The 72089-nt window shown below is 48.9% G+C and overlaps 1 protein-coding gene across 1 annotated transcript; it reads left to right on the top strand.

Moving 5' to 3' along the window:
• The first annotated feature begins 30759 nt into the window (after positions 1-30759).
• LOC146802302 (keratin, type I cytoskeletal 12-like) lies at positions 30760-53633 on the top strand. Its single transcript, XM_085620420.1, has 10 exons — positions 30760-31225; positions 37218-37221; positions 38452-38571; positions 39875-39957; positions 43707-43863; positions 45947-46105; positions 46211-46336; positions 51375-51592; positions 52144-52199; positions 53402-53633. Exons 1-10 carry the CDS (start codon positions 30915-30917, stop codon positions 53497-53499), a joined length of 1332 nt encoding a protein of 443 aa, XP_085476546.1. The 5' UTR covers positions 30760-30914; the 3' UTR covers positions 53500-53633.
• Positions 53634-72089: the final 18456 nt, after the last annotated feature.

Below are 72089 nucleotides of genomic sequence, written 5' to 3'. Positions count from 1 at the left end.
CCGTGTATGTAAATGTACGAGTCGTACCCCCACCCGTGTATGTACGAGTCGTACCCCCACCCGTGTATGTACACCGTGTATGTACGAGTCATACCCCCACCCGTGTATGTAAATGTACAAGTCGTACCCCCACCCGTGTATGTATGAGTCGTCCCCCACCCGTGTATGTACACCCGTGTATGTACGAGTCGTACCCCCACCCGTGTATGTACGAGTCATACCCCCACCCGTGTATGTACACCTGTGTATGTATGAGTCGTACCCCCACCCGTGTATGTACGGTGCGTACCCCCACGCGCTGGGTACGCACCATACATACACGGGTGGGGGTACGACTCGGTGGGGGTACGACTCGTACATACACAGGTTTACATACACGGGTGGGGGTACGACTCGTACATACACAGGTGTACATACACGGGTGGGGGTACGACTCGTACATACACGGGTGTACATACACGGGTGGGGGTACGACTCGTGCATACACAGGTGTACATACACGGGTGGGGGTACGACTCGTACATACACAGGTGTACATACACGGGTGGGGGTACGACTCGTACATACGACTCGTACCGTTACTCCGTACGGTGTTTTTACCATACGGTTGTATTTTCGGACGGACGGGACGGTTCGTACTTGCGCGCTCGGACTTCAGTTGTCCAATTCGTACGTAAAGCTGTCCGGGGACGTGCCGGACACTTTTCCCGACCCGAGGACGTGTCGGGGAATTTTCCCAATGCGATTCGTATGGTCTTTTTCACGTACGAATCGTACTTGCCAGTTTGTACGGGACTTGTACGATTCGTATGGAAAAAAATCCAGATACGATTCGTACGGGATCTCCACACACCCCCTCCATGATCATGAGGCACATTGTTGCTTCTTAAAATGTATGTAATGTCTTGCAACAGTTAGGGGCCGATTCCGATCCTGGAGAAACCCGGTACGAATCATCGGACGGAGCGTTTTCTCCGTCCGACTCGTACCCGGGAAAAAGACCGTACAAACATGCAAGTACGAATCGTACGGAAACACCATTTCCGTACGAATCGGAAAAAACACCGACCGACAGAAAAATACAGACGAATGTGATCCGGGACAGTGCATACGCGACATTCGTACAGAGTGAGACAGCTGTTTATGTACCAGCAAGTACGATTCATACCGACAGCACTCCGGAAGGCAATATTTTTGCGGCACCCAAAAAGTGCCGGAAAAGCTAAGTACGCCGCGCAGCGTGAGGAAAAGGGGGCCCGGTATGCCAAACACCCCCCCCAGCCCCCACTATGTACGAGTCATACCCCCACCCGTGTATGTACACCTGTGTATGTACGAGTCGTACCCCCACCCGTGTATGTACACCTGTGTATGTACGAGTCGTACCCCCACCCGTGTATGTACACCCGTGTATGTACGAGTCGTACCCCCACCCGTGTATGTAAATGTACGAGTCGTACCCCCACCCGTGTATGTACGAGTCGTACCCCCACCCGTGTATGTACACCCGTGTATGTACGAGTCATACCCCCACCAGTGTATGTAAATGTACGAGTCGTACCCCCACCCATGTATGTATGAGTCGTCCCCCACCCGTATATGTACACCCGTGTATGTACGAGTCGTACCCCCACCCGTGTATGTACGAGTCGTACCCCCACCCGTGTATGTACACCTGTGTATGTATGAGTCGTACCCCCACCCGTGTATGTACGGTGCGTACCCCCACGTGCTGGGTACGCACCATACATACACGGGTGGGGGTACGACTCGGTGGGGGTACGACTCGTACATACACAGGTGTACATACACGGGTGGGGGTACGACTCGTACATACACAGGTGTACATACACGGGTGGGGGTACGACTCGTACATACACGGGTGTACATACACGGGTGGGGGTACGACTCGTACATACATGGGTGTACATACACGGGTGGGGGTACGACTCGTACATACACAGGTGTACATACACGGGTGGGGGTACGACTCGTACATACACAGGTGTACATACACGGGTGGGGGTACGACTCGTACATACACGGGTGTACATACACGGGTGGGGGTACGACTCGTACATACACAGGTGTACATACACGGGTGGGGGTACGACTCATACATACACAGGTGTACATACACGGGTGGGGGTACGACTCGTACATACGACTCATACCGTTACTCCGTACGGTGTTTTTACCATACGGTTGTATTTTCGGACGGACGTGACGGTTCGTACTTGCGCGCTCGGACTTCAGTTGTCCGATTCGTACGTAAAGCTGTCCGGGGACGTGTCGGACACTTTTCCCGACCCGAGGACGTGTCGGGGAATTTTCCCAATGCGATTCGTATGGTCTTTTTCACGTACGAATCGTACTTGCCAGTTTGTACGGGACTTGTACGATTCGTATGGAAACAAATCCAGATACGATTCGTACGGGGAATATTTTTGCCGGATCGGAATCGGCACCTAAGTCTTGTGTGTGATTTATGTTGTGTCCTGTGTCAGACGCATGAGGTTTTTTTGCATTTTAATTTACTTTTCAGCACAGCGCTTGCATGGAGAGTGTTCTTTCTTTATTTAACATCTTCCTTTGAACCACATAGCGGCACCAAAGAGTGGAGACTGTACCAACACTTTTGTGTGTAGTGTGATCACAATTGAATTGACAACAACGCCAATGATCTTTTTGTTCCTTTAATATATGTGTTTTATGTACCCTACAGATAAAACCTGACGTTTATTTACGTATGTATTATTCATAACGCATGCCTATTAGTCGCAGCGTCTCACATTTGCAGCTTAATCAGGTCGACTAGGAGTGGTTTTTTACACTGGGCTGGTCCCGGTGTAGTCCTGAGGAAGAGCTGGGGGAAGCTCGAAACTAGTTGACTATATGCTAGGTACACCTATCCCATTATAGTTACGGCCTTTAGCATATTACCCCGTTTTTAATCCTATTAGCTAGGAGCAAGAATAAAATTATTTGGCCCACTAGCTAATTATTTTAAACATTCACTATACCCCACTCCACTACACTTTTTCCTGCACTACACATAATTTGTATTTTTCAGTGCTCCTACGTAATCCGCAAGTCACAGCACGCCTCAGCCCGTAGAGGACTGAGAGGACCCCAATGATGAAGCATGTCACCGTGGGGAAACCCCGGTGAGTGAGGGGACTCAAGAAAGAAAAAATCTTTTTCTTTCTCTCTTTTTGGTGAATCCAATAGATTTCTGACACCTCTCTCTCTCTTAGGCTAGGTTCCTTTACCTGATAACTCAGGTTGTTTATGATACATGTACTGTTGGAGGGTGAACCTAGCCTTTAACCTCTACTTCCCCCCATTTTTTGATAACCACAATTTGTGTGTCATCTGCGTATGAGACCAAACCCAAAAGCACTAATAAGAGGGGCGAACGATGAGACATACACATTAAAAAGTGTAGGGCTTAGTAAGGACCCCTGCTGGACGCCACAGAGCAGTGCAAAAAGTTTAGACTTGTATTCGCTCAGAGATATAATTTGTACTCTGTCTGTTAAGAAGGATTTTACAAGGTGCCATGCTTTAGCCTGGATCCCACATGCCTTTAGACGATCTATCAGGATGTCATGATTGACCGTATCACAGGCCGCTGACAGATCCAGTAGGATCAGAGCTGCCTTGCCACCCCGGTCCACAGCTTCCCTACTCTCCTCTGTGGCCTTGATGAGAGCTGACTCAGTACTATGCCCCTCTCTAAAGCCATATTGGGTAGAATCCAAGGCTTGTGTTTCGCTTAAGAAGGCACTAAGTTGTCGATTCATGGTTTTTCAATCAGTTTGGCTGGAAGACAAGAAATTGGGTGAAAGATATTTGGATCCTTAGGGTCCAGGCGAGGCTTCTTTAGAAGGGGCGGAATTGAGGCAACCTTTCAGAGTTTAGGGAACTGCTCTGTTTCAAACATGCCATTATAAATAGATGACAGTGATTGGGCAACCGGACCCGGGGCCAATTTGACCACAGCGACAGGGCATGGATCATAGGGTGACCCTGATTTTGCTGCCATAAGGAGCTTAAGAGTATCAATAGAGGACAATGGCACGAACTTGTCAAAGATATAGAGGGGATCCTTTATAGACTTAAGTTCCTCTCTAACCATATCTGTTCCAGCTCTACTTAGGCCGCTAAGGGGCGAGAAGATGGTCTCCACTTTATTCAAAAGGAACTTGGCGATATCTTCACATAGTTCCTGACTCGACTGAACTCTAGCCGGGCCAAGAGAGGCCAGGCTTGATACCGTTTTAAACAGCTCTTTCGTTGAGTTTTTCGCTCAGTCAATTCGGGTTGCATAAAACTTTTGTTTAGCGGAAAGAAAGGAGTTGTTTATAACTCTGGAGGCTGTTTTTATATAGCTTTTTCTCTCTTTCTTTGTAGCTTTTCCTCCAGCTCCGCTCAAGGCGCTTGCATATGAGTTTTTGATTTCTCAATTCTTCCGAAAACCATGGAGTGGAGGGTAGTAATCTTTTGGGGAAGAGTTTTTTTACTGGGGCTAATTTACAACAGGCTTGCTCCACCCATTTGGTATATGCAGTGATGGCTCCTCCACTCCCGAAGGCATTTGGGCCGGCATGGAGGTAAGGAGTTCCTGCAAAACGGTTCTCTCAACTTTATTCCAGGTTCTGATTTCTATCTGTCCTTTTGGGCATTTCCCGCTAGCGCGCTGAGCCGTAAGAGTCAACTCAAATTGGACGGCAGCATGGTCAGTCCACACAAGAGATAGTAAAGCAGTGAACAGAAGACAAGGGTGGTTAGAGAAGATACCATCCAGGGTATGTCGGGCCACATGAGTCGGACCAATGACGTGCTGCCTAAGGTCAGCGATGTTCATCATGTCGATCAGAGTCACTGTATCGGGTACAGAGGAAGCCTCCAGATAGTAGTTAAAATCTCCCATAATAGTATAGGAAACCGTGCAATGGCCCTCTTCCAGTAAATTTCAATTGATGCCGCAAAGGGGTTCCCTGCTCCTGGTGGTCTATACAATAAATACCTTTAAAGGTACGGTGGTGGGATAACCTAAAATTACAAGACAAAGCTTCACAAGCTGAGTTGGATGCTGACTGAAATACTGCCTTAATAGATCTATGATAGATCACTGCCAATCCCCCCCTTTCCTAATAGGCCTATTTAAAGTGTGGCATAAAAACCCTGGTGGGGTGGCTTTCACTAAGTCCGGACCGGAAGCTACGTCAGTCCATGCTTCTGTAATAAAAGCCATCTTTATGTCCCTTTCCTCAATGAGCGCTGCACACTCCGTGCTGTGCATAACCAAGGACCTTGCATTAAGCAATATACATTTGAACACTTGAGCTTCATACCCTAATGTCACTATCCTTTTATCATCACTAGACCTAATGGGCTGATATTGGATATTCGGTAAGGTCATTTTGCAATTCGGGCAGGCTGCTGAAAGAGGTAAGGGCCTTGAGTTAAGAGAGAGACAGTCTATACCCTTACCCACCGTATTCAATCCTAACAGGGTTTGATCTAGAGTATTTACAGATGGAGGGCTTACCTGACAAAAATTGACAGGGGTCCTGGCGCTGAGCATGGGCCGAGCGCGGACGGGCTCAGATGGGCTTGCCTTTGGCGCGTCGGCCGCGTGCCCAATGCGTGCGTCCGCTGTGGGCTCGCGCCAGCCTCTCTACTTATGTCAAGGTCAGGGAAATGCCCAGTCCGCCGACCGTCATACCCCCAAGATGGCGGCCCCCGCCCAACTCAATACGAGTCTCAACTTGTCCCGACCAGAGCTTCAGTCCACAGTGAGCAACATTAAAACAAAAAGTATGCCAAAACAGATAAAACAGTCGATTGTAAAAAGCTAAAATTTTACATTCATATCTTCACAAAATGTGCAAAATACATCAACAGTGCAGTGCAGCAGTGCAAATAAGCAAAAGTGCCTCGATGTCTCCTGGCTCAAGCCTCAGGAGAAGTAACGCTGCACGCTCGTGCCAACCTCTCTTCTTATGTGAAGGTCAGGGAAATGCCTGGTCCGCCGGCAGTCGTATCCCCAAGATGGCGGCCCCCGTCCAACTCAATACGAGTCTGAACTGGTTCCACCAGAGCTTCAGTCCCCAGTGAGCAACATTAAAATAAAAGGTATGCCAAAACAGATAAAGCAGTCGATTTTAAAAAGCTAAAAGTTAAAATTCATATCTTTGCAAAATGTGCAAAATACATCAACAGTGCAGTGCAGCAGTGGAAATAAGCAAAAGTGCCTCGATGTCTCCCGCTCAAGCCTCAGGAGAACTAACGCTGCACGCTCATGCCAGCCTCTCTACTTATGTGATGTTAAATGTGCCAAGAACAACAAACAAGATACAGTACAAACGTGACTCAGTGAAATGAACTTTAATGGTTTTGAAGCCCAACATTCACTGAATTTAAAACAGTTTTATATAGCACGAAATTGACCTGAAGGTATTGGAGCATTTTACATGAGCACCAGTTACACAAGGATACATTCATTTTTTTGTAGGTATGGGGTTAGTATGTGATTTGCTCAGAATCATAGGATGTTGAACCGACACCAAGACTCGAATCTGGTTCCCCAGTTCCAAAGCCAGCAGCTCTGACCGTTACGCCTCATCTTCTCCAATGCCAAACCACTTGGATTCACCCTGGCCAACAGCCTCACCCACAATGGACACATCGCCAAAAAAACTAAGAAACCTGAAACTATGAATATTTCTCTTATAATAAAAATATGTATCATTGAGCAACAAAAAATAAAAGTGTAAAGTTGGTACATTGTTAAAATGTTCAGTATCCTGGCTAGTAACCCCATTCATTACCACACGCATCATTCTAGTATTGGTAAAACAGGCTCAACCAGACCCCGCACACCATTTTATAATTTGTATATACCATCTAATGTTGAAAATACTCCTTCTGTAATAATGATGCTGTTCATAAAGCTTGCTGTTGGTCCACCCTAGGTCTAACATCTTAAACGTATAGATGAATGAAGAACCCTATCTAACTAAAATTAGATTAATGATTCAGTCTCTGTAATGTAATAGGCTTATTGGCAGAGAGCATATTCACTCTGAGTAGTATCTACATGCAATTAAGTGGAGTATTTTGTTTTCCAGCATATTTATTGACCTCAAAAGAACAGCCTGCATGGAACAGCTGGGATTAGAACCTGTGCTCATAATACATTTCTGTACAGCAGCTGCATGAGTTCACAATGGCCGAGACTGCACTTCTAACCCCCACTGACCTTCAGTCACTTATGTGTTGCCTTTTTAGTAGCACTGTCTAGTCTGTGGTGTCAAGGTGTGCCCACAGGTACACAGGTATTGCTTGCCAAATATTCTATCGTCCGTATACAAAACAATCCAATTATCAGCAGAAATCTGACATATTGCAAAATTGGTTGCTATTATGGTTGTCATTTCACCAAGGGCCAGTTTTTAAACTTTTTCCTTATAATTCCTCAAAATATTAACTAGTTGCTATGGAGTTTGACAAGCTTATATTGCCTGCTTCTATGAGCATGGGACAATTAGTAAATATTGTATGAGCCCTAAAAGGCAGTTAGGGGTCAGTTCACAAAGGCATTTAGGAGTATTTGAAACACTACTCCTGTGACACTGGCCCCAAAGTATCAAAAGTCAGAATATTTAGACATTATTCATAAACACTTAGGGCCCGATTACAATCTCGTTAGGAAACTATTCCGACCGAATCAGTTTCGCAATCGTTTCCGAACGAATCGGGTTCTGCGAGTCCAACCGACTGATTACAATGCTTCCCTAAATCGTTTGGTCGGATTCTCTTTGACTTCAATGGGAGCGTGTGTTCCGAACGAGAACACAGGCTCCCATTGAAAAAAGGGGTGGGTGGGGAAAACCGTGCACCCTGTGGCGGGCACCCATGGTGCCTTCCACATTGTGCATGGTTGGGAAGAGGGGTCCCTTGGGTTCCCCCACAGGCCCCATTCGGACGCCTCCAGGTGAAGGTGGGCCCGTAACACCCCCCATAGACAGATTCCGACAGTCATTTCATGTCGGGCAGAATAAAACGGAACAGCTGTCTTAATTGGTCATCATATTCGCTCCTCCGGAAACTGTGTCCATAGAGCTGTACTAATCGGCTCCAAAAGACTCAGGCTGTTCTAATAACTTTCGGATCCGATTCGGACTGCCCGAACGGGTTCCGGGCATCCTAATCGGTCAATGGGAAATGTGTACGATTCATTCAGAAACAAGGATTCTAAATCGGATTCTGCAATACCGAATCCCATTCGGAGCCGTTCCTAACGAGATTGTAATCGGCCCCTTAGTAGAAATAGCTAGAACTGTGCTTTCACTGACAGGGAGTTTGACATTTCATGGCCAATTCTCATAAGGAATACTAGTTCACATACTCAATAATGCATCTATTAATTGGCCGCTTAGAAAATTGACTAGAAATGTTACCTGCCATCAATTCTTACTAAAGCTGAGGTACAAGTAGCCATCAAAAGTTCATATGTGGCAAAATCAGTCAGTTCCAGAGGTCGATAATTGAAATGATATGTTGCTAAAGGCAAATGATTTTATTGTTACAACTTTGTTGATTTTTGTTTCTACATATTCTTCCTTTGATTTCCGTGCGTCCCTGGAGCTCATATGTCACCCTACCCTAGCCACGCGACCCCTCTGTGCCCATTTGCCCCCAGCACTCCCTCTGTACATCCCCTAAACTTCTGCAGCTCCTATGTGCCCCCTTGTCTGTAACCATTTCAAAGCCAAAAGGTTGGGCTTGTGAATTAAAATGCAAGCAAAGTATACTGACTTTTCCATAGCTTTTTTCTAATCCCTCCCAAAAAATCAGTAGGTTGTCTTTCATAAAATTAGGATAATTGTACCAGGAGAAAGTGTTTTATAACCGCAGAGCGACCGTTTCGATACATCTCATAATATCTAGCATAGATAGAAGTGATTTTCCTAAATATAGCAAGCTCCTTCATAGCCTTCCATAGCTCAATACATTATTCAAAGACTATACAACTTGACAAATTGTCTAAATTATTTAAATAAATGATAAAGGGGCAGATTTAAAGTATGGCAGAGAGGGTAAACTCTGTCATAATGGCAGCGGGTTGCCTTCTCCGCCAAACTGTCAGTTCACCCTCATTTAGAGGTGGGTGGAATAAAAGTATGTCAATGATGGAGCCTACATACTCCTCCGATGACTGGACGGAGTACGGGTCATGGAGGTTAGCCATCCAACCGCGTACCCTATTCAGTGTGGGAGGATAGATTACTTTTTTTTTTAGCTGTCCGTCATGACCAGGTAAAACCTGGCGGTGACGGGCAGTAAAAATAAATAAAGACCGACATACTATGGGAGAAAGGTCTCAAGGGAGAAAGCTCCTGCGGTGTTGGGGACATCCGTTTTTAAGTTTTCAAAAAGAAATTCTTCCGGGTGGAGTTTATTTTTGAAAAACTGTGTGAAAGTTAGACGGGCAGCCGTTGCGTTTGATGAAGCCACCTGCCAAACTTTTACAACACTGACAGGAACCGCCTTGATGGCGGTTCCATTTGCTATTAAGAGATGTCCACGGGGCTAGTAGACAACACTAGATTTAGCTAGTGGGAGTCCCTCGGATGGCAGAAGTAATGTCCTCCACCATCCAGATGGAGTTAGCTCCGTCTATCAAAGTCAAAATGAGGCTCTTTGTTTTTCTCAGAACATTTGTTGTAATTCTTACCAAGTCTCCCTTGTCAATGCAATGTGATTAATATCTGTTTTGTTTAGAAAACTCATTAAGTTTTTATTTATTAAATATTTTAAGTATTTTTATTTTTCCAAGCAATTGATGATATATTTCCTTTGAGATCTGTGTATGATTAAACTCTGTTTAAATACTAAGTCAACCTCACTGTTGAGATTTAGTTGGGAAAAGGTTCCACCACCAATACATTTCAAAACTGCACAAAACGTTTTAGAATGGCGAATCTTTGCATTTTTATTGTACATTCTTTTGAAACAGATGGCAATGTGCCCAACTAATAATCATCATAAACCATGTTTTCATTAGGTGTGTTGTGCTCTGCATCAGAAGAGGGAAAACAAATGTTTTCAGTGTTATATTAAAGGTTTCAGTAAAACCCTTCGACTGTCCATAGCCTGCGCGATGAGCACTGCTTCTATTAGATACTGAGGCCCAGATTCTAAAAGGTGCCAGGAAATGCAGCGCAGCGCCCAAAGATGCCGTGATAGGTTGCGTGACCGGGACAGAGCAGGAGAGTGCCATCTCCTCCCCTCTCCCTAGCGCCGACGCCGATTTCAGCTGCCGTGTGCCAGGCACCCACCTTAGAGCCATAGGGGCAGATTTATGAGCCCCTTGCGACACTTTTGCGTCACTTTTCCCATGTTAAAAGTGACGCAAAAGTGGCGCAAGGGGCTCATAAATCTGCCCCATAGTGCTAGGGTTTGTGCCTTAGTATAGCTTCGGTTTTGTACAGGAAGGACCCCCTTCCTGTACAAAATGCTATGGCTGGACAAGTTTAAAAGCTGTGTGTGTGCTGTATAGTTCTCTGTTTATCGCTTGCAGTTCAGCTACGTTAATGTTTGGCGCTAGACCCTTTCTAAAGCATGGGTGGTTGTATGGGAACGCCCATGTACCACCCATGTAACGCCCCCTTGACACAAGGAAAAGCAGCGTTTTGTGCTGCCTTGCGCTACTTTTACATGCAAACCAACGCTGAGACCAGATAGCATTGGTTTGTAAATCCCAGAACAGGTTGAGCGTCAGGTTGGCGTTGGAAAGGTAACGCTCAGCTGACGCGAAACCTTTGAAAATCTAGGCCTGAATGAGCATACTGCCTGTTGCTAACCAGAGACTTCCAAAGAATAGAGATGTACTGAACAGCAGACATGTGTCCCAGAGAGGAAACATGCACAGCCTTTGATTATTTAGTGCATTAAACAGCCACACACCCCCCAACCCTCCAGCTCATCAGCATTGTATGTCACCGTTGTATCCCACACAGTGTATGAGAGCTCACCTGCTCTAAAGATCAGGGGAAAGTGCCAGGATGTCACAGGTGCATGTGGACAGAATGCTTGCAAGGTCATGTTTCCCTTCTGTTGATCGCCTATATATTATGCCTGGATACATTATATCTATATTTGTAAATACTAGTGCTTCGAAACTATAAGACTGTGCCAACAAGATCTATCCACATGGCCTGGGATGGTTGATAATATTTGGGATTTTGAATTAGTAATTTCAGTAGTGTGGGCTCAATAAGAATGTGGAGGCTTCTGGGTGCCTAGTTCTATATTGTGTGCTAATGTAGAGCCACCTTTATCACATCTTCCGTAATGTTTTGTCAGCATTGTGCCGTGACAGTAGCCTGTGAACACCACGGGCTGAGAAATGACATTCTTGCCTGGTATGTTACACGAGTCCACTAGGTGGCAGTGGCGACCAGCTCTTGAAAAGCGCCGACTGGCGTGAAGAACCTTTTAGTTCCTAGATTTTATGTAAAACATAAGGAAATGCATGGTATTATATTAAACACTCTAACTGGCAAAGAAAATCAAGTTGTTTTCTGTAGGTTTATTCCTATATGTATGGAATGATAAAACTTCCTTGAAATTTCCAAATAATTCCAGGTGTCTCCTGGGAATCCGAGATTGTCACACCCTGTCATCAGTTTTCTAAATACGTACACATTCCGCGATGAACAATGTGAATGAATACTTGTAAATAGATAAATATATTCCATCGAATGTGTTTTTTTAAAAAGAGAAAATCGTTTTTTTAAAAAGAGAAAATCGTTTTTTTAAAAGGAGAAAATTGTTTTTTTAAAAAGAGAAAATCGTTTTTACATGCAAACTGCTGTTGCTAATGTGATTCGAATTGTGCACTGACTCCCCGGTCCACCGCAGCTACTCGGGCTGATTGTTGTGGCGGGAGAACAGAGTGCTCCTACTTCCTGGTAGTGCCATTTCTTGGCGGCCATTTTAGTGGGTTGACGCTCCAGTGTTCCCTGAGCCCAATCTATATTAACTTCCTTCGCCCCGCGCAGCGGCACGTGCAGCGGTAGCGCCTTAGACGCGCCGAAGAGGCGCCAAAGAGAAGCCAGTCTGCGCCAGTCCGCGTCCAGACGCTTCCAGTCTCCGGACCCAGCTGTCATCATGGTAGGAAATCTCCTCACATACAGCACTTCCTCACTATATGCATTGCGTCCTTCGGTCAACCCACTATGTTTGCATTCAGTCCTTCCCTTACACCCGAAGGCCCACTGCAAAACTTGTGATTGGGGCATAACTACTCCAAATGTTGTGAAAAACCCCTCCAAGCAGAAATGGAGGATGTTCCTTCTTAACTGCCGTTCCCTGCCCAAACACCATACTGAACTGGCCATGCTGATAGAGGAGCTCAATCCAGACGCCCTCTTTCTAACAGAGACATGGCTTCAGCTAGAAACTGATCCTGCAATAGCATGGGCCACCCCCCAAGGCTATACTATTAAACATTTGGATCGCAAGACTGGCAGAGGTGGAGGGCTGGCTATTATCTATAGGGACAACTTTAGATGCCGCATCACTCCCTCCCCCATGCCAGCCTGTGAGAACCTACATTTCACTCTTGAGTTCTCCCCATCCACTACTTTCTCCGGTATCCTAGTCTATCGACCACCTGGCACCCTCAACAACTTTATCACTAACATGACGGATTTAGCTGCCAACCTAGTGCTCACCTCGGCAAATTTCACCCTGCTGGGCGATCTTAATTTACACCTAGATGAGCCACTTGATTCAACAGCCAATAGTCTTCGAACAAACTTTCAGTCCATTGACCTGGCTCAGAAAGGCTTTCAATCAACGCATGTCAAGGGACATCTCCTAGATCACATCTACAGCAATCTAGATAGCTTAACCGTCGAGGCTCCAGTACCACTATCCTGGACCGATCATTTTTTAGTACCTTTTACATGGTCCACTTGCTCCCCCCCCATCTCACAAAATCACAATAAGCAGCGGGGAAGAAAATGGGCCTCCCTCCCACTTTCTAAGTGGAAACTGGCTCTTATAGAACACCTACCCCCAAATGTGACCAATCCCAATACAGCCATTGTCAATTTTGATAACTGGATCTCCAGTTCCCTTGACCTAGTCCTACCAGAACAATCTTTGCACTTAATAAACAGAGCCAAAGTGGCCCCCTGGTACTCCCCGACTCTCAGGACTATGAAGCAATCTTGCCGCAAACTAGAGAGAGCCTGGAGACAAGATTACTCACAATCAAAGCAAGTTGAGTATAGTGCCGCAATAAAGCTCTATAAAAATCAAATAAAATCTGCGCAAGCCCATTTTTATGAAGCCAAAATCAATCTAGCTGCAAACTCCCCCAAAGAAATTTTTAAAATAGCCAAATCTTTAATTTCTCCCCCTCCCCCCGAGCGTCTGTCACCTGACGGCGCGCAAACCCGTTGCAATAATTTAGCCACTTTCTTCTCCCAGAAGATCCAGGCCATCTATTCTTCATTTTCTACTGGCAGTGGTGACATGGACCACACCACCACCACAGATTCTGACTTCTTAGCCCCCAGCTCACTGGATGAATTCCCCCTCCTAGATTCCGACACTTTAGACAGAATGCTTCTTAAAGTCATCTCGGGATCCCCCAATGACCCAGCACCCCCGCAAACTCTCAATAAGGTGATGGACATCATCCGCCCTGTCATTCTGGATGTCCTTAATGCTTCCATCTCCTCTAACTCCGTCCCAGCACCATGGAAATGTGCGATGGTTAGGGCCCTTTTGAAAAAACCCACCTTGGACCAGAACAACTTGGCCAATTTCCGCCCCATTTCCCTACTTCCCTGGATGGGCAAACTGCTTGAAAGGCACATCAATAATATCTTAGTGGACTACTTAGAATCAAATAGTCTGCTATGCGCCTCTCAGACGGGTTTCCGCCCGCAGCATGGAACTGAAACTGCTCTCCTAGCAGTGACGGAAGAAACTAGATTGGTGCTGGACCGGGGAGGAAAAGCAGCCATCATACTACTCGACCTCAGTGCCGCGTTCGACACTGTCAACCATGCCACACTGCTACACCGTCTGAAAGGCATGGGTGTGTCGGGCGCGGCCCTGGAGTGGCTGACCTCCTTCCTGGACGAGCGCTTCTTCCAGGTGTTTGAGGGCAAAGCAGTCTCCCCTAAGCAACCACTTAGATGTGGGGTTCCTCAGGGCTCCTCCCTGAGCCCCACACTTTTTAATGTCTATATGCGACCTCTAGCGGAGATAGTCCAGCCCTTTGGCGTGCGTATTGTTACCTACGCGGACGACAACCAGTTGGTGGTCTCTCTGGACCACACTGAGGAGCCGTCCAACACCCTGGGCCTCTGTCTAGAGGCCGTTGCTAAGTGGATGCAATCGTCCTGTCTCAAACTTAACGGGGAGAAGACAGAGATTATGCTATTGGGTAACCCTCCTCCGACCATTTTGACATCAATTTGGCCCACCTGCCTTGGTGCTCCCCCCCCTCCCAAACCGCAGATAAAGAGTCTGGGAATCTGGCTCGATAAAGCGCTGGACTTCTCGGTCCAGGCTACCAAAACTGCCTCCACGTGTGTCGGCCTAATGAAAATGCTCCGCAAAGTACTCCCTCTGCTTCCTTTCCAGGCGAGGAGAATCATGGTTTAGGCCCCGATACTCTCCCGCCTGGACTATGGAAACGCGCTATATCTGGGTGCCCCGGCTTCAGTGACCAACAGGCTCCAAGTCACGCAAAACTGCGCCGCCCGATTATTATTCAACATCCCCAGCTGGCAGTCAGCCAAGAAAGCTCTAAAAGAATTGCACTGGCTCCCGATGGCTGCTAGAGCACAGTTTAAGGCTATGTGCATTGTGCACAAATCTTTCCATCGAACAGGCCCTGCCATCCTGTCCCCCTTAGTTGTGCCCTACGCTCCATCCAGAGCCCTTCGCTCAGGATCATTGCACCTAGTTACCACTTCTAAAATCAACAAAGCACGTTGGGGCGGCCGTTCCTTCTCCCATACTGCTGCGAGACTTTGGAACTCCCTCCCCTTAGCCCTCAGAGAAAATAATAACCGGCTGGCTTTTAGGAAAGCTTTGAAAACCCACCTGTTTGCAAAAACGTGCTAGTCTCACCCTGCGGCCCGCCACAGTGATCAATTAAAGCGCTGCGAGGCCTCCGGGTAGTCTATGCGCTATATAAATATAATTTTTTATTTCATTTCATCCAAAAGTACATTTGTACTCATCAACGTACTACTGCCCTCTCCCCTTCCCTCAGACCTCCTCAAATTCTGGGCGATGGACATAAGATCTATTGTGTGCCTTGCTGAATATGTTGAAGCAGAAATGCCAAAAGACAGATTAGGAGAGGCTAAAATCTTGATGAGTGAAGCAGCAAGGAACCCCTTAGAGTTATCAACATGCAAATTGAACTCTCCCAGTAACGTGAAATTAACATGTACAACATCTTATGAGCCAGAGCCTCATCTAGAGATTTAATGAATTTGCTGGCATAGATAGGAGGACAATACACCAAGGGTGCAGAAAAAGAAATCTGTGATGAAATAGAAAACTAGATCCTCTAAAGCAAAGGTAGAGCATTTCAAATCCTGTTGCAATTGCTATCCCCATTCATTTGAGAGTTACAGCTATTTTTTTATTCATACAGACTTAACATAGATTATCTTGCTGTCAACATCCTTGCATATCTATTGCCTGCTGGTGTTCTCCAGGGAAAAGTGCCATGTAAAATTGTGGATCCTACAGAAGTAATACAAATAGCATATCTTATGCGAATTTCATTTAATGACATTGTCATACTGTGTCACAATGGACCATTCTGCTATCATCCAGTTTTTAAATGATCTTTTAAAGGCACCGTTGTGGGAACGCTAAAGAACCGCCAGCCAATGACTAAAAAAGTCAAAATATAGCCGGAGGTGCACACACAGGTTTGGCAGTCCTGTAATGGGGCGATGGTCATAGCAGCCCGCCAAACTCGTAATTTGGACCCCCCTCTACCCCGGCCAAAAAAGCATTTTTTAAACACAATTCGCCGGGAGTTCCACTGGATCCCCAACTCGAATCCGAACTTCTTTAAAACACGAAGTGTGGTCCCCCGTGCTTCGTGCAATATAGGCCCCCAGTGGGCCAGGTACCGGGGGCATTTTGGAAATGTAGGAGGGGTACGCACGGGGCTCCCCTCCTCGGGCTATTCAAAGCCCCAGGGACCGTATCTTAATTATATGTGGGGGAGCTTGCAGCTCCCCTGCTGCCCCGGAGACCGCCAACTCCCCGGGGCACTGTTGTATACAAATGCGGGGGGCCCTTGGCACCCCACTACTCCGGGGACAGCCACCCCCTCTGGGCACATACATTGATTAATTTGTCTTAAAAAATTTGTGGGAGCCCCTACAGCCTGCCCTGCAGCCCCGGGCACAAATACAATAATGAAGGGGGTCCGTTGTGGCCCCCCAGGGACCACCACCTCCCGGGGATTACTTAAAGCATGGGGCCAATCGGACCCTCTCATGGTGCCCTCCATGTCCCTGGGGAACGCCACCCCCCAGGCCCAGCTCCAGCAATGGCCCTCCCCCGGGACATTGCAGTTTGCGATGGTGCTGCCATCAAACCATAGCAAACAAGTGCTCTGTTTCAGCAAGCGAGAGCGCGAAATGCTCTTGCTTAATGAAAGCAGAGCATGTCTGTTTATCTGCCCGCTGTGAAGTGTGCAGGGAAACAGACATTGCTTTGGGATCCAGGCATATTCAGTATCTCCCTGGGTCTCAAAGCAATGACCGTAGTCCCAATTGAAATGGGCAGGCCCCAGGGGATGGAGTCCCTGAGTTTGATATGGGCCAACTAGCCCACCTGTTACCTCCAGTGTGCCAACGCAGTGGGCTTGCTGAGAGGTGGTCGGAGGCCATGCTCCTTTCTCTACCACTCTGCAAACGTGCCTCTTGGCACACTGCTGGTGGGGCTACGAGGTCCCCTTGTGTCCTGAGGGCCTCAGGACTAAAGTGGACTTCATCCCCCAAGCAGCAGTGCATCAGGAGGTGCGTTTTCCTATATCTTTGATGCCGTTTGACGACTCTTCACAACATTTTTCCAAAAAGTGTCAAGTTGGGGCTTGTAGTGCATTCAAAGTTTGGGGGTGATACGTTAAGCAGGGGCTGAGAAAAGGGAGTTAAAAAAAGTGCATTTCACAAGTTAATTCCCAGATAGATTTTAGACTAAAGCCCAAAATGCTGAATGGAACTACACCAAAATAGGCAGAAAGGTAGGTCATGGTCCAGGAAGCGTTTTTGTGAGTTAGTGTAAATCTGTTCAGTAGTTTCTGAGATAGTCAAAGAAAACCAAATTTGTATATATAGCGACGTGGATCCCCCGAGGTCTTACAGTCCCCGTGTCGAAATCTGATTGCCTGCCAAAACTTCAACCAGGAAGTGTTGCCAGTCATCTTGGGACTTGGCTTCAGCCAAGTCCCCCAAAAAGTGTTGAAAAAGAAAAGGGGGCAGGGTAGGAATACCCTGACCCCCTACCTCCAGTACTGAGGCTCCCCTGGGCCCCGCCAAGGCAAAAAAACATTTTTTTTAATTTGCCACTAAATCACGAAGCCACAAATCCCTGCAAAAATGTAAAACAACAAGCGCAGTCTCTAGTGCTTCTTTAGACTATAGCCCTCGGGTGGGCCAGGTCCCGGGGGCTAAAGCCGCACAGGGCTTCCCTCCTAAGACTCATTTGAGCCCTTTAGATTACCACCTCTCTTGGGCTTATTTAGTATATTGAAGTGGGGCAGTGCAGGCCCCCCTCCATGGGCTCCGAGGACCGCCACTCCCCCAGGGCATTATTTTTTTTAAGGGTAGGGGCTGCACGGACCACCCTCCTGGGGCAGATTGAAGCCATAGGGACCATCACCTGCCCGGGGCTAACAGTAAAATTTTACAAGAGGCGGTCACACGGACTCCCCAGGGACCAACAACTCCCCGGGGCAAAAGACAGATTTAAAACTGGGAGGGGACCACCTCCCAGCCCATATATGACCCCAGGGACCACCACCTCTCCAGGCCACCACTCAATCCCCTTTCTGGAGCCAATCTTGGCCCTGGGCCTGCTCCTGCTATCTCCTGTGGTGCCCACCCTCGGGAGATAGCGGTTTGCTTTTTCTTGGCGGGAGCTGTGACAGTCCTCGCCAATCAAGAGCAAACACGAACTCTGCTCCCAGGAAGCAAGAGCTGTCAAACTGCTCCTGCTTTCGGGGAGCTGAGTTTTTGTCTATTTCCTTGCCCGCTGTCAAGCAGGCAGGGAAACAGATGAAACGATTGCTCCCACATACAGGGAGCAGCGTTTATGACTGTGGGTGTGTGAGTGGGTGTATGAGAGGTTGCATAGCAGTGTGAGTGGGTTTGCGAGTGGTTCTGTCGATGATGTCATCTACGATGTCATTTGAGATGTCATGAGTGATGTCATCAGTGATGTCACTGACCATGTCATGGGTGATGTAATATGTGAGGTGGTAAGCAATGCGTTGCAGGGACATAAATTATAGTTAGCTCTATAACTATAACTGATGAATTTCTATGTCTTTGTACGTGTGAAATCTGAGCTATAACTTCCCTGTAACCTTTTTTTCAGTGAATATATAGGGATTGTACTTACCATTAAACTTTTACCACGCATCTGTCTTTACCAAGCATTCCTTAACAAATAATATTTTGTTGTATAGGCATGCATGGTAAAGGCATATGTATGGTAAATGTTTTAGTTGTAAAGGCATGTGTGCTATAGACACATGCGTTGTAATGACGGCATTCTTAAAAGCATGCGTTGGTTTGGCATACGTTCTTACATTATACAATCTTACTTAACATCCAACAAACCCAAAAACCCACTGTTAAATTAACAATTTCTAATTCAAGTAAAACAATTTTTATTTCATATAAAAAAATTACAAAATATACTAAAACAAATTAAACATAAATATTATTACAATGCTAATACCTTATAATACTAACATAATGAAAAAGATTCAAACAAATTGAAAAACAATAGTATAAACAAGTCTATAAAAAAATTATATACGTTATTTAAAAAACCCAATATTAAATACCTACAAGCGATAATCTTACCTTCGATAGTAAATCCCATGATATTCTTGTGATTACATTGTTCTGACCATGATATTTGTGACCCATGAAATTTTTTTAATTCAATATTTTGGTCAAACAGCCTTAGTATTCTACAGACGAATTTATGTAATACTCTGCTAATCCAAAGAATATCAGAGTTCCTCCTTGTTTGTAGGGTTAGGTGCCTTTTTAATTGCCCTTATTAGGGTCTCTTTGAGTTTGATGTCATGCTGTTCAATATGGTGACCCAAATAATCCAATATATTTGTGCAAGTTTTACACTCACTTCAATAAAAGAAAACCTTGGCAATCATGACTTAAACCGCAGGCTTTTCCACTGTGAAATATGCAAAAGGATCAAGCAGCACTGCGCAATATTAAAGTCAGGAAATAACATAATAACATCTTCCAAATCTGTCTGGAAAAACATGAAATAATTGAATGAGCAAAATGACACAAAAACGATCAAAATGAAATTATATCACCTAAAGATGTGAATTTTTAAAGGTTTTAGTCTAAAAAGTATCAATAAAATACAAATCAGTAGTGTGGGTAACCAGGACCTAGGAGTCATGGCGCAGAGATCACATATGACTTAGGGCCAGATTACGAGTTTGGTGGTGCGGGACTGCCTCTCTGCAGCACCAACAAACCTGTGTGTGAACCGCCTGCCAGATTACGATTACACCATAATTATACCATGTGCCCCCCTACATGCAACTCCAGGCCTTGAGGGAGCCCTTTGTTTCCTCTTTGCCACGGTTTACATGGAGGAGGAATCGCCAAGAACAACGTGGCCGAGTAGAACCCGATGATATGCTTGGCACGACCGCTGTGGTCCCACCAAGCATATTGCGGCCTCAAGAGCATTTGCAGCAGTCCCAGAACGGTCCTACCACCCGAGTCATAATAGGGTGGTCGGAAGACTCCCACCGCCGCGCCCCGCGAGTCTGGTAGTCCGTGGACCGCCAGACGCGTAATAAGCCCCTTAGTGGCTTGTTTAGATCATGTTTTTACTCTGAACTTATAAAGGCAGGATACTGTAGCTGACAAGGGCTATTAGGGGTTGCATACTTCTCCTTGGTGGTCTCGCAAGAGACTCAAACTTAGCATGCCAAAGCTTCTCACAATACAAACCAGCAAATTTTGGCCACTAAGGCCAAGTGTTTTTGGCTGTTAGTTGAGGGGGAGGGGTGAACCCTTTTCAAGCGACAGCCACAATCCCCATCAGGCTGAACCACTAAAGTCACTAAATTAATCTGTGCCTAACCCTCTGGTACCTTGGCTTAAAAGCCGTCAGGCTTAATTTAGAGGCAACGTGTAAAGTATTTTATGCAGCACACAAACAGTAATAAAGTGAAATCATAACACAAGAAAAATCCCAAACAAATTTATAACAAAGGATTTAGTTTTAATATATTATTTCACACAAAAATATCAAAAATCTAATCAGTAGAACCGGAGTTATAAATTTACTAGACGCGCGAGACCAGGGCAAAGTCGAAAATTATGGCCAACCATGATGGAGTGTGGTTTGTATACAAAAAGTGGTTTGGGTCTGGTCTCCACGTACCTTCAGACTTAGAAGAAATTTCAAGGAAAAATGTCTGAGAAGGTCAAGTTTAGCGGGCCAAGACAGCCGGTGGTGCCCGAGGAGGAGGCGTTGTTGTCAGGGGGCTGCTGTTTGAAGTCGCATTGTAGAATACTTTGTCTGTATTTAGACTCATTTTTTGGAAGTCAACGATGGCTCCACGAGGGCCGAATACCTTTTCTGTGAGGAGCCACTGAACAGGATTGGCTGCAGCACAAAAGACCGCAGTGGGAGATCCAAATAGTCAAGCCAACCAGCAATGCACCGTGGGCGGGTTGGCGAGCAGCTTAGTCCTGGTCTTCTCTGGGTTCTCAGACCACGTTCTAGCCAAACTTTTTCTAAGTTTCATGTTTTTGATTTTAAATATACGGGCATTTCATTTACCAGCCATGGGTATATGGTATACCACTTTACTAGGGATTTATGAAACAATTAAATATGCCAATCCGGTGTAAGCTACTTTTACAATAGTTTAGAGAGTGAGCACAAGCACTTTAGTACTGGTTAGCTGCAGTAAAGTGGGGGTGGGTGGAATTTGCGAAGTTGCCTTTCGCAAAATTCCACGAAACAGCAAGAAATCTCCGCGAGCACGCGAAATTTCGCGTGCTCGTGGAGATTTCGCTGCGCCTGTTATGATCTATGCAGGGTCACTCTCAGGGGCAGATGAGCATCGTGCCAGCCAGAATGAATCCTGCCCTGCAAATTTATCCAAGAAGATGCCACCGTTTTGTGCAATACCTCTGCTCAACTGGAGTACTTTCTACTGGCTAATCAGTAAGTGCTACCTCGTTGGGTAAATGTATAGTGCTTTTCCTACACTACAGCTGCGGTAAAGGGCCAGAAGAGTTGTCTCCAGTGACCATGTGTCTGTAACTTTGTCACTGCACCTAATGGCGCCGAGGTCCCTTGATTGAGCTGTCAATCATAGTGGGGAAATGCCGGGGAGACGTTGCATACCGCTAGTGTGTGTGGGGCGGTGCTGCCTTCAATGCGAGTTCACATGCCTCTTGTTTATAAAGGGTAGGGAGCGAAAGTATTGCCTATAAGAGGTACTTGCGTACGGTCCAAAAAAGGAAGTCAGGCTCGCGAGCTCAGGATTCAGATCTTTTCAGGCTTATAGTGTAGAGAGTGGGTCCCCCAGGGAGGAATAACTCTGGCACACTGTAGGTAGTAGGTAAGTATGATATTTATTCATAAGATGTACACCATCGGGAGAGCGCCGGGAGACCTCCGCTTTACTCGCTGGCTCTGCGCTCTGTGTCCCGCACCTAAAATGGCTGCCGCGCTCCACGTCCTCACGTCAGACCGTGAAGACTACATATTTCCCTTCTTTATGGATATACATTTCTCACATAAATTAATGTCTCATAGTCTACCTGCTGGTGGGCTCTTTCCCGTCTCCCATCTCAAAGTCTCTGTACTTCAACGGTCTTACCACAGCTCTGCCAGTGCGGGTAAGCCTCACCGGGGTACTGGAAGTGTACACGGCAGCTTCTTGGGAATTTCTTGCTCCACTTCTTTCTACACTCAGGGGAACTCCTCTTCCAGGTGATTCACTGGTGCTTCCCGAGAGTTCCAAGGCGTCAGATTCACTCCCCATCTCTACTTCCTCCTCTCTCTCTCTTTCTCTAGTATTTCCTGTTCCTTCTCCCGCCGGATTGACTTCAGTGTCTCGCATCTAGGGAGTTACTGTCTGTCCACTTTCTCTTTCATTCCATCGCAATATCTTGTTGCATTTTGACATCCTGTCCTGAGACCAAACTCTCCTATCGCTCAGCAGGGCTGCTCGGTTGTAAACTTCTTCCACTTGCATTGGTGCACTGAACTTGCTGTCACCTTTCCTTCTTAATTGGGCTAGTTTGACTCAAACCCACTCTCCTCTCTCTAACTCCGTCTCCTTGATATTTCATCTTCTATTGAAGTGTTCCGTGTATATTCTTTGCACCCTTTCCAGATTATGGTGCACTACTGCTGGAGACTACTTGCTCGTTATAGTGCGCTCCTTCCATGCAACATTGTCCTTCGTGAATGGGTCTCGCCCTCTTAGGATCTGGAAGGGGCTGTATCCTGTGCTGGTCGGGGTGATCTTGTATGCCCACAACATGCACTTTAATTCCTTTTCCCAGTCCTTCCCGGCTCCGATCGCTGACTGTACCGAGCCCATGATGACTCTATTGAACCTCTCGGCTAGGCCGTTTCCCGCTGGATGATATATGGATGTGTGTTTGACCTTTATACCATTCCTTCCCATGTACACATTCCATTTGTCCGATGTGAACTGAGGCCCATTGTCACTTAGGAGGGAATGTGGAATACCTTCTCTAAGGAAAACGGTTGTTAGAAACTTCAATATTTTGTCGGTGTCCATGTCTTCCTGTATGTCAACCTCTGGCCACTTGGAGTATCGGTCTAGGAGTACTAGCACATATTTCTGGACTCCCTGAGCATCCAATATTGGACCCAAGATGTCTATCGACATATCCTCCCACGGGTTAGCGGGGCTGTCAAAATTTTCCTAAGGGTGGTCGCATCAGGCTTTGGGACTTGTCCGCTCTTTGGCATTGTTTGCACTCCCGCACGTGCCTTTCTATCTGGCTATCCATAGCCGGCCACCAGTACATCTGTTTCGCCCTGAGCTTCGTCTTTACTATGCCTAGGTGTCCTTCGTGTATGAGGCCAGGTAAATGTGGCACCAACGTGTTGGGAGGAACTACCTTTTCTCCTCTCCTCAGGAAGATCCCTCGGTCACAAACTGATAATTCCTCTCTCACTTCAAAGAATTTCCTGAGCACTGCCTCCACGTGCCTCTTCTCTGGCCATCCTCTTAGTACGAACTGCTTGACCGCCTCGATGTCTGAGTCAGTAACGTATGCTTCCTTCCACTCCTGTATGCTTATCACTCGTTCGTGATCCTCTGTGAATGCCACTCTGGTATCTTCATCCTCGGAACTGCGTGGGGCTTCCTCCATGGCTGAGGCTCGACTGAGATAGTCTGCTACTTTATTTTTTGTTACCGGGATGTGTTCTACATCATACCTGTAGTCCAATAATTTCAAGGTTATCTTCGCGATGCGGGGGGTCGCATTCGCATGTCCCGATGACGTGAGGACTTTGACCAGAGGCTTATGGTCTGTTCTTAGCCTGAATCTCGTGCCCCATAAGAACTGGCGGAACTTCTCCATGGCCCAGACTGCCGCCAACATCTCCTTTTCTATTACACTGTACTTCTGTTCCGTAGGCGACAACGATCTGGATGCAAAGCTGAGGGTGGCCAGTTCTCCACCTTTTGTCTCTTGCCATAGGACCACTCCTAGGCCCCTTTCACTCGCATCCGTCGTTAATACTGATCTAGCTTGCTCATCATATCCACACAGAGGAACTGCTGTGCTGATGTCTGCTTTGATCTTTTGGAATTCTTCTTGTGTCTACTCCGTCCACTCAAAGGTTGTCTTGTCCCGGAGGAGTTGTCGCAAGTGGTGTGTCTTGGTGGCGAAATGCTGTACGAATTTGCTGTAAAACTCGGCCATGCCAAGGAATGACCTGACTTCTTCCTTGGTTCTCGGGGGTGGTGCGTCACATATCGCTTTGACATTGGATTGTTTAGGTGTGATGCCTTGGTTGCTGATCTCATGACCTAAGTATGTGACCGATGTCATTCCAAACCGGCACTTGTCCCACTCCGCAGTGACTCCATTGCGTTCCAAGACATGTAGGACTTTGGACAATTTGCCATCATGATCTGCTTTGTTCATGCTCATTACCAAGATGTTGTCTTGGAAGTACTGAACTCCTTCTACTTCCTTGAACAGCTAGTGCATAAGTTTCTGAAATACGGCTGCTGCCGAGGCCAGTCCAAATGGCATCCTGCGAAACTGATAGCACCCGAAGGGGGTTATGAACGATGTCAATTTCCGGCATGTGTGGTGTAGGGCTATTTGATGGTAGACTGAGGTGAGATCGATGGTTGAGAACCATTTCACCCCTTTGGTTTTTGCCAGCATCTCATCTATCCTCGGTAGTGGGAACTTTTCTACAATTATGTTTTTGTTCAATTTCCTCAGGTCCACACACAGACGCACCTTGCCGTTTGGTTTCATTGCTACCACCAACGGTGCCAACCACTCTGCACTATTTATCGGTTCTATGATGCCCCATATCTTCTAGTCTGCGTAATTCCTGCTGAACTTTTTTTCTGATCGCCAGTGGGATATTTCTTACTTTGTGGCACACTGGTTTCGCATCTACCTTGAGATCGATCTTGTGCGTGAATTTAGTCAATTTGCCAACCTTGCCTCCGAACACGGTGGGAAATTCTTCCTTCAGTTTTCCAACGTCCGGTAGTTGTTCGTCGCCGGTCATCAGAACTTGTGTGGTGCCACCGGGGTTCAACTGTATTCCCAAATCTCCTTGGTCGATCCACCTTAGGACCGAAGGGCCTTTCTCTGCCACGTATAGTTTGCAACTTGCACTCCGTTCCTTGAATTCGAACTTCAGACTTCGGTATCCTACCATGGGAATGGGGTCTCCTGTGAATGTGACTGGACGAATGTCTGGGGGTTCCAGGTGGTGCCCCAGGTGGTCTTTGAAGTGTTCGTCCCACACAGTCCGTTGTATTATGGTGTACCGGGATCCGGAATCTGCTACCATCTTTATTGGTATTCCTCCTATCACTAGGTCGCATTGTTTTTTTTTTTTTAGAGCGGTTGCAGTTAATTCCTAGTATGTGTTCTTCTATGCACAGCACGCTGTCTTCTTCATCTTCGCCTTCTCCTTCCACATCTGACTCTTGTGCGACGTACTTGACTGCCGCTCTTTTTAGCTTTCGGTGACATACTTTCTCATAGTGCCCTATGATCCCACAAAACATGCATTTGGCCCTAAAGGCTGGACACCGCTTATCATAGGCTGGATGAGACACACTGCCGCACCTGTAGCACGTGTTCTTGCCTTCATTACCAGGTTTCTTCGCCGGCGCTGGTCTGGACGTCCATTTGGCCTGCGCCTTCGTGTCCCCTGTTGCTCCCTTGCCTCTTTCTGGTGGTTCTGCCTCCGTGACTTTGTTCACCATGGGCCTGGCGGCTGTCTCTTTTTTCGCTGCTTCCGCACATCTTTTCGATAGCTCCGCTTTCTTCACCATGGCTATCACTTCTTTCAGGGTCACCTCTCCATTTACCCACAGTTTGTCCTGGATCGTCGATTTCTTGGTGTGCATGACTATTTGATCTTTAATGAATTCATCGTGTAATGTTCTGAATTTACACGTGACTGCCAATTTCTGCAACGCTGCTACGCATTCGTCTATGGACTCCCCCACTGCTTGTTTCCTTTGCTGGAAGTTGTGTCTGTCTATGGACGTGCACACCGCTGGCCTATAATGTTTATTCAAATCATCAATCGCATGCTGGAACACGTCGTCATCCGCTGCTTGCCGTGGGGTCGGGACTATATTCTAGAACACTCTGATGCCTTCAGGACCTAGGTTGTGAAGCAATATCCTCTTCCTTCTTTTGCTGGGAAATGCTTCACCATTCTTGTCCTCCAGGGCCTCCAGATAGTTCATAAAGTATTTCCTCCAATCTTCCCACTTCATCGAGGGATCCCCCGGTTTGGGTAAGAAAGGAATCGATGTAGTGAGCGAGGATGTTTGAGCACACATTTCCGCTCTTCTTCCCGGTGGTTCTTCCTCTCCCCTCGGACTGCCTGGGGCGCTTTCTCTGTGCAGGCGTGGGGTGCTCTGTTGCGACCAGATCCACCCCCTTTGCTGTGCTCTGCTTGCTCCGCCAGGGCCCCAGGCTTTCCTTCTATCTCCTTTGAATGTATAGCTACCAACTTTGCACTTCGACAACCGTTTTCCTGTTCCACTTCTATTCTCCCCTGTGGGCAGTATCTTTCCTGCTGTGTTTATCCTCCTTCTGCGTCCAAGCATGCGCCTTGGGGTGGCCTGTGGTCTCTGTTGCCTTCCCCTCTTTGCCTAGTGGTCAGATCACCTGGCTACAGTCAGCTAGGTCGCAGCTGCTGTGTTCGGGATCTGTTGTGGGCGTGGGTGGCTGCTTATGATAACGGGCGTCCCCTCTGCCGCGCTCTCCCTTTGGTTCCGTACCTGTGTGTGGTTGGCTGCTGCCCCCTTGGCTGCTGGTGAGCTGTCCCTGGTTCCCTCGGTCAACGTGTTGCTCCCGGTTGTAATTTCTTTTTTTTTTCCTCAATCCCACCCTTGTCGCCAGTTGTAGAGAGTGGGTTCCCCAAGGAGGAATAACTCTGGCACACTGTAGGTAATAGGTAAGTATGATATTTACTCATAAGATGTACACCATCGGGAGAGCGCCGGGGGACCTCCGCTTTTCTCGCGGCTCCGCGCTCTGTGTCCCGCACCTAAAATGGCTGCCGCGCTCCACGTCATCACGTCAGACCGTGAAGACTACAGCGCGACGCTACACATAGCTACAAAAGGTAAAATTTCGGACTATTTTACATTGCTCGTTGACTCTGGGATTTGGATTCAGGTTGTTTAATCATCTGCGTTGAGTCTGACAGTGTCAACACTAGGAAGCACAGTGACACGTTTCCGAAATGACAGACGCCAGTCGCTGGCTTATACATTATATACATTCTAAGCAGGTTTCTTTCTAATGGTATTTGTCATGAGATGCTCCTGTCAGTGTTCCTTTATACAGTGGTGCACAAGTTTGTATCATTTCATTCCAAAGTAAACTGCACACAATGCAAGGAATAACCTTTGTCAGTGCATGACCTGCGCGCTTTAAGCAATTCTACAGTTGAAAAAAATGCAGATTTTAAATTCATGTGGTTTAATTCTAAAAGGATCAGTGCAAATCAGTGTAAAGTCAGATAAAGCCTACTTACTGTGGGCATACAGAGTATGTTTAAAGACATTCTGATAACTTTAAGTTGTACTCTCTGGAGCTGTTCCAACAAATGAGACATCCACGCGTGTCACTGCGTTTTCTCAGGGTCCTGGGTGCACTTTACTTGCTACTGTAGCTCTGAAGAAATGAAAGTAAGCTGGTAATAAAATGCGGTAGATATGTGGAGAAAGCACACCTTCCCAGCCTCGACCGAGCTCACGATTTTTTGGGGCTGATTAATGCGTTACTGAATTTGAGCTTCTACTCGGGCTCTTGCAAGTGCTTCCTGGTGAGGTTTCAAAATACCTCATGCCCCCTGAATTCCGTTCCGCTGCGGATCGCGGAAGTTTAGACATTTTCGCGTTCCGTGCGGAAAGCGGAAATGCCGAAATTTTGCAAGTTCCGCAAGCGGAACGGAATTTGCCGCCCACCCCTACAGTAAAGTGCACAGAGGCCTAAGCCCAAAAAAAACGAATTCAGGAAAAATAGGAGGAGTGAAGGCAAAATGTTTGGGAATGACCCTGCAGAGGGAGCCAGGTCCAACAGGAACTTTGGTACCTTGCCCAAGTTGAGTCCCCCCATGGGTCTGAAATTTCTAGAGGGGCCGGAAAAATTCTTCCTCATCATTCTCAAGGCTCTCAAACAGCTGGGGTTGGCATCTAGTGTCCATAACATTGATCAACAGAGAGATGATGGCTTAATCACTGACTCGAGGCAGGTCCCTTCAAAGGTCCCCTGCAGTTCCCTCTTAACTGCTTACATAGTTCTTCAAGATTATGTTCAGGCTTCAGTCTTTCTGGGCAGAAAGCAAAGAACAAGCAGACGTCATGACCTGGTTCTTAAAATCTCCCCCACAGTCCACTTGACTGCTGATGAGCAGGCTGTGGGGAGAGTTTTTTCCTACACAGAAGCTAATGAGTGGAACCAAACTCGGCAGGATTCCCACAGCCCAGCTATCCTAGATGTTGCTGCAGTTCTCGTCTACGTTACAGCAATCTATCACACGAGCCTTTGCTGAAAATACCAGACCCCACTCAGTGACCGCCTAATGTTACCACATCTTCAAAGCTCTCCCTCGCTGGTCCTGGACACAGTTTCCATCACTGCAAGCATGGACAAGAAGTTTCACCACAACCGCCTTTCACCACAGTTCACATTGCTACCTCTCTCAACATGCAACAATTTTGTTCTCAGCTCCTACTCCTTTACCGGTGCTGCATAAATGCTGCCCCTCCCATCACAAATCGCATTGTTACCAATTAAAACACTAGGCTTGTTCAGATATGGGCCTGGGAGAAATTGAAATTTGATTGACGAAATTCCTGAATTTCGTTCAATTTCTCAAAGTTTTGAATTAACAAGTACACATAACTTTTACCAACCGGAAAGTGGTTCTTGTAAAAAAATATCTGTTCTTACGTGAAAAATTTGTGCAACATAGTAGCCGATGTTTGTACTAAAAGTGTTATTTTAAGTTATATTGTGTAATTTTCATTTTCAGCATCGAATGAAATGTTTGGAACTTTAAGTCATGAAAAGCGACAGCCGGTGCTATATTTTTTTCATGTCTTTGCAATGTAATATGTAGTCATGTGGGCGATGCCACGTCTGGCGTAGCAGGAACAATGTAACAGGATTTAGAAAGGTAGTTATAGGGCGCCATAATTGAGGTTAGGAAAAGCATAAACAAGCTGCAATTTGTAATGAGAAGCAGAGGCCAACACATGACGTGATGTCTGCCGGCTGAGTCACAGCAAGGGCGACGAGGCAAGGCTTCCCCTGATACTGGGTCAGAGGGCTGACTCGGCTGCAGAGAATGCCCCCTCCTCTGATACTGGGTCAGAGGCCTGACCCAGCTGCAGAGAATGCCCCCTCCCCTGATACTGGGTCAAGAGGCCTGACTCAGCTGCAGAGAATGCCCCCTCCCCTGATACTGGGTCAAGAGGCCTGACTCAGCTGCAGAGAATTCCCCCTCCCCTGATACTGGGTCAGAGGCCTGACTCCGCTGCAGAGAATGCCCCCTCCCCTGATACTGGATCAAGAGGCCTGACTCGGCTGCAGAGAATGCCCCCTCCCCTGATACTGGATCAAGAGGCCTGACTCAGCTGCAGAGAATGCCCCCTCCCCTGATACTGGGTCAGACTCAGCTGCAGAGAATGCCCCCTCCCCTGATACTGGGTCAGAGGCTTGACTCAGCTGCAGAGAATGCCCCCTTCCCCTGATACTAGGTCAGAGGCCTGACTCAGCTGCAGAGAATGTCCCTTCCCCTGATACTGGGTCAAGAGGCCTGACTCGGCAGCAGAGAATGCCCCCTCCCCTGATACTGGGTCAGAGGCCTGACTCAGCTGCAGAGAATGCCCCTTCCCCTGATACTGGGTCAGAGGCCTGACTCAGCAGCAGAGAATGCCCCCTCCCCTTATACTGGGCCAGAGGCCTGACTCAGCAGCAGAGAATGCCCCCTCCCCTGATACTGGGTCAGAGGGCTGACTCCGCTGCAGAGAATGCCCCCTCCCCTGATACTGGGTCAAGAGGCCTGCCTCGGCTGGAGAGAATGCCCCCTCCCCTGATACTGGGCCAGAGGCCTGACTCAGCTGCAGAGAATGCCCCTCCCCTGATACTGGGTCAAGAGGCCTGACTCAGCTGCAGAGAATGCCCCCTCCCCTGATACTGGGTCAAGAGGCCTGACTCAGCTGCAGAGAATGCCCCCTCCCCGGCACGCTAGCATGACTTCCAAGTGTTGTGTCTGTGCTGAGTGCAACCAGGTGACAGCAGAACGGAGGAGAACACGTGCAGAGAAACCAGGAAGAAGAAATTGGTTAAACCAAGGAGAAATAATGACCTAATTATGCTGTAAAGATGAAACGAAATCGCACCAGGGTTGGCGTCTCGCACTCCACCCTTTTCTCAACTGCCTAGCATTGCTGGATGGTAAACAGCCACGCGGCGTCCACAACTCAAGCAAAATGGGGCTTCCGGAGAAAGGGACCACTCCTAACTAATGGTAATTGCTGTAGGTGGTAGGGTTTGCCCTCAGGAGAGGCCAGGCCTGAGACCTGGAACACCCATGGTCCTCTCTATAAAAGGATGGATTAGCTCTCAGTAGAACTCTACCCCTTTCCTTGGAAGCGATTGGTGCTTGCCTCATGACTGCGGCGTCTTCGTTGTTCCAGGCGAGCAGAGTCACCGAAGATTTTTTGGGGTGCACCTGGGAGAGTACATCATCAAAGAAGTGTATTTGGGGAATTTCCACCATTTGGTAGATTTAAGTGTGGTGACGGTTCTAAGTTGATAATGGCCGCTTGGCAATCCTGGTCGGGGCTCCACCATGGAGGTCTCCCTAGTGGCTACTCCAGTGGGCCACAAACTATCCCATTGAAAGGCCTTCAAAGGCACGATGGTGGTATCTCTGTGGGCGTTAGTAGCTTTGGCAGTGCTGGTGGTGGCATCAGTAGAGAACGTTGGAGTAGCTATGGTGGTGGTGCAACAAGCAGTGGCAGAGGTTGGGGTGGCGGAGGGGAAGCTCTTCTCTCTGGTGGAGAGAAGGAGACCATGCAGAACCTCAACACCCGCCTGTCCTCCTACCTGGGCAAAGTGAAGTCCCTGTGTTGGAAAGCGTTCCCCGGGAGGTTGCGGAATGGGTTCCGGACCACCCTGAGGCCCACCTTTCCCAGAGTTAGGCCGAGCAAGAGCAGGGAGGCCCTTCCTGGAAGGGTCTCGCACCTAGGATCGCACACGCTACGCTTACTCTCTTCTTCGGATAGAGGGACACCACACAGTAATCGTTGTAAGATAATAAGCTTTTATCGGTGGTTATCAGGGATCTTTATGACCCGGCAGGCAGTTGCAGAATTAAGGCCACAAGCGGCAGCGATCTTGTGATGGAGGGAAAGGGGTAGCGGGACAGTCTTTCGATCAGTGTCTCTGCGAGATATCCGGCGCCCAGCTCTCAATCCTCGAGCTGAGGGGATGTTGCTTCTCTCGGCGATCTCTGCCGATTCTCTTGGAGGAGCGGGCCGCGAGTCACTCAGCAGGCACCGGAGGGTCGTAGTTCAGGGAGCCGCGACGGCGTCAGCAGGGCTCAGATGGTTCAGAGTTCGGGGAGCCGCGACCGCGTCAGCAGGGCTCAGATGGTTCAGAGTTCGGGGAGCCACGACCGCGTCAGCAGGGCTCAGATGGTTCAGAGTTCGGGGAGCCGCGACAGCGTCAGCAGGGCTCAGATGGTTCAGAGTTCGGGTAGCGTTCTTCTGTTCGGGGAGCGATCGAGCCGCGACCAAGTCCGGAGGCTCTCGTCAGTCCAGGTCTTCTCTGCCTCTCGTCCCCTCAGCACCCCTTGTTATACTCCCCCGCCTCTTTGAAGTCCGGAGTCCTCGCGGAGAGGGGTCTGGTGCCTGGGGGGCGGTGTCGGGGTTTCCTGTCGCTCGGCCCTTTGATCTGTTCAGGTGGGTCTGGGAGGGACTCCAGACACCCAGCAGGCGAGGCGCCCGCTCACCGGGGGCCTGGTGGTCGATCGAAACCTCCCTCGGGGAAGAGACCAGAAGTGTGGCAGGGTCGGCGCCTCTGGGTCTGGTTTGGGGGGGGGGGTTTCGTTCTTCCTCGGCCGGGCATGCGTGTTGGGGATCTGGTCGGTCCTCGGGATGTTGGTCCACGGACGCCGGAAGGCCGTGCCCACGAGGTTCGGCGTGGTTGTAGTGTGACTTGCTGGTCGGGAGGGCCCACGCCACGAGGCCGGTCTCACACGTGCCCCTCCCAGCTGAAAGGCGGGGAGAACTACCCATCCACTTGGGAGTTCTCCTCGCTGAAGTGGAAGAATCGGGACAGGCCGTCCGCATTGGCGTGGTCCGTCCCGGGGCGATGTTCCACAGTGAAATCCATCCCTTGGAGGGAGATGGACCAGCGTAGCAACTTGGGGTTTTCCCCTCGCATCTGCATCAACCACCGCAGGGGTCGATGATCTGTTTGCACTCGGAAGTGTGTTCTGAACAGGTAGGGCCGTAGCTTTTTGAGGGCCCAGACTACTGCGAACGTCTCTCGTTCAATTGTGCTCCACCGCTGTTCCCGGGGTAGTAACCTTCGGCTGATGAAGGCTATGGGCTGATCTATGCCTTTGTCGTCGTATTGTGAGAGGACTGCCCCGATGCCGTGTTCCGAGGCGTCCGTCTGGACCACAAACTCCTGGGCGTAGTCGGGTGCTTTGAGCACTGGAGCCGCGCACATTGCGGCCTTTAGGGTGTCGAACGCCTTCTGGCAGGAGGGAGTCCAGTGTATTTTCTTGGGGTGTTTTTTGGAGGTTAATTCTGTGAGAGGGCCTGCGATGCTGCCATAGTTTTTAATAAACCTTCGGTAGTAGCCGGTGAGGCCCAGGAAGGCTCGGACTTCCGTTTGGGTTGCAGGGGGTTCCCAGGACAAGATGGCGTCGATCTTCGGCTGGAGGGGGGCGACCTGCCCACTCCCCACCTGGTGCCCCAGGTAGGTTACGGAGCCGTGCCCAATTTGGCATTTGCTAGCTTTGACGGTGAGGCCGGCTCGGCGCAGAGCCAGCAGGACCTGACAGAGGTGCTGGAGGTGCTCGGTCCATTGGGAGCTGAAGACCGCTATGTCATCGAGGTATGCTGCGCTGAACCCCTCTAGTCCGGACAGGACCCTGTTCACCAGCCGCTGGAAGGTGGCCGGGGCATTTTTCATTCCGAACGGCATCACCCTAAAGCGGTAGTGCCCATCCGGGGTGGAGAAGGCGGAGCGCTCCTTGGCTCCCTCGGTGAGGGCAATCTGCCAGTACCCACTGGTCAGGTCGAAGGTGCTGAGGTAACAGGCGGCCCCAAGGCGGTCAATGAGTTCGTCGGCACGGGGGATAGGGTGAGCGTCTGCTCGGGTGACCGCATTGAGGCCTCGGTAGTCCACGCAAAATCTCAGCTCGGGGGCAACACCAGGGGTAGTCGCTTTCGGCACCAGGACTACCGGGCTGGCCCAGGGGCTGTCGGAGGGTTCAATCACCCCGAGGTCTAACATCTTTGCCACCTCGGTTTGGATGCAGGTCCGGACCCGATTAGGGACCCGGTAGGCCCGATGTCTCACTGGCGGGCTGTCTCCGGTGTCCACGTCGTGGACACACCAGCTGGTGACCCCGGGGGTCAGGGAGAAGAGATCCGCGAACTGCCCTAGTAGCTGGCGGCAGTCGTCGGTCTGTTGGGCTGTGAGGGCGGTCGACAGTCTCACTCCCTCCACGGATCCATCGGTTTCCTTCGCCCCCAGGGGGTCTGGAAGGGGCTCGGTGTCGTCTTCGGCCCCATCGTCGGTGGCCAGGAGTAGACTTAATTCGGTCCGTACAAAGTGGGGCTTGAGGCGGTTCACGTGGAGAACCCGGAGGGGGTTCCGCGGGGACTGCACATCGATGAGATAGGTGACTTGGCTCTTCCGCTCGACCACCTTGAAGGGCCCAGTCCATTTATCTTGGAGAGCGCAGGGTCTCACCGGGGCCATGACCCAGACTTGTTGGCCCGGCTGAAACTCGACCAGCGTAGCATTCTGGTCATACCAGCGCTTCATTTCTTCTTGACTGGCCTCGAGGTTTGCTTCTGCGAGTTCCCTGAATTTTCGGGTCTGGTTGCGGAGCGCCAAGATGTATCGGAACACGTCCGGAGGGGTCCCCCGGGGGGTTGTTTCCCACCCCTCCTTGACCAGGCTCAGGGGTCCTCGGACGGGGTGTCCATATAATAGTTCGAATGGGCTGAATCCCAGGGATTTTTGGGGAACCTCCCGGTAGGCGAACACGAGACATGGGAGGAGGACGTCCCACCTCCGGCGTAGGGGTTCCTCGAAGCCCAGGATCATTCCTTTCAGCGTCTTGTTAAAGCGCTCGACTAGTCCGTTTCCTTGGGGGTGGTACGGGGTGGTGAATTTGTACGATACCCCGCACTGCTGCCAGAGGGATTTCATATAACGGGAGATAAAGTTTGTACCCCGGTCACTCACGACTTCGCGGGGGAACCCCATGCGGGAGAAGATCCCCATCAAGGCCCGGCCCACCACGGGGGCCGTCACGGTGCGGAGAGGGATGGCCTCGGGGTAACGGGTGGCGTGATCCACTAGGACGAGGATGAACCGGTGGCCCTGGGCGGTCTTGGGGTCCAGCGGTCCCACAATGTCGATTCCTATCCGCTCAAAAGGGGTACTGACGACGGGGAAGGGCTGTAGCGGAGCCTTGCGCTTGCCCCCACTCTTCCCGCTGGCCTGGCACGTGGGGCAGGACTTGCAGTGGGCCTCCACATTTGCTCGCATCTTGGGCCAATAGAAGTGGGTGACGAGCCGTTGGTAGGTCTTATCCTGGCCTAAGTGTCCGGCCAGGGGTACATCGTGGGCCAGGCCCAGGAGGAGACTTCGGAAGCGTAGGGGGACCACTAGTACCCGGGCCGATCCCAACTCGGCCGACTTCTGTTCGCTGTACAAGAGGCCGTCCTCCCAGTATACCCAGTGGGTGCCAGTCTGGTCGCCTGCTGCTTGGGCCTCGGCCTGTTGCCGGGGCCCGATGAGGGACGGGCAGGTGGATTGTTCTTGGCAGAATTCTTCACGGGAGGGGCCCCCTTCGCAAGGCCACTGGGCCAGTTCTGGCAGGTCCTCGAGGTGGGTCAGGGTTTCGGGGTCGGACGGTACTGACCCTTCGTCGGGAGTGGTCGGCTCATCCAGAAGGGGGTCGTTGGCCTCTGGTGGTGTATTCTGGATCTCGGGGGAGGTGGCGGTGTCTAGCGGCAGGGGCTCTTCCCCCTCGGCGGGAGGCGCCCGGAGAGTCATTGAGCGCGTGGTGGCGCATACCCACTCGGGGAGGCCCATCATCGCGAGGTGGGCTCTTCGTTCCACTTGTCCCCACGGGGAGTTCTCAAGGTCGTTGCCCAGGAGGCAGTCCACGGGCTGGGAGGTTCGGACCGCCACCTTTAACTTGCCGGTGACTCCCCCCCATTCGAAGGGGACTAGGGCCATGCGACAGAGGCTCTCGGAATTGTCTGAGGAGATGACGGGGCAAAAGGCGCCAGGTAGGATCTGATCCTCGGAGATCAGGTGACAATGAACCGCCGTGACACTCGCCCCCGTGTCCCGGAGGCCCTCGATGCGGTGACCGTTGACCGTCACCTGCTGTCGGTACTTCTTCGTGTTGGCGGGCAGGGACGTTCCGGGGACCATCTCTCGATCCCCTAGGGAGACCAAGGCCATGGCGGCTGGTTCCCATTCTTCGGAGTCTTCTATCTCTTCCCCCAGGGCTACGGAGGCCATCTGTCGAGTCGGCGGGGTTGTTGTGGTGGACCGCTGGTACAGGGGACACTGGGGGTCGCTGGCATAGTGTCCGGTCTGTTGGCAGCGGAAGCAGGTGATCCTCGTTCGGGGCCCCGGCCTCCCTGGTGGCCCGGTGCTGGCCGGAGGTGGAGCTGGAAAGGGCGGGGATTGTCCTCTGGGAGGGCTGAGCGGGGATCCCCCCGGAAGCTCCCTGTGCCGGCCTTGATTCCCTCCGCCCCTCTGGTGGGGGGGTCCCTGACTGTGGCGACCGTAGTCCCCCACGGGGCCCCGGGAGGCCCGGGTGTTCACCCACCGGTCAGCCTCGACGGCCAGTTTTCGAGGGTCTGTGAGTTTGCTGTCCAGGAGGTGCTGGCGCAGCTCTATGAAGCAATTCGCGGACAAGTGTTCCCAGGCGATTAGGTCGAACAGCTCCTCGAAGGTGGAGACCTTGCTGCCCTTGATCCATCCATCCAGGGCCCGGCTGTAGAAGTTCACGTACTCCACCCAGGTGGTACCGGGTATCTTTTTGCAGTCCCTAAACCGTTGCCGGTACATTTCAGGGGTGAGCCCATATCTGGCTACCAGGGCCTCTTTCATGTGACTGTAGGAGTTCATCACGGTGGAGGGCAGGTCCAGCAGGGTATCTCTCCCCTCGCTCAGGAACTGGCCCCACAGCCCAGCCCCCCAGTCCTTCTGCGGGACTCGGTGGGAGGTCATGGCGACTTCGTAGGCCTTGAACCATTGCTGAATATCGTCGTTCTTATAATATTCTTTTACCACATCTTTGGGGATGTGGACCTTTGGTTCCCCGGTGGAGGAGATGGGTTGGGTTTCCGAGGGTCGGGCCTCCGCCTTCTTAGCTTGGAGCTCGATTTCTTTTAGGCTACGTTCGTGCTCTAGTTGGAGTTTTTTCTCGTCGTGTTCTCTCTGTCGTTTCTTTTCCTCTAGTTCTCCTTGTAGGCGTAACTGTTCCACCGCCAGTTTTTTCTCAGCCAGCTTTAGCTCTCCTTCGATTTTTAATTTTGCTAGTTCTAGTTCGTGGTTGCGACCTCTTTCTCGGTCCGCTAGTTCCTCCGGGGATAGGCCCCTCTCGGGGGCGCCGTTCCTCCCCGGGCTGCTTCGTGGTTCGTTGGGAGGTTCTCCTTCTGTTTGTGTCCGGGGAGTTTCTGCCTCGACCCAGGTTTTTAATGCCCCCTGGAAGTCCTCTTTCGTGCTTAGTCCGGTGGTAGCGATTCCAAAGTCTTTGCAAAATTGTCTCAGTTCTCGGTGTGTATAAGATTCTAACTGGTCCTTTTGGAATGCCGTGCTCGGGTTGGTGCCTGCGGCACCTAGGGAAGTTTCTCCTTCCATTCTTCCTGGTAGTGCGTACGTCGTCTACTGCACGATCTCTAGGTGTTGGCTCGGATCCCGTCGCCTGCCACCAAATGTTGGAAAGCGTTCCCCGGGGAGGTTGCGGAATGGGTTCCGGACCACCCTGAGGCCCACCTTTCCCAGAGTTAGGCCGAGCAAGAGCAGGGAGGCCCTTCCTGGAAGGGTCTCGCACCTAGGATCGCACACGCTACGCTTACTCTCTTCTTCGGATAGAGGGACACCACACAGTAATCGTTGTAAGATAATAAGCTTTTATCGGTGGTTATCAGGGATCTTTATGACCCGGCAGGCAGTTGCAGAATTAAGGCCACAAGCGGCAGCGATCTTGTGATGGAGGGAAAGGGGTAGCGGGACAGTCTTTCGATCAGTGTCTCTGCGAGATATCCGGCGCCCAGCTCTCAATCCTCGAGCTGAGGGGATGTTGCTTCTCTCGGCGATCTCTGCCGATTCTCTTGGAGGAGTGGGCCGCGAGTCACTCAGCAGGCACCGGAGGGTCGTAGTTCAGGGAGCCGCGACGGCGTCAGCAGGGCTCAGATGGTTCAGAGTTCGGGGAGCCGCGACCGTGTCAGCAGGGCTCAGATGGTTCAGAGTTCGGGGAGCCGCGACCGCGTCAGCAGGGCTCAGATGGTTCAGAGTTCGGGGAGCCGCGACAGCGTCAGCAGGGCTCAGATGGTTCAGAGTTCGGGTAGCGTTCTTCTGTTCGGGGAGCGATCGAGCCGCGACCAAGTCCGCAGGCTCTCGTCAGTCCAGGTCTTCTCTGCCTCTCGTCCCCTCAGCACCCCTTGTTATACTCCCCCGCCTCTTTGAAGTCCGGAGTCCTCGCGGAGAGGGGTCTGGTGCCTGGGGGGCGGTGTCGGGGTTTCCTGTCGCTCGGCCCTTTGATCTGTTCAGGTGGGTCTGGGAGGGACTCCAGACACCCAGCAGGCGAGGCGCCCGCTCACCGGGGGCCTGGTGGTCGATCGAAACCTCCCTCGGGGAAGAGACCAGAAGTGTGGCAGGGTCGGCGCCTCTGGGTCTGGTTTGGGGGGGGGGTTTCGTTCTTCCTCGGCCGGGCATGCGTGTTGGGGATCTGGTCGGTCCTCGGGATGTTGGTCCACGGACGCCGGAAGGCCGTGCCCACGAGGTTCGGCGTGGTTGTAGTGTGACTTGCTGGTCGGGAGGGCCCACGCCACGAGGCCGGTCTCACACCCTGGAGGAGGCCAATGCCGACCTGGAGTATAAAATCAAAGAGTGGTACAAGAACAACGCCGAATGCAGCGCAGGAGGCCCCAACTGCAACAAATACTTCAAGCAGATTCAGGAGCTTCAGAAGCAGGTAGGACTGGTGCCTTGAGGAGTGCTTCTAGCCACCCTCACTTCAGAAGATAATATATTGTGGCTTTCTTGTTTTCGCTTGACTCAGTTGAAGCTAGTAACAGTGCGCACCAAGAGCCGAGCTGGAGTCCCTCCAGGTTCTTTAGGTTCTTTCTGTAAGGTGGAAGCAGAGAATGAACATGATCTGTGATCGCAGTAGGATTTGTCTGCCACGACACACAAAAACAATATCTGATGGCTGTAAGAAAGTGTGGCACATCGCGCCACACCCTCATTTACAACATCATTAAAAGTGCCCGCCTTGATGTCGCCAGTGATTAGGTTTATTTGTGGAACACACTACAGATCTAATTACCTCTAGGCGCTGCGTTTGTAAACTAGCCTCCAGAAGGAGAAAACTAACAATTTAAAACAAATATGTGGTTGTGTTGAAAGCACTGTCTGCCAAGCAGCATCCTTACTGTACACATGTTTGATGAACTATTGCTTGTGTTGGGAAAGGCCTGCTCTTCAAGGAAAGAACGCTTTGTTTTGAAATGTATGTGATGAGTGAGGTAGTGTCAGAGCCTGTAGGATTTATGGAGAATGTCATTTGTGTTTTCCTAAGCCATTCGCTTAGGAACTCGCTTTCATAAGATAGCTCTTCCTTCCTGAAACAAAAGTTGCCATAGAGGTCAATCTGTGATATCCATCCATGGTCAGCAGCGGCTCCATCCTTGGTTTCCATGGTGCTGTCCTTGTACCTCTGATCTCAGGAGTCATGAATGGAGGCGGGATCTTAGGGCCCTGTTTGCTTCTGCTGTTTTCATTATTTTCCCTTACCGTAGCTCCAAAGCAGCAGAGAAGAGACTGGTGAGGGCCAAGTGTAGCACAAGGGGCCAATCCTCTCATGACATCAGTGGGCAAAGTGTATGTGATGTCACTTCCGCTACCCTTGGCTTATCCATGAGTTGGTGTCCATGCACCTTTCTTACCATTTCTGTAGGAATGAAAGGTCGAGTGACAGACCAATCCGTCTTATAAATGCCTTAAAATGTCCACAGGGCAAAGATCACTAAACTTGGCTGCAAATTAGGAGCCAGGGCACCTTTGCTGTTTGTGGGCTATCATTCGGCCATAGCACCTGAACTTGCGATAAATCTATGTGAACTGCCATTAATTCTCAAAATTAATGGAAAAAAACAATTATTGGTGTTTTAAACAGTACGTTGGTGAAAACGACCTCGGCATTTAGTGTGAAAAGTGTTGAGCGCGTTGTCCAGCGGAATGTAGTGTCGTGTCCAGCTTGTCCTGTTGTCTTCCAGATCACAGCTGCTTCCATTGACAACGCCAAGACCATCCTGCAGGTGGACAACGCCAGGCTGGCACTGGATGATTTCGAAATTAAGTGAGTTCGGGGGCGTTGGGGTGGGGGCGGGGGAGTCATGTGTTTCCTCATAGAAAATTAAGGTTGAGGAAAGTCATCCTTTTGAAGCTAAGTGAAACAAAAGATCTGATGAAATGTTAAACTGGCAACATTTATAAAACCTGAGGAAAGCCCACAACAATAAGCGGACACAATTTTAAAATTAAAATATTAAACCTGAACGCCAAAAAGGGGAGGATGGGTGTTGTTGCTGTGGGAACATTGCCGGAAGGCAGGCTCCACCATCCACCACCCTACCCTCAGTATTTCATGTTCTTTTTCTACCCAGCTATCACCCTCCGTCACTATTTCCTCCTTCTTTCCTCTTTTTTTCCCTTTCTCTCTCTTGTTCTGGGTCAAAGTCTGATGATCCTGAACAATAAATCCCGGTCTCTATAAATGAGTGCCAATAGAGGGAATGAGGAGAAACGATTAGAGAAGGGGCAAAAAGTTTGAGAACAGTCCAAAGGCAGGATTTGGGGAATAATACATGTGAGGTGGAGAGCAGAGGGAGACAGGGGCATATCAGCAAGGAGGCGATATAAAATTATCGCCGCTTTTGAGTCCGTTTTCAGACGAAAAGCGGCGATAAGTTTATCGCCTTATCAGCAAGGTCATGCTATCGCGTGAATCCTTTCATTAGCTCCCTTTCCCGTAACTCCCAACTTTGCATCTCTAATGAGATGCAAAGTGGGCGTTCCGTCCCAAAATAACTGGAGAAATGTCGCTAACCGACATTTCTCCAATTATCAATGGGCACGCTAACAAGCATAGCGATAAGAAAAGTAGCTCTGACCCTGGTTATCGCTACTTTCCTTTCGCCTGCTTTTAGTTTGACTTAGCCATTATATCCAATGTAAGGTGGATATCATGGCTAAGTCTGACCTGCCCTATCAACAAGCTATTGCCAAACTTTGTGAGATTATCGCTGGATTTCCAGCGATAATCTCACATTTGGCAGTTAGCGCTTGGAATTTTATCGCTTTTGAGATAAGCGTTGCTGATAGCACGCTATCTCAGCGATAAAATTCCGCGTTAGCCGGCAATAATTATCCTAGCGCCAAGTGCGCTTAGCGATAATTTTCGTCGGTCCTTGATGATATGCCCCATAGCTGTCTAAACCATGTTAAGTACGTATGTATTAGACTTACACATTGTAAACTGAGCCATCAAGCGCCGGAGTGCGGTGGGATTGAGATACGCTGTACAGGCAGGCCTATGGCAGGTAAAGGCGGCAGTATGATCTTAGAGTCCTGGCTTGAGAAGGAGGATAGTAGTATTTTTACGGGCAGACCGCGCAGAGAGGGACACGCTGTTCAGAGACACCAGTAGCAAGGTGTTATTTTGCGACCAGATGTTGCTGGAAGAGGTGAGTCTTCACTTCCGTCTGAAAGGATGGCGACAGTCATATCTAGGATGGTAGGGAGTCCTACGCCTTGGGAGTGGTTCACCAGCTGTCTTAGTCCTGGTTGTTCTAAAGGTGGTGGATTGGTGTTGACTGCCTTGAGGGATGATGAAGCAGGGCTTGAATGTGATGGGTGTCGGTCGTGAAGCCAGAGGAACCTTCAGAGACTTGCAGAAGGCAGCACACATGGAAAAAGAAAAAACGAGGAGAAATAATGCCTTTCTCCTCATTTTGCCAACTTAAGACCAGGATTTTCCTGGTCTTAATTTTGGCGCTGCCTCCTATGTACGCCACCCTTGTACATAGGGGCCAGCGTCAAATACAATGGCTGTTGCAGTGGAACGCCCACCGCAAAACCCACTGCACGCCCCTTTCACGCTAAACATAGCGTGGAAGGGTGCCTTATGTACAAGGCAGCCTTAAGCCATGTTAAATGGCTTAACGCTGCCTTGTACATAGGGCAAGGCCCCTATCCCCACGAGAACGTCACAAAAAGTGACGTTCCCGTGGCGATAGGGGTTTATACATATACCCCATAATTTTTATTGGTAGAAGGGGGAATGGTTCAGCAGCAACATGATATTTTGCCTAGAGAGATAAACAACCTTGCACCATTCCTTTTTTTGGTACATGCTCCAATATTATATGATGTAAAGCTGATCACATGATTGCTCTATGCCATATGCTTAAAATAGAAAAACTGTCAATATCGGGACTATAATTTATAGGTAATGTAGTTTCATTTTATTGCACCATTCATCCCCGCTTGTCTCAACAACTCACCTGTCCAACGAATATGGAGTCTATCTTATGGAACGAGTTGTTTAACAAGACCTAATTCCACACCAAATGGGTTTTGCTGCATAGATCTCTCCATGTAAAATCTGCCAAAGTTTGTCTTGGGGAAAAACTGGAAACACACCCCAGAATTGAGGAAAACATCCATTATTACTGTTATCCTCCCCCTTGACAAACCTATTAAATACGACACATGGTGGTATTGGTATTTTCTGGGTGCAGTATTACCCCCTGTGAATCCTGCGGGAGTAGTGATCAGGGTGTGAGAGACAGGCCGAGCATAAGCATTGCTTGCTGAGAATCTGCACAGCGGAAGGGCTTAGGTAGGGCTCCAGCCAATGTAGGAGAGGAGAGGGATTGATTTTTAGTGATCCTTGCCTAAGAGGCACTTTTAAACCAGGAAGGACAGTCCGAATTTATCAATCAGGCCAGTAGAGTTTGAAGAGGATGAATACCTAATATTTCGGCCTGGCAGATCACAACTTAATTCTGATTTTAAGAAACTTAGATGACCTTACTTACTGTCGTGTTACTCTGCACAGCTTTTCTCGCAGAAACGCTTCATTTATAAATTAACATAAGCACATTTTTGAGGCTGTGAATATTAAACCTGGCTGTAAGATACTATCAATGTGATATTTTTACATTGACTAAAACAATAATTTGCAACAACGTTGAACATAGTTGTAGGCGGAGTAAGAGATGGCAAAAATTGTTTCAAAAAATGTAAGAGACCTTGTAAATATGACAACAGATCCCAAGAAGATTCTGCTAGAATATATTTTCCTTGTGGCGATTTAGATTAATAGGACTTCTTTGTGTACTTATGGCTAGAAAGCAAAAGGACGTGTGTGATGTTTTAATGACATGTGCTAGCGTGCAAAGGGCATCATTAGCATGGAGGGCGGACAACCGCCATAGCCCCGGGACATGGGACTGCCCGCAATGCCTGCGGCGGTCCCGCAGATACAATTTGGATGCGCCCACCACACTGGCGGGCGCATCCCGCATTTTTAACATTGCGGCGGGCGGTGTAGAAAGCAATGCCGAAATGCCAGTTGTGCATTTCAATGAAAAACGTGACAGGCACCGCGCGGTGATTGCCACATTGTACATGCAAATGCAGGGGGGTACCCCAAAATACCTGGGGGCCCGCTACGGGCCTCCAATGTGAAAGAATGCATGCCTTTCCGTGGCGGCAACGCCGCCACGGAAAGGCAAATCCCCGCATGCATCTTGATATGGATGGTGGTGTCTAACAGACACCGCCACCATATTAACAGCTTTTCCGCCCGGTCGACTCATCGACCGGGCGGAACACCGGCGGACGGTCTTTCCGTCCGCGGGGGTCCCCCCCGCCATAGTAATATGGCAGGGGGAATTGGCATGCGGGTTGGAGAAAATGTCGGGCGGATCGCCACCGCCATGCGGGCGGTGGCGAACCGCTCGACTTACTAATGGGCCTGAGAGTATCGCCTGGTTATATGCTCGGTAATGTGCTAGCAGTATTGTCTATCTCTGGTTCCAGGTTCGAGAACGAGCAGTGCCTGCGCATTAGTGTTGAGGCGGATATCAATGGTCTTCATAAAGTCCTGGATGAGCTGAGGCTGGACAAATCAAGCCTGGAGGTGCAGGAGGAGAGCCTGACTGAGGAGCTAGCCGCCCTCAAGAAGAACCACGAGGAGGTAGGCTGGGGTCTGTGAGTGCTATCGCTACCCGCTGTGAGCATGCAATGCCTGTGTGTAAGACTGGCCAGGGGCGTAACACAGGCCCCCGCAGCTCCCGCGGTGCAGGGGGTCCGCAACCTCCAGGGGGCCCCCTCAGCACTGCACTTCGGCTGGAGAGCTCCAGACTGAGTTCGGAGGGGGCCCCTCCACTTACCCTGCAGTGGGGCCCCCTCAAGTTTCGTTACGCCACTGAGACTGGCTTATGGAGAAACCAATATATATCACCAGGGCAGTCACATGGAAAACAGGATTGGGATGAGGCGTTCATTTACCCTGCAACAAGACGTGTCTCCCTCTGCCTCAGTCCTGCCAGGAGTTTATAGGCACCCTCCTGTCTGGAAAAGTCTGCACCTTTTCTGAGACCTGAAGTCTTAGAACAGATGCAGTTATTTGCCCTACCCAAGCAATGGTATTTTGCACACCCAACTCCCCTCCTTCATGCCCTGGTATTCTTTAAGAAGAAATGCAAAGGTATGTCTTGTACCTGATGTTCAGGGCGAACTGTGATGCCAAAACCAGCTGTGCGTCGGTGTCTGTGAGAAAGGCTTCTATGATCATTCAGGGGCACATTTAGAACAAAATGATGAAATGCAGTGCCGCAAGCCAGCTTGCTGCGCCATAAGGAAAGCGCAGGGATGTGTCAAATTTACAGCAATACTATGCATCCCTGTCCTTTTCTTTGCACTGGCGCTGTTTAGACAGCTTTACGCTTATACAGACATCCTAGCGCCATGGCGCAAGGCTGCCTGCATTGAAGTCCGGTTATTTTTGTGTAGGAAGGGACACCTTCCTACACAAAAACAGTTGTTGCCCCTGCCCTGGGGAGGCATATAGTTTTGACGCATTCCCAGATTTACGCTATGTTGTAAATTTGGGAATGTGTCAAATACCATGGGCGTTGAGTGGGAACACCCACTACAACACCCTTGGCAGACCTCCCAGACGCAGTGTGAGGCAATGCAGTGACTTGCGATGCATTTTCTCACACTGTGTCTGCGAGGCCATGAAAAGCCATGCTGGGTGGCTTTCTGTGGCCTCGTAGATATGGGCCTGCACTGTGTGCCTCTGGAGCGTCACAAAAGTGAAGCTCCGCTGGCAAAAGATTTCCGCAAGTGGTTTGTAAATAAGCCTCTCGGGGCCTCATTTAGGAGGCCCCTTGCGCCGCAGGAACATCACTTTTTTTGACGTTCCGTGATGCCGGAGCCTGCTCCATATTTACGTGGCAGCACTAAGCCACTTTTTTGGCTTAATGCTGCCTCGTAAATATCATCCCCTTTAATGCGTTTTTCTGCCTTAAAGGGGAGTGCAGTGGGTTTTTCTGGGGGGGTTCCCAGCAACATCCATGGCTTTTGCTACTCTCCCAGATTTACGAGAAATCGTAAATCTGAGGTAGCACCAAAAACCTAAGGGAGGTACAACGAGGCGAAATATCTTTATTTCTCCTCGTTTTTCCTTTCTCTATGTGTGCCGCATTCTTCAGCCCACATAGAAAGAGGAAAAAGCCTCTTGTGATTCTTTTTGTGCAGGAAGGATTCCCTTCCTGTACAAAAATAATCCTCTCCGCAATGCAGGCGCAGGGGAAAAAGACAGGAATGCATTGTTGTAATAGATACGGTGCATTCCTGCCTTTTTCGTTTGCCGGCCTGCTGCGCTGCCCTATGGCAAAAACCCTATAAATGAGGCACTCGGGTTCAAAGAATTATCTTAACTTAGTTTACATTTTTCATTGAATATTGAATTTTTCTTCTATGTATTAATATATAGTGTTATCAGTAATTAGTCAAGACGCAAATTAACCAATATTATACTGCAGATATGTATCATTGCATCTTCTCCAAAATTAGATAAGCACTCAATTTGCCAAAATTCAGGAATAAATTGGAAATTTGCAATCAGCCTGACACCTTTCATAAACCTTTACGAGCATATTCAGTAACTATTTTTCTTGCCTATCACTGATGCCACAACACGCAGACTGGGCTAGGCTCATGCTGGACCAAAAGGATTCATTAAGCTGTACTTTCTGTGTCCCAATGCCCAGGAGATGAAAGGACATCAGGCAGCAGGCGGGCAGCTGAGTGTGGAGATAAACGCGGCTCCAGGAGTGGACCTGCTGAAGCTCCTGAATGATATGAGGACTCAGTATGAACTCATGGCCGACAAGAACCGCAAAGAAGCCGAATGCCAGTTCAACGAAGCGGTAAAAGTAGCGACAGAAAAACGAAGGAGGAAGGTTTTCTTTACCAAAGTCTACATGCTCTTGGATTTCTTTAACGTTCTCTATTGTTTTTGTCTCGTCCCCCAGTGCAAGGACCTGAACAAAGAAATTGACTGTGGCAGCGACCAGATGCATTCCGGCAGGAGTGAGATCTGTGACCTCAAGCGCAGCCTCCAAGCCTTGGAGATAGAGCTGAGGGCAGCCTTGGCCACGGTACGTGACTGCTGACCTTGGGAATGTCTGAGCTATGGACCTGATTACGAGTGCAGCGGACTTACCACTTTCACAGTCTGCCGAATCACGATTCTCCAACTTGTTCCGGCGGTGGACCGTCTTCTGCACCAGGGAACCGCCGTTCCTTGGTGGTAGCTCGTGGAGGGGCTATGCAATATGCTGAGCAGAAGTGGTGCGGTCCCGCCAAGCATATAACGAGTTTTCCCAACGCCAGCCTTTTCATGGGCACAAGTCCGCCATGAAAAGGCTGGCAGTGGGAAAACAAAGGGGGCCTTACAGGGCCCCCATTCTCCCCACCATGGGGATGCATTCAGGGGGACACAACATGCGCCCCCGTCTGCTTGCCCCGTCTGCTTGCACCCCCAGGTCCAGCACAGCATGGACTTCACAGTCCTTGCTGTATTGGAACATTTTTACCCATTACGGTGCCTGTTTTTCTGGCACCACCACGGGAAAGGCAAAAGGACCGTCCACCTGCACGAGTTGAACTTGTAATCAGGTCCGAGGTCCTTTCGCAGCTTTGGCGCAGCTGTGCCGGTGGCGAGCCGGCGTGACTGCTCAAAAGTCGCAATCAGCCCCTATGAATACTTGGCCTCCATAAGGTGGAATCTAAGGGGGACGCTTTGGGCAAGAATGTTTTGCTTTTCAACCTACATTCCATATTTTAAAAACAAGGGCTTGAGTGAAATTTCCTGACTTCACTGGAAAATTAAATAGTCCTCTAAAAAGAATTGACCAGCACAATCAATTTTAGTAGGCCTGTCTGTCTACTCCTGCCTAAACCACCAACACGTATTTTTTTCTATCGTACAAAATGTCTTGTTCCCGAGATAGCTTCTCCATACATTCGTTGCTCCCTCTGCATTATTTAAATGGCTGAAGGGCTCAAATGTGGGTTTTAATTCTTTGCCATTGCTTGATTGTCTTTGGCTGTCCTTTTCCTTTGTTGTGCCTCTCCATTCCTAGATTTTCCATGCCTCCTTTATTCTGCCTTGCTGTCTATTGCCCCTCATAGTTGTTTCTTTAACGTCTTGACTTTCCTCTGACTTCTATGGTATTCCTGGTTCCACCTTAGCAATCTGGGTTTTTATTTATCTTTGCCTTGTTCTTTGACTTTTTTGGGGCTCATTTGAAGTTTGCAGAAGTGGGAGCACTATTTTAAATGGCGGTACTCCTACTCCATCGTAATGGTTGTTGCTGCACCCCATTTAGAGGTGTATAAACCACAGGGTTTCTGACTGAGGAGCATCAGCTGCCTCTGTAGTTTGAAACCTTTGACCTGATGACACATCCTCCAGAGGGATATAGGGTCATAGTCACCCAACCTATTTAGAGCAGGTGGCTGCCACTAGAATTGCGTGTTTGGAACCACCAGGTGAGTCATTCTCTGTCAGGGAAATTTCACAATAGCTCCCAAGCATAGGAAAATGCTCCCTGTATGTCAGACCATTGTTATTTGTAGTTTTGCAAGAGGATGTTCTCAGTTTGGGAGTTTATTCTTTAAAAGTAAAAAAATTACTAAGTAGCCACAACAAGCAATGCGCCAGGACAGCTGTTCTAAATGAATGTATGACGTTACAACGCATACATTTATAACGCATGCCTTACCACTGCAGTTTTTACATCGCAACACCCTTGACAACGCATACATTTACATCGCATGCCACTACAACAAGTTTTTTTAAACTACATTTACAACGCATTCTATTACATCGCTTTATACCTTTACAACACATACCATTACATTGCATTTGAGGTAAGTGTTGGCTAGTGTAGGGGTAAAAATTACTATTCTAACTCCAGGAGGTGCAATAGTAGGGTGAGTGTTGCATAGTGTAGGGGTAGTACGCGTTGTAATGGTATGCATTGTAATGACTGTAGGAAGGTGGATATCTGACTATGGTTACCCCCAACTTTTTGCCTAGTGTCTAGCTGGTTTTTCGACTTAGTTGACCTGAGATCCTGCCATTCAGGGTCTCAGGCTGTCTGCTCTCTCTTTAAAATGGACTCCATGTACCCTAGGTACATACCCAATTGGTAAGGATCACCTTATTGGACCCTGTACAGTGTACCCTAGGTACCCAGGGCATAGGTGTACCCTAGGCCTCCCAGGGGCTGCAGCATGTATTATGCCATCCCTGGTCTGGCCCTCCAATCAGACACAACTGGCTGATCACTCAGCTGGGGCAAGGTCGTGTAATCACCCCTTGCTTAGATATAGTATACCTATATCTACCCTTATATTTAGACACATGTGTACCTATCAGCCACTCCTATGGCAGGCCTTAACAATCCTGGAGGCAGAGTGCTTGGTAACATGTGAGATGGTGCTCTAGCATGAGCTGAGCCTGTCTGCAGCTTTCGGAACCATGTCCTTATAGCTGTTCTATGATATAGCCTACCATATACTCTTAAAGTGCCTTATAATCTTAAACGGTTATGGTAACTATGGTTTGGCTTTATCAAAACATGTCGTGTAAGGTGTCTAACACTTTGGAATAATACCCCCATACCATTTCTGGTGATGAGGATATTATTCCTCCCTTCTAGAGGGAGAGACATGTTAAAATCCTACTTTGCTGTTTAACTCTCACCAAAGCCTCAGCATCACAAAATGGATGCTGCTGCCACAGACACGAGTCTGACCTCCTGCAGCTGGAAGCCCTCCCAGCCAGGGAGGCCTGGACAATAGGTTTCCTGCTTGGGGAGGTGCTAGCACCTCCCCAGACAGACTTTAGTGTATTGGGGCAGGGAGGGCTGAAAGGAATGAGACATGCCTGGGGCACACAAGGTGCTCCATGCATAGTCCAGTTCAAACCGGTGCTGGGGCACTCCAGCCCCAGCTCTGGCGCGAAACTGGACAAAGGAAAGGGGGTGTAGCCACTCCCCTTCCTGGTCCCACCCATAGGAGGGACCTTGCAGGTAGCCAAGCCCACTAGCCCAGTATATTAGTAGCTAGCTGAGCCCTGCTAGATTAGATTATCCTGAACCTGCAACTTGAACAGAAACTCTGGACCTTCGACATTCGACGAAAGAAGAAGACTGAAGAATCTCCCTTGTGGCCAAGGAGTGGCCACCCTGTGCGAACAGGCACCATCAAGAGACTTACCCTTTGCTTTGCTGAAGTTCTACGAGGGACTGACTGCAGAGCCTGACCAGAGCCTTGACTTCCAGACTTCTCCGACTCTGATCCACATCCACAGCCGAGCTGAGATCCGTGGAGGTGATGAGAGACGTGGGACTGGCTACCTGGGAAAAGTGGCGAGTATCTTCCAGCGCAGCTTCTGAGGCACCCTCGAAGTTGTGCACCGGGGATTGAGAAGCCCCAACCCCAAGCACCATCTGCACCGAAGATCAGCCCCCCACACTCCACGAGTCCTGCGTGGGGCCCTTCTGCATTTTCCTGCTTGCCGCGTCTGTCCGGTTGCTTGCCCATTGGCTAGTAACCTTCGCGACGACACACCTTCAATTTTCCACTGCTGGTCCGGCTCCTCCAGACTGGCACCCGCTCCTCTGTGAAAGAGAAGCACCCCAGACCTTCCTGGTCTGCACCAGAAGCAAGTCCTCCATTCTTCGTGGGTTCCGCTTGCCAAGGCTTGGTGAATCCTAGTTCGACTTCGACGCCGCCGACAGCACGAGCCTTCGTGGGACAGCTCGCCTCCTGGTCCTGGTCATCCTCGACATTTCCTGGTCCCCGTGGCTGCTGCGACAAGCTTCACCTCTTCACCTGCAATCTCCCGACATCGCCTGGTTCCTTCCTGGTTCCACGTGGTCACTGGCTAGTGACCCAGACTCTGTCCCTTCTGCTTGCAGGTATCCTTCCTTCTTGATCCCGGCCTTGGGATCCACCGGATACTCTTCACTGACTGCCTGTCAGCATCTTTCCTTCAGGCATCCATAGGAGTCGACGACGAAACCCGACGCAAGTTCACACCTATGCACCCGCAGCCCGTGGGCTAGGTAACTTGGGTACTCCGGTGCTCATCAGGGTATTGACTATCCTAGTGTCTAGTTCTCAAGTCTCGACTTCCTAGTTACTCCAGAAATGTCCTAAATCTTAATAATCCTAAACTGTACTATTTCTATCGATTATACGCATTACGCGTGAGTGTTTCCACTCTGCACCTGAATCCCGTGGGCCTCCCACTTCCTAACTGTTGGTAGTGTAGTGTAGCCCCAGCGATTCCCTAGGCCTAGGCCTATCCTATTTCCGTGACAGGGGTCCTTATACCACTTATTTAGTATATGGTTTGCGTGGCCCCTAGGGCCTAACTGTATTACTTACCTGTGTGATTTAATGTATGCATAATTAAGACTGTGTTGTACTTACCTCTAATCTCATAAAGAGTGCTGAGGGTTTGACTAGAATAAATACATTCTATTTTTATATATATCTGTTGTGGTGTCCTTTCATTTGGTATTCAAGGGGTTACATATGGTATAACAGCTGGGTTCACATGCCATTCAGAGTTTAGCCTAAGACTGCTCTTGTCCATGCTACCACTAGGATAGCTGGTCTATAAGGTTGACTTTACAACCAATCCCCATAAGGGTTGTTTGGACTGATACAAGGTGTACACTAGAACTAGTGACATCATATATCAGGCCAACTTCTCACAATGACATGCGATGTAATGCCTGCATTGTAGTGGCATGCGTTGTAGTGTCATGCGTTGTAGTGACATGCAATGTAACGGCTGCGTTGTAGTGACATGCGTTGTAAAGGATGTTGCGATGTAATGACTGTGTTGTAAATGTAGTGCGATGTAATGACTGCGTTGTAAAGGTTGTTTGCCATTCTAAATACAGCTGGCAGTCCACTGTAAAGGATGAGGAGGCCATGGCTGTGCTGACTTGTAAGGAGTGAGGGCCCACCATGGGGTCTTAAAGAGCCTGTTTGTGTTGTGCCTTGACATTGGTTGTGCCTCCCTTTCCAGTCCTTGTTATCCGTTGCCATGCCATACTTTTCCTTGTAATTTTTGTTCTTTTTTTTCATTCTCTGTTCTTTTGTCAACAGAAAAAATCCCTTGAAGAGACCCTTGCAGAAACAGAAGGACGCTACTGCCTGCAGCTCTCCCAGCTCCAAGTCCAGATCAGCGCAGTGGAAGAGCAGCTAGTCGCCATCCGGTGTGAGACCTCCAAGCAGTGTGCAGACTACGAAGACCTCCTGGATGTCAAGACCCTGCTGGAGAAGGAGATCGAGACCTACCGACGGCTCCTGGATGAAGATGGCGCGTAAGTCGATGAGCAACTCATCATTGCGTTGTTTACTTCGAACAATATGGGGCAAATAGACTTGTTGCCCGCTATCAACACAGTGCTGGTTTGCTTATAACAAGTGGTGGATTATGAAGGAGAAGGTTCACATGTCATTATAATCATTGAAATGCTGAAAAAAACAATTTCCCAGTTGATCAATTTTTAAAATGCTGATCGATCATAACATTCAGCAAGAACGTTCCATTCAATATTTGGGCAGTGGGGTGAGGAACTCTAGTGTGAGATGGTGTCTCACGACTGGAGTGCTTGCAAAGGGGAGCATAGTCATTTATTACGTAAACTAAGGAGCAAACGTCATCACTCTCTACTGCTACATGTGAAAAACCATACTTGTATGGTGATATGTAATTTTTAATATTAATATGTCATTTCTATGCACAGTCAAGTGCTTAAATCTATGTCCAGGTGTGTATATCACTTGAGCCATGCTGGACACGTCCTACCATTGGCAGTCTAACACTACTGCAATAAGGTAATGCTTGTAAATTTAGATTCATTTTTTGCAGGGCTTTCCCGAGTTCACAGTCGAGGTCACAATTGAGATCCCAGGCACAAAGCCGAGGTGAGTTTTCTTTAATGACGGTCAGACATCATATTTCCAAAGGCTGCCTGTTTGCAGCTTCCTTTGACCCATGTTTGTTTCCTGCAACTGGCTATTGTAAGGGATAAGGCCAAGAGCTGCTCAGAATGTCCTACATGACGCCAAGTTTAACCTTGATTGGTTGCTCTGTTTCTTGAAGATGTAAGTAGACCAGAAATCCGAATGTAAGGCTTGAATTTTCTCCAGCTTTACCTACAAAATGTAGAGGTGATCATCAACCCTGTGTTTGGACAACGGACAATGCCTCTCCCACTGATCACCTCCTATCATTGATTCATGCCTGCAAGACATGGTCGAAGAGCTGGCCAAGCCTGACTGGTTTGATTGAAATGATATTGAATTTGAGAACGACTGCCCTGTCTGTAAGTCCAGGACAGATGCCATTTTCTCAGCCACACAAAAGAATATCCATTTAAGACAGAAGCCTTTATGATGTTCCCCTTGAGGCCAATTTATACCAAAGGTCCCCTTAGCTTTAATGTCGCATAACAGGCAAGGCTGCGACCCATCTGGAGGTGATGCGAAATCTTACACTATCTCCCTTGGAAATAAATTCTACCTATTGGCCAATGGCGGATCTGTTAGGAAGTGGTATTTAGCCACATTTTTCAAATTAGGGGATGAGTGATTAGGTGCATTTCCATATTATTGTTGTTCTATGAAATAAATTGCCTCGAGGGAGTGAAAACCGCAGAGCAATATTGAGTTGGGCTAAATAAATCTTTCGGTCTATTTCACATGTCCTGTGTTTTTCTGACCCCTTCTGCAAACGTGCTATACATCAGAGCCCTCGCGCGAGGCCTGTCTCGATTGCAGTGTCCCTCTTATTTAAAAAAAAAAAACACCAAACCCTGCGGTGTGCAATGCCAGGGAGCATGGAAACAATATTCGAAAATATCATGTAGTACAATTTCAGATCACCACTGTTCCAAAGGCGTTCAGCAAAACAGTGAACTTGCAAACTTGGCATCCGCAGAGCAGTGCATGATGGTCTACCATGTATGGCTTAGATTTGCATACCGAAGCCTGGGTAGCTTTGCGGCGTAAAATCTGTATTAAGGGAGATAAGCAATTATTAAGATGATTACGAAGAATGCCTTCCTTTGCTTCTGCCATACATATGACGTTCTTCGGGTCTCATGCACTATCTTTTATTTTTCTAGGTCCACAGAAAACAAGGAAGGTCCAGACAATAGTTCAAGAGGTGATTGATGGAAAAGTGATCTCGGAAAACGTGAAGGAGGCAGTAGTACCAATGTAACCTCGGAAAGTAAAATGGCCGCCTTTGACCCTGCGGACTCCTCAGATGAAATAACTAAGGTCATTTGCCTATACCTAGAGAGGTAGAAGCCCCAGATTTAGAGCCCTTTTCCGCGCTATTTACCCCGCTGTCTATACTGCTATGCTTTAGTGCCTTCCCTGCAAGCCGTGCTATAGAAAGGTACAATCCAAGAGTAGGGTGGACAAAGTTGGAAACTGTGCAATGGCAAAGTAAACAGTTTGCATACTTTGTGATTGCACAGCTGGTGATTTTATTCCAAAACATAGTCATAGATGGCCGTGAAAAAAAGTTCAACAAATAGGTTACAACCACTTCCCTCTCTTCTCTTCTCTCTGCTTCCTTTAATTAATGCACAGCATACCTGCTGTGCATTTAACCAAAGTTCCACTTTGCTACCCTGTCAGACTCTCTCTGTCTCTCTTTATTTATCTCTCTTTCTTAGATGATGACAGATTGGCAGAAATTGTCCAGCATCAGCTGTCTTTGGGCTGCTCAACTCCTGAATCTTGGTCTATCCCAACTTCAAGAAATTGTTCCTAAAACTTTATGAACCTTATAGTTTGCGGTGTCTCACAAATACCAGACATTCCACTAATAGACGTTTTCTTGTAAGAGAAAAACAAACGCTGCACCTACTTTTTGGCTTCATACTCAATTGCCACAAAGAGAAATATTTTAGGGGTAATATTATATAGCCAAATATTTCTTTCCATGAACATTTCACAGCCAATCTAAGGCTTTGGGAATTAATCATTCCTAATTACTTAAAGTGCCAAAGTGTGTACCTTTTCCATTGTCTCACAAAAATTATGTTTTTAACAAATCCTAGTTAAAAGTAGTACAACTTAAAGCACTAAGGCCCTCGTTAGGAGTAGGCCTATAAATTGTAATGGGGCCGGTAACAGTGGTTACTAGTCCCATCGGAATTATGAGATCTATGGTAACATCTTATACCTCCTAACTTTAACCTAGGTATTTGGCAGCTAAAGGCAGCCAAAATCTACAGGTGAAAGTCTGGGCCAAAATTAGGCTAGACCAGGAGAACCTGACCGAGAACTATTAATTCCCCTCGTAATTCCGCATTTCATGGTGGATCCTCAAAGTTCCACTTGTAATGGACCAGATTTTCCCCATCCATGGAGATTAGCTGTTCCCCTGATATCGGTAACTCCGGGGGTGGGGAAAACCAGCCCATCTACCAGCCTCTAACTGAGAATGCCTAAGACTCTTCCTACTTCTTTTCCATTTCTGCTTAGACCTTCAATTACAATTCTAGACCTTGGTGCGTGTTCTAACTCTGCAGCTTCTACAAGGATAGACATAGCCAAACTTGAAGGGCAGCCAGGAGGGTTGGGGTCAGCGCCTGTGTCCAGCAGACTATATGACCTCACCTACAGCTTCAAGGGCTTACTTGTCTCTAGTTTAGCAAAAGATCTGGGCGCTGTTATGCCGAACCTACTTGTTCCTGCAATTCTTCGAAATAAATTGTATTTCTGTTTGCAAGCATGACATGTTTGTTTGGAGTCGTCTTTGTATCTGTGAAAAGCAATCTATCTTTTGTGAGTCGGTTAGTGAGTGAGTGAGTGAGTAAGGGAGTGAGCGAGCGAGTGATGAGTGAGTGACGGCACGTGTGCTATCACTATTATAGCACACTTTACATTAAACTGTTTCATTACGCCTCTAGTTGAAAATCTCCACCAGCCCCTAGTTGCATTCGTACTCCATGTGCCATAACGTTTTGCGCATTTTTTCCTGCGCTGCGTCCTTAGAGTGCCAATGCTTGTGCCTGATCTTCTTCTTGGCCTGATACCTGTTCCAATCCCTAGAATAGTAGGGTGCATTTTCTTTCACACATCCCCCATCATACCCTCTTCCATTGTTCTGCAATCTATGCACAAGTACCACATGTCTACTCCTATAGTCTCCCTAAATAACAGACACGACTCTGCCCTTTGAGTAGTGACTTTGCATACTTCCCCCCCTGGTTTTCCTGCCCTTTGCTGTCCCAAATACATGAGTTTCCATCTAAAGTAGAAGTCTGAAGAGAGCTATTTACGCACAGTCTCTGCCTTCCCTTCTACCCAGTCATTTCCTGTGGTGGAAATCTAGGTTGCTTGCTTCAAGGAAGATCTTTCAACAGTTCAGGCTGCTGACCACTGTAACCAGCGGGGTCCTGTCCTCTCTATAAGACCTATTCTGTCTGCTTCCTGATTGAAGAATCCATAGCTTAATGATAAGGCGTACACAAGGAGATGCTCGAGGGTGTTTGGATGCATGGCGGGACCAGCCATCGTGTGTCCTTGGGGACCAGCACTCAGCCCAAGGAGCAAGTCCAACAGATCCAAAACAGAGGAGCAAACAGACATTTCCAGTCCTCTGTAGGGAGGTTGGATGTCGAATATCACGTGAGTTTTACATGCAATGGCACTGGGCCCTGTTCTTGTTTGTCTCCATAATCCTCTTTCGATGCAAGTATCACAATTCCAAGATACCTGGATTTAACCAGAGTTAGCCTCCATTCCCCTCTTACCTTTGTGTAGGGAATGAATGAACGTAATGTGTCTACAGATTTACACTCCCAGTTAAAAGCTTTCAACCCATGCCAATAAACCCATCTTTTTAAAACAAATATTTTGTGGTTTCTCTGTGAATCTCTGTTGCAGACACTGAACGTGTGATTAAGAAAAATCAGTAAAAACTCCGAAGCTTTGATTTTGAGATCCTATCTAGGTAAAAAGGTAGGCAGGGAGGACTGAGGCTGTAGGGACACAGTCCCGAAGAACTGCCCGTGACCTGTCGGGCTGAACAGAGGTAAGAATGACGTCAACACTACAGACACAAAGGGTCATCATTAACCCTCTTGTCTTTTTACTTTGCAAATAGAGGCAAATAAAGAAGGACTGTGCCTACATCAGGGAAACTTTATTGATGTTTTCAGTCCAATCTACAACAACAGAGCACGAACAAGCAGACAATGGCTTCACAACACACTCAGAACTCCCTAGCACTGAGATGGGGAGAAGAAACCCAATGATGAAGTATGACCCTTGTGGATGAGGGCTCTGCATCCTTTTAAACAGCATACCCCACAGGACCGTGTGTTGAGTTCAACGCGCTCTGACTTCACTCCTCAAGCCACAGATCCGCTTCCACCTTTTCATTCTGAGGAGCTATAGCAAGAAAAGCCACAAGCATAAGCAAATCCTGTCCTCCTTATGATAAGAGCATTATATCCTATGACACTTGTAATAAGGCGGATACCAAATCAATCATATTTACGACGGAGTAACCAGTTCACCAGATTCTAAATCAGGCCCATAGAATTAAAGGTGGGTTGCATTGTTTTAGGCCATACTTGCATTGGTCCTCTGTCTCGTGTTATTTTGTGGTCTTACACTACATTTCGAATACAATCGGCACATCGCAAAGTGCCAACATTTAGAAAAGACGTTATTGCGATTGCTGAACTTGGTTCTCTCCCACATGTGCCAATATGCATACCTCCAGTTTAAATGATTCCTGTTTCTTGAGTCATACGTAGGTAACTCCTCCCCCCGCCCAATAGAAACATCTTTACCTTCTTCTAACCTACCACCTAGGATGTGGCAGCTATATTGCAGACTTTAATGCCTACTGATTGTCACATGATGCTGATCCTGGGTGGTTACTGGATAAATGGCCTTTGGCATTTGTGTGACATCTTCACTGTGCACTATCTACAGTGGAATGCATGGACCCAAGATCTCCGATTAATGCATTAATCGCACAGCATCTCTTGAAGCATTGTCTTTAAATAGGATGCCCCCATTTCTTTTTGTTGCGTTGACCACCTATGCCTTAAGATAACGTTTGAAACATTTTGGCTAATGAGCTACAGACATTTTTATATAACAATGCACTATGGTTCACTCAGGCTTTTCTCCACAGCATGGATTAAAGAAGCATTGGCAACACCAATAAATGTGGCATTTCATGCCAGCCCATTAGGTTCGTCAATGCTTCTTTTGTCATGTTTTTTGGAAAACATTAAAGTTGGTGGGACTACTGGGTCCTCACCAATATAAAAAAGGAAAGATTGGCTAAAATCAAAAAAAAAAATTCCCTCAAACAACAGATATTGACATAATGGTCCCTGGCACTGAAGGGAGCTGCTTTCAGTGCAGATGTGCTTGTTGTGAAAGAGCAGAATGCCGTCACTCACAGTGAAGTTAGCCAATAGCTGAACTGGGCGGACCCACTGCCGTATGCTGTAGTGAGTGGAAGACAAATGTGAATGACACAACAACAGACTAATGGATTAAGGGGGTTGGTTAAAAGTTCCGATACATAAATATATCATATCTTCCATCGGTGATTGTCATTTGCCACACTCAGTGTAAAGATCTGGATCTTTCTGAACAATTTTCTGCATTTGTGGCTTGGACACCATTTAGGAGTCGCCCGGAGTTGCAGCTGCATCCCATGGCTTTCCCCTTGTGAGCCTTGGCTTGGCACTGCCTTTGCGACCCCTGGCCTTAGAGAGGCAGCTCTGCGTTCCTTAGTTTCTGCCCATTTTTCATTACTCTAACAGTGAATATTATGGTAATAGTCTAATATAAAATGCAGTACACTGAGCTGAACGGGAGATTTGGCGGTAGCTGTGATAGTTAAAAATGGTTTTTAATGTATGCTGTGTGCGGGCTTATGGGTGAGAGTATGTTTATATGAGAGAGATAGTTTGCATATGTGTGATGTAAGCATGAGTGTGAGTGAAAGTGAGTGAGAGTCAGTGACAGGTAGTGAGTGAAAGTGTGTGCGATTGAGGCCTAGATTTACTATTATTTGAAGCAAGGCAACGCAGCACCAAAGCTGCTACACTGCCTTACATCAAAAGGAAAGAGAAAAAATATGCCATGTCTACTTTTGGCATGCGCCAACTGTTGCCCCATGGTGCTAAGGTGTGTGCATTCTCTGAAGCATGGCTTTTTTTCCTAAAGGTGTCTCTTCCAGTACAAAAACGATGCTTTAAGGCTTTTCCCACTGTACAATGCAGCACACATGCAAATTTGGAGAAATGAGAAGAAAATAAAACTTTTCTTCTTGTTACACCTGCCTTGAGGAGGAGACATAAGACGTTGGACCAAGTTCCTGTCTACCAATATTTGTAGATAGGGATTTCTGTCAAAGCCCATGGGTATTTGCATGGGAACGTCCATGCACCAGCTTTGGAATGCTCCCTCGATGCAAAGCAAAGTACATAGCTCAACATTATGTTACTTTGGGATACTATCCAAGGCAAATCCTGATTTGCCTTGGATAGTTAACGCCACCAGGAGTGGCTGGTGCAGGCAAGCGTGATGGGATGGGGGGCAGGGTGGGGAGGAGTCGACAGACGAGGATGAGGGAAAATAACATTAAAGAAAGAAAACCACTTACCTTGCGCTCGCCGCATCGCGACTCGATGTGTGCTGATGTAAACAGTCATTTTCACCTTGCAAGATAAACTTCTTGCCAGGCCCAAACCTTTCTTTTTAATACATATAAGTTACCCCTAGGGGAGGCCCAGAGTGCAGGATGCAGTGTATTAAAAAAGGTAGAAAAGTTTTACATGTCCTGGTAGTGAAAAACTTTGAAATGTGTTGTTCACTACTGCAAGTCTTACCTCTGAAGTAACCTTATTGTTATGTTATGTTAGCTGGATTTGTAAAGCATGGCTTTGTCACCGGAAGGGTATCCAGGGGCTAGAGCTGGTGTGTAGATAGTCTGGTGGGTGTTAGTTGAAATGCCAGGACTTCAACTATATGCAGAATCTCGGAAGCGAGGAGGAGGCTCTTGTGTGTAGAGGGATGCCTTTCCAAGTTTTGATTGTGGGATGGGAGAAGGCTAGGTCTCGTGTTCTGCAGATGCGAGGGGTGTGTGCAAGAGAGAGTGAGGCATAGCGTGGGTGTCTGGTGGGATGGTTAAAGTGAAGTAGTCAGCTGCAGTAAACTGGTCCTATGATGTTCAGTTTAATAAGCTGTAACTTCCAATTTGGAATAGGTAGACAGGTTTAGTTGGTGTCTAAAGAATTGTACTTAAAAGCCCTCTTTAAAGGTAAAGTCACATTTTTCATCACAGTTCTAAAAATGCCTCTTTTAGAAAGTTGGCATTTTCTTGTCCTAACCATTTGGTGCCTGCAGCCTGATCCAGGATCACATGACTAGACGTAGCTGGCAGGTGGTCTTTGTGTATTGCTCCCAGACAGTGAGACAGCAGCAAGATAGGTGTTGGCAGGATGGGCCACTGAGTTAACGAGGGAGAGGAACTGTCACATGCCATACTTGCACATCACAAAGGCTCTATCTGAGCACGCTCACAAAGGGTTTGACTCTGGTCTTTTGTGACCCCAGACAAGCTGTAGCCAGGACAGCGAGGAATGAGATGTCTGACACCTCAGGGGGGTTAAAACCTCTATAAGTTTCCTCCACTTCAAAGTGGGCACCACATATAAATATTGGACAAACGCCCCAACTCTTCAGCACACTACTGGACCTGCTGCTCTGCTGCCCTCTTGCCTGTGTGAAAATGACTGGACTTGCATATCTGAATTTAGGACCTCAGAGTGACTCCAAGGGCTAGTTGGACTGATCTGAAGCTTCAGGGAGATAACAGGCTTCCAACCACCATGAACCCAGCACCTGGCCTCTATCATCTGTGATTCCTACCCTCCCAAGTGTTGCCAGCCTATTCCCCGACCTGAAGGTGCTCTTCCCGATCTGTGGATCCAGCAGAATTGAAGCATCTGCTCCGCAGCTCGGCGTATCTCCTGCAGAACTGGTGCATCACCGCTGCTGCTTGATGCATTATTCTTGGAACAAATGAATCGCCTCTGCTGCGTGGACTTCCCTGACGCAAGGATTCCGCATCACCTATAAAAGCCCAATGGAACCACCGCTGCACAAAGCATCTCCATGCAAGTACATCACCTTGCCCCATGCAGCACGTCAGAACCTCTGCTGCGTGATGCATCTCCAGGCAAGGGTATCATCTTGCCCAAAGCAGCCTATTGGAACTGCTACTGCATGATGGATCTCCATGCAAGCACATCACCTCGCACTGAGCAGCTTCCCAAACCACCGTTGCGTGATGATTCTCCTTGTCCGAACCTAACATCACCTCTGTTGCTTGACGCATCCTCGACCCTAAATTCTGCACCTCTTCACAACCCGGATTTAAGGTATTCTTGTTCATTGGGCCTAAGTGGATCCGTGCAGCCAGCCCATGCTCCATTGCAGTCGGCCTGTATGGTCTTGCGAGACCAGACAACCATAGTTGGTGCTTTGCGCTAGTAGCGCTATTTTCAATTAAATCTTTAAAATTCCATATCTCTGGTTCTACTGATTGGATTTTTGTTGCTTTGGTCTGTATTTATTTATTAAAAAGTACTCTTTCTTTCCAAATTTGTGTAGGATTTTTCTTGTGTTGTGTTTTCACTTTATTATTGTTTGAAGTGCTGCATAAATACTTTAAACCTTGCCTCTAAATTAAGCCTGACTGGTCTGCGTCAAGCTACCAGACGGTTGAGCACAGGAAAAGGTAAGGTTTGCTTGTGACTTCCCCCAACAAGGACTGCAGTTCCTGCTTGAGTAGGGCTTCACCCCTCAACTAACAACCCAATTTCCTACACCAGGCCTTCTTGCAGAATTTAAGAAGTGAGAAGGAGACTATTATATGTAGCGTCAGGTCATTCCACGCTTTAGGAGCGATGTAGGAAAAGGCTTGGCCACCACATCTGGATTCTCGTATGTGTGGGGTTTGTGCAAGTGGGAGTCAAAACAAGGGGAGGTGTCTGGGAGGTTTGTAAAATCAGATGCGATTGTTGAGGTATGCTGGGCCAGTGTTGTGTAATGCCTTGAAAGCTTGAGTGAGGAGTCTGAATTGTGTACTTCTGTGAATGGGCAGCCAGTGGAGCTCCTTCAGGTGTGGTGTGATGTGAGTGTGGTGTGGAAGGTGGAGAGAGTGAATGGGCAGCCAGTGGAGTACCTCAGGTGTGGTGTGATGGGAGTGTGGTGTGGAAGGTGGAGAGAGTGAATGGGCAGCCAGTGGAGCTCCTTCAGGTGTGGTGTGATGTGAGTGTGGTGTGGAAGGTGGAGAGAGTGAATGGGCAGCCAGTGGAGCTCCTTCAGGTGTGGTGTGATGTGAGTGTGGTGTGGGAGGTTGAGAGTGATTCTGGCTGGCGAATTCTTAATGGTCTGCAGCCTTCTGGTTAGTTTGCTGTTGATCCTGGTATAGAGGGTGTTCCCACAGTTCAGATTGCTTGTAACCAGGGTATGGGTGAGGGTTTTTCTTGGTGCTGCTTGGGAGCCCTCTATAGGGTATGGAAGCATGAAAAGGTGACAGCATTGACTTGGGTGATCATGTTGTGTTTGCTGTTGATAATGATGATGAGGTTCTTGGCGTTCGGGGTGTCTGTCAGTCCTAGCTCTATTGCCCACTAGGTCGAGACCCACAGTGATGTGCTCTTCCTCAAAATCACAATTTCAGTCATGTTGGTGTTCAACTTTAGACAGTTGGTTTTCATCCAGTGGGCGATTTCAGTTATGCAGGCATTGAACTTGATATGCGCACTGAACGTCTTGTCGATGAGGGAGAAAATGAATTGCGTGTTGTCGGCATAGATGTTGCTGTTGATGTCATGAGAAGAGATAATGCTCGCTAGAGGACTCATGTATGCGTTGAATAGGGTCGGGCTCAGGGAGGATCGTTGTGGAACTCCGCAGATGAGGTCACGGGCGTCTGAGGCGTATGGTGCCAGGTTGACCGACTGGGTCCTTCCAGTCAGGAAGGAGTAGATCTATCGAAGTGCGTGTCCTTTGATTTCAATGTTTTGTAGGTGTTGGATGAGGATGGGTGGGAGACTGTGTCATATGCAGGGGTGGGCGAAACTCAGAGAGCTTCACTTTGCGGAATTCTATGGAGTTAAGTTATGACAAAAAAGCTATCTAAAAACTCAGCAAGAATCCAACAGGCGGAAATATGCTCGTCACGCTGCAATTTAGCGGCAGTAATGCGAGCAGCACTGAAAAATCAGCGAAATGACACCATGCAGTGCACAACAGCACGCACCCATTTGCGTTGATTTTTTTGCCCCTCAAGTAGAAAATCTACTTGAGCAGTAGCAAATCAACTCAAAGAGCAGACCTCTCACCGCCACTGCTCAAATCCACTCACAACCACCCTCATTAGAAAATTGTACACGGGGACGCCAAATCTTGCTGGCATTTCTGGAGCCTTGTGGGTAAAAGGTCTGCCACATGCCAATTGACAGATTTTAGGCAGACTCTGCGTTAGAAGAGTGATCGAAGAGTGCTATGGAGTTGCCAGATTCCTCCAATTCAGCAGGCGGAATGAAACATTGACGATGGTGAGTTTGGCGAGGCGCGCTACGTTGTACTGGGTAACTGAGATGGAGATCTAAGAAAGGGAACTAACAGATCCGGTGTCTCTAATCTGACGATCACAAACTACCAGAAGTTTGCTGACACCTTCGGAGTAGCTCGAAGCCTTGAGTTCATTTTTAAAAAGGCACAGAGTTGGGGGAGGTGCCAAGATGGCGATCGGGACGGCAGCGTAGGCTCCCGGCTCCGTGAACCTCCACATCCCGCACAGATATCCTGCATGAGATCCTTAGCCTGCGCTACATGCCCGTGTTGGTGGTTGAGAGCGGCAACCGATCGTGTGATTCTGAAGTTTCTGGCGGCGGTACCGCCGGAGAAATGTTCATTTGAAGTTTGCGGCCTGTGCAACCCTGGAACCGGGACCTCGGGTGGACAACATGGCCGGGTAGCAGTTCAATAACAGCGGCCATTGGTGACTGGGTGGAGTCGGAATACCGGAGCGGTGCGAATATTGGCCTGAATTTCGCTGTGGTCATTCCTGCCACTGAGCGTAGCGGAACGAGTGCATGCCCGAGGTGGCAATTCCAAGATTCTTCGGTAATTGCCTGAGTCCTCGCCAGTGAGCTGCTCGGACGCTGCCTGTAACTCGTCCCGATTTTCGCGGGCTACTCCCGGATTTCCGTGGGTACTGGTCCAGGGTGAGGATGGCTGTTACCTGTGACCACGCACAGAACACATATTTTGCATGCCCCCGGAGCCCTGTTTGCAGTGACATGGAACTGGATGCGCTTGTGCCTGAGTCCCGGTCCCAATCTGGGGTGGAACTACCCTGCGGCCATCTTGATAGGATGGAGTCTATCATCCTGTATACTGGGTCTCAGCAAGATTGGGAGTGTGTGGCGAAGAGGAGCGTAGCGGAGCGGGCGCGGGGAGCTGTGTTGGGGTACGGTGACCTTCTCGAAGCTCTCGGGGCCCTTCATTCCACCCTGGTTCGCGGCTCCCAGATATTGGGGAGAAAGCTTGATGGTATCGCGTCAACGTCGGAACAGTTGCGATCTGCCTGTCCCCAGGTACACAAGGATTTGTTTCACTTTACACAGGAGGAAAGTGTCGTGGCCGCCCCTGTGAATAAGGGAAAGCTGGAAACTTCGGACAATGTGGCGGCGTGTGATCGACTGGCTGTGGGTTTGGTCTGTTCCGGAGGTTTTAGATTTGAGCAGAAGGTGGTGACTTTGTCCCGCGCACGGCCTCCGGCGACCCTGGCAATATTCAAGCAACGGTCGCCTGCTCTGGCTGATTCCTCCTTCCTGGACCTTGTTTGCAACGTATGTCCTGGGGCAGTACCGGGAAAGGTGATCCTCCATGATGATGACTGTGTTGGTATTCAGCGACGTCCACACTACATGTGTGTGTCACTTTCTGGTCTTTTTTGGACGCTCCTCTTCTTCGTCACATTAGACATGGCAATGGGTCGAGGGGTATGCATTGGTGGATTCGTAAAGAGAGGCCAAGGATAAGGCTGATCCTTCAGAGGTTGTCATTTAATAGGCGGGCGGGCACGGGGGATGCGTGCTCTCACGGCATAACTAATAGTGTAGTAGGTGAATAATGCTCCCCATTTCTCTTTGACATGGTCGATTTTTGTTGTTTACTGTTTACCTTGGGGAGGAATATATTGTGCGGGAGGGAGAAGCCGGGGGCATGTTTGAAGGCCCTCCTCCAGTTTATTAATAATTCCCCCGTCAGATGGGGTTTCCTTTCTTTCTCCTTTTTCTCTGTTTCTTCTATATTTCGGGTCTGGTTCTGGGGCGACAGGCACACTGCTGGGGGGGGGAGCCGTAGTCTTTTGCAGGGGTGCAGGGTGGGGGGTTGGGGGAGGGGACTTTTTAGTTTTTACTTTGTTTCTATGGCCTCCTTTTTCTTCTCTTATCTTTCTTTGTCTTTTCTTTTCTGGGGTCAGTACGGTAGGTTTCCTTCGCTGTCAATCACTGTTTTTTCATCTGTGCCTCAATTTCCGTGGTGTTTTCTGGGTCTTAGGGCAGGGGACTGCAGGCGCAATTGCTCGTGATATTCCTCCACATCCTGAACCTCCTGTTTCAGCGCCATTGACTTGATCGATTGCTGTTTATTGTTGACGTTTCTATTCTGCCTGCCATTTTTCGCTCCTGGGAAATTGTTTGGCACCTGATCCTTCCTTCTTCTATTATAAAATGAAAACCTTTTATATCCCGGTTTCCTAATAGTGCTGATCTGTGGCCAAGAGTATACTAGCATGGATAATATGCTCCCCGAGGTGCTGCATGTGATCAAAATTTGCTTTTTGTCATTCTAACTGCTTAGCGGCCGGCCCCGGGGGTTGTAGGCCCATACTTGTCTTTGGTTGAAATGTCAATAAAGGTTTTAAAAAAAAAAAAAAAAAAAAGGCACAGAGTCAATGACTAAGTGTGACATTTTGCTTTTAAAGTTAAGGTAAGGCTGTGTTTATTTTACATTATTATTATCAGGCCCTGCAGATAGCATTTGTTGTCAACTTGAGAACAAAATGATAATTTTGAATGCTTTTAAATGGGAAAACGTGTTAACTTAATAGTTAAGCTAACTAGTGGCGTCTGATAGCCTTTAAAGTGGTGGGTTGGAAGGCTAAATACTTACATACCTATAAGCAAAATACGCCTCTGCAACATGTTTTTTTAATGCAGCATATTACTAAATTTGCATGAAAGTTGTAACAGTTCTTACCTTGATTGACGTTCAGGTGCAGTTATGCTCTCAAGATCAAACCTCCCGCCTTGCACTGCATGGATGTCACAATGTACTTCCTGGACCCGGGGAACAGAAGGCCCAAGCACCCCAGCCAATCCAAGCACTGCTCTCATGCATCTTCTAAAACTAAGCAGCACAAAAGCAGTGCTAGGATTGGCTAGGGCATGCGAAAATAACGCTGCACATAACAATAATGGGCCTTATCTCTGCTCACGCAGCTTGATGTTAGCCTTGAATGTAGAAACCTGAACTGCACATGTCAAACTGGTCACCACAAAAACACCAGTCAATCTGACATGCGCATTTCAGTGAAACACAGCTACAGCTAATCATCCTACCCACTCAGCGCATGGCAGGAGAGAGTACCGTACCCCACACCATAACGAAGGAAAGTGAATGGAGGTACGGAGAAAGTATTTACATTGGTAAAAATAATGAGCCTGGGATGTAGTGGCTTGCTATGGGGGGGGGGGGGTCAAATCCCCTTTGCCTCTATGTTATGTTATGTTATGTTAGGAGTATGTATATTGCGCACAGCTGCCCCAGCTAAGGGGCGTCCTGGCGCATGACCGGTAAAAACACCACTAACACTGAATTGAAATCCCAAGAGGGGGAACATCTAGATAGGGGGAAAATTAAAACAAAAGGGTTTTTATGGCTTTACGAAAGAGGAAAAGATCGTCCATCGCACGGATCTCAAACGGAAGCGAGTTCCAAAGTGCTGCTGCTTTTACCCGAAAAGACCGACCACCAACTCGGCTGAGCTTAAACCTCGGCACCACAGCGAGTGCCTGGCCCATTGATCTTAAGGGGCGAGTCAGAACATAGCTAGATAAGAGATTCGAAAGGATCTGGGGAGCTACTCCTTTCATGATCTTAAAAGCCAAGCATAGGACTTTGAAGTGAATTCTTGACTTAATCGGTAACCAGTGTAAGGATCGTAGAGTACTTGAGACCGAGCAGGATCTCGGCAAGCCAACTATGGCTCTGGCTGCGGCATTTTGGACACGTTGAAGGCGGGTGATTTCTGCCTGGTTTGCCCCTATCAGGAGCGAGCTGGCATAGTCCAGACGAGATATCACTGTTGCCTGAACCACCAGCTGCCTGGTAGGAGGGTCAAAAAACTTCAGGACAGATCTTAAGCCCCGAAGGACCCCAAAGCAGCAAGCTGCGGTTTTCTTAGTGTGCCCAATAAAGCTCAGAGTAGAGTCCAACTATACTCCTAGGTTTCTCAATACAGAAACCGGAGTTGGAGATGGCCCCAATTCTGAAGGCCACCATCTGTCCCCCCAAAGTTCCTTACCCTTCCCGACAACCATGACCTCGGTCTTCTTAGCGTTGAGCTGGAGACAGTTGGCACTCATCCAGCTCGCCACTGCCCTCAGTCCATTCTGGAACCTAGGGGCATCCACATCAGCATCCCCGCTGATTGTCACCGCCAGCTGAGTGTCGTCCGCATATGAGACCATATTCATGCCCCACTGCTTGACGACATCAGCCAGCGGTCTCACGTATAGATTGAATAACGTGGGGCTCAGCGAGGATCCCTGAGGCACCCCGAGGCCCAGATGATGGAATTTGGACTGATACGGTGGTATGGCAACGCAAAAGGACCGGTCGTCGAGAAAGGATCGAAACCACTGTAGGGCTAACCCCCCAATACCTATCTCCTCAAGGCGATGTAGAAGGATGCGATGTGAGACAGTATCGAAGGCGGCGCTCAGATCTAATAATACTAGCGCCGCCGTCTGTCCCCCATCCAGCACCGAGCGCAGATGTTCAACCATAGCGAGAAGGGCTGTCTCCGTGCTGTGCCCAGTACGAAACCCGTTCTGGGTAGCATCCAAGATGTTAGCTCGGGTGAGATGGTCAGAGAGAGCCTGGTTGACGTGAGCCTCCACCAATTTTGCCGGCCAAGGGAGCAAAGAAATGGGCCGATAACTCCCCGGCTTCAACGGATCCAAAGAGGGTTTCTTCAAAATAGGAGAAACCACTGCACGCTTCCATTTAGCTGGAACCCTGCCCGTAGCCAACGAGATGTTGATCAGGGAGCGGACCGAGGAGCGTCCCAAAAAAGACTGGTCCCAGATTTTACCGGATTAGCCACCCCTGAAGTTAACCGCCGAGCTGGCGGTCTTACCCCCTCTGTATTTAGATATATACGCGATACACAGTAGGCCGCTGTGGCAGCGGTCTTCTGTGCTGGAGAACCACCCACCATTGCGTATTGAGGGAGTGGGTCTGTCAAAGCAGATTTGGATGTTCCCACTGGGCTGGCGGTGTCCTGTCAGTGAAGTACTCACGGGTGGCAACCGTGGTTGTGGGGAGATGAGTAACATTTTTAATTCACTTAAGACACATATATGTTGTGTGTGTACATATGTGTATGTAGGTTATGTGTAGTGAGCAAATCTTGCATATTCTGCATTACACCCCTCCAACCTTCACACACACCATGCAATGTATTCCTTCACACACCACAAACACCTTCCTTCAGGTCCATCAAAATGGGATGCCAGTCCATTGCAATCAAGATGCAGCAGGTAAGGAGGGACCTGGACGTAGGAGTAAAGGACAAAATGCCCCTAAAAATGGTGAGTTTTCATCCCTTTTCGTCCCATTTTGCCGACGAAAAGTAGGAGGGATTCCAGCTGGAATTCCCTTTGAAGCAGCTCACATCCAAATCTAGAGGACGGGAATCCTGGATGAAGTTCTGTCGCCTCCTGCTGGAGCCCATCCCACTGTACGGTAGGGGAGCAAAGTCCTGGCAGAGTTTGCGGGACCACGGCGATCTTCTCTCCCATTGCCAGTCAGCATCTAAATTGGACGGGCAGGGGCATGGCCAACATGGCGGCAGAGTAGTAGCGTTTTCTGGGAGCTCCGCTCACCATGGCTGCAAAAAATTGCATCTAAACGCAATCCTGGCCCGCTATTGCTGTTCCCTGCCACCTTCTTCAAGCGGAAAATGGCCTGCATACAGTGGCGTCCACCGCAAAACTGGTGAGTCCGCAAGAGTGCTCTCGGGTACCACAGAGCTCCGAGCAGTAGGCCGCAGCTGGGGTGTGGAGCGTGGCCCGTGTGGGGCTGAGGGGGTCTGCCGAGGCATCTCCGGCAAGGTCACAGCTGAGACGTCACCCAATGGAGGCCCGACATGCCTGAGGGAATCCGGGCGGCCTCTGCAACAGCCGCTACTTTCCATAACATCTTGCGCCTGGAGCTATCGGGGCTGCGCATCGGCTCTGCGCAAAAGACGTAGGCCCGGGTGGAGGCCGGGCCGAGCACCAGCCCATCGGCCATGGAGGCCCAAGTATGCCCCTCCCTGTGGCGTAGGTGACACCCACGGTGAGAGCCAGTACCCTGCTGAACACAACATCACAAAGAGCAGCGTAGCTGTGCGGGAACCCGTGCTGGAGGTTAAAAACCCCGAGGTAACACAGGAGCATCATGGCGGCTGAGCCTGGCATCACGGACCTAGATGGCTTCGGAAACGCTATCCTCGGGCGTCTGTCCCATAACACGTTGCCACTGGTGCTGCGGGAAATCGAAGGCGAGTGCATAGAACCATTGGGGATGCTTGCCTGGGCCACGCTGGCCTGCACCAAGACCGCGGCGGACCTACGGCGCAGAGGGTGACCACGGGCGCTTCCGGGGGGGACCCTGGGACATTGGGTGCCATAAGCCAGCGAAGATAGAGATCGGCCTCCGGAGACGGGATTTGCTGCACAAGACAAATTGACCGAGTCCTGGACCCCGATCCCCTGCCCCCACCCGGATCCGCGGGGTGAGCACTTTGAGGTCCAGAGAGGTGCAGGGTACTCCACACACGACCGGCTAGTCATTATCGACTCAGCTTCGGCAAAGTACAGGCTCACGGAGAGTGAGTGGCCCAAGGGATGCCCAAGGATCATTGACCCGGGAAAGGGGGCAGAGCGCCAAGTTCGAGGAGGCCATATAGTCCAAAACTGCAGACATACAAAGCACGGACGCAACTGGGGTGGCCCACCAGAGGCAAAAACCAGGGAAGCAGGGCCCCTGAGGTTGACCGCCCACCGGGGGAAAAAAGACCTGTCGATCAAGGACCTCCTACAGAAGCCGAGGTCTAAGAAGACAGACCAGCAAGGCCCTCCGGGTCCAGAGGTGGACATGGCACCGGGGGGAAGTCAGGCGGACGAGCCCATCACCATGGCTTCTTAGAGCAACTGTTTGGGACCCTCACAGATGACTTCGCTGGCTTGCACCGGGTGGTCATGGCAGATATAAAGCAGGTCCAAGCAGAGATGCAGGAACTTGGGGATCATGTGGACTCCTTGGAGTGGAGTGGAGATCGACGGGAGGAGGAGATAACCGAGCAAACCTGGAAGCTGTTGGAGCTAAAGGATCGCTAAGAGGAGCTATTCCTCCAACTGTAAGACCTTGAAAAACGCTACCGAAGATCCAATATCTGCATTAAGGGAGTTCCTCTCCTCGCTGATGGGGTAAACTGGAGGAGTGGGTGATCCGGTACTTCAAACATGTGGCGCCACAGCTGGAGGGGAAAGAAATTGTGCTGGACCGCACTCACCGAGCTGGGCGGCCAGCCCGCAACCCGGGGCAACACCAGGACATCCTCACATGCCTCCATTCGTTCCAACAGAAGGAAATCATTATGGCGGCCACCAGAGACAGAGCGACCATAGCCTATGAGGGCCTACAGATCGGAATCTTGCAGGACTTGTCCCCACTCACTCTCCAAAGACACAAAGCCCTAAAACCGGTCACTGCCTTTCTACACGACAAAGGAACTCGCTATCACTGGGAGCACCTCTTCCGTTTGTCCTTCGTTTGGGAACAGGTGACCCACTCTTGAAGGAATCGGGTAGTGATATCTGCTTCCTTCAAGAGACTCACTTATTGCGGACTGACTGGAAGCGACTCTGCTCCAGGTCCTTCGACAGGCAATTCTTCTGGGGATAAGAAGGCAGGGGTAGCAATTCTACTCACTACACACTTTGTGGGCCAGGTGGTGGACACGCAGATAGAGATACCAGGCAGGGCACCAGCTATTAGGGTGCTAATTGGTCCCCACACCTTCATCATTGCATCTATTTACAGCCCGAACGAGCAACAGGGGCAGTTCCTCAGTGCTACCTTGAACGCCATTCTGGCCTCTCCGGATGAGGACCTGGTTCTGGGGGGGATTTCAACATAACACGTGATATGCAGTGGGACCTCTTTGCCCAGCGACAGGGCCCCTCCAGGGCACTTTCTGACTCCATGAAGCAGAGACTGTCGGATTTAGGTCTGATGGGTGTGTGGAGAAAGTTGAACCCAACAGCTAGGGAGTATACATGCTTTTCAGCGGCTCACCAGACATATGCTTGAGTTGACTGGTTTTTGACATCACCCAGGGTTACTAGAGACAAAACTGACGCTTCAATAGGGACTGCTGGCCTGTTAGATCACTCGCCAATCTGAATGGAGTTGGGTGTTCATAGAAGGGTCCCAAGGCTGCAAACAGTGGGGACTTAATCATAATTTGCTCGGGTATTAGGCTAATTTCAAAGCCGTACGGGAAACTATCACGTCATATCTTGAGATTCACAAAGACGGGGATACCTCGATTGCCATCCTCTGGGAGGCGCTGAAAGCTGTCATCCGAGGGCAACAACTAGCGATAGCAGCAGGAGTCAAAAAAGATAGAAAAGAGAGCATTTGGAGGTCCAGGTCAAGGAGCTAGAGGAGGTGCACCATAGGACAGGGACCATTCAAGTTAGGAGACAGCTTACTGCTGCCAGAAAGCAGCTGAAGGCCCTTGATTGGGATTGAGCGGAGTATTCGCTCCTACGGACCAAACAGCGATACTATGCCGGCGGTAACAAAGCTGGGAAACTTCTGGGGACTCTGCTGCGAGCACAAAAGACTGCGCGCAGGATCGGGCAAATTAGAGATATGCAGGGGGGGGTTTTGAGCTCCGATGCGGACATTGAATCCTCCTTCACCGATCTTTACACTGCAGAGGACTTAGACCTGGAAGCCGCCAGGCAATATATGCTGAACGTCCCGGTTGCATCCCTCCCACGCACGGAGGCGAAAAACCTAGATGCGGACATCAGCATAGATAAAATCCTGAAGGTCATATCCGGCCTCCAGGGGAGGATGGGTTCTCGACCAATTTTTATAAAGCCTTTGCCCGAGAACTAGCTCCGGTACTGGTCCGACTCTTTAATTCCTTTAGTGACACAGGTAGGGTGACGCAGACTATGACTATGGCAGAGGTGGTCGTGATCCCGAGCATTTTGGAGAAACAGACTGGCACCCCACATGCAGGGACTGATCGACCTCGATCAATCGGGTTTTATCCCTGAACGCAACTGTAATGATGGGACCCGTCGGATGTGCCATTTGCTGGCCAAGACCCAACGTACTTAGACGCCTACGGTCCTTTTCCCGGTCGATGCCGAAAAAGCTTTC

Source organism: Triturus cristatus, chromosome 8 (genome assembly GCF_964204655.1).
Source record: "Triturus cristatus chromosome 8, aTriCri1.1, whole genome shotgun sequence".
Taxonomy (NCBI): domain Eukaryota; kingdom Metazoa; phylum Chordata; class Amphibia; order Caudata; family Salamandridae; genus Triturus; species Triturus cristatus.
Note: the sequence above shows the minus strand (reverse complement) of the source record. Positions and strands in the feature narration are given on the sequence as shown.

Excerpts from the sequence above, each read along its gene's own strand:
- LOC146802302 (XM_085620420.1), top strand. The coding sequence starts at position 30,915 with ATGGCCGCTTGGCAATCCTGGTCGGGGCTCCACCATGGAGGTCTCCCT. Across the intron at positions 43,864-45,946 it reads TCAAGAAGAACCACGAGGAG|GAGATGAAAGGACATCAGGC; the intron begins GTAGGCTGGGGT and ends CCCAATGCCCAG. Across the intron at positions 51,593-52,143 it reads CTCCTGGATGAAGATGGCGC|GGCTTTCCCGAGTTCACAGT; the intron begins GTAAGTCGATGA and ends CATTTTTTGCAG.